This window comes from Ovis canadensis, chromosome 1 (genome assembly GCF_042477335.2).
Source record: "Ovis canadensis isolate MfBH-ARS-UI-01 breed Bighorn chromosome 1, ARS-UI_OviCan_v2, whole genome shotgun sequence".
In the NCBI taxonomy this organism is placed as follows: domain Eukaryota; kingdom Metazoa; phylum Chordata; class Mammalia; order Artiodactyla; family Bovidae; genus Ovis; species Ovis canadensis.
Genome location: NC_091245.1, coordinates 240,250,580 through 240,312,574, shown reverse-complemented (window position 1 = coordinate 240,312,574; position 61,995 = coordinate 240,250,580). Strand labels below are relative to the sequence as shown.

The 61,995-nt window shown below is 43.1% G+C and overlaps 1 protein-coding gene across 1 annotated transcript; it reads right to left on the bottom strand.

The window, feature by feature from the left end:
• Positions 1-13,480: 13,480 nt before the first annotated feature.
• Positions 13,481-61,199, bottom strand: CLRN1 (clarin 1). Its single transcript, XM_069562738.1, has 3 exons — positions 60,546-61,199; positions 33,564-33,743; positions 13,481-16,384 (listed from the first exon to the last, which is right to left on the bottom strand). Exons 1-3 carry the CDS (start codon positions 60,796-60,798, stop codon positions 16,119-16,121), a joined length of 699 nt encoding a protein of 232 aa, XP_069418839.1. The 5' UTR covers positions 60,799-61,199; the 3' UTR covers positions 13,481-16,118.
• Between the last annotated feature and the right edge of the window lie 796 nt (positions 61,200-61,995).

Sequence of the window (61,995 nt, the reverse complement as noted above, 5' to 3'; positions counted from 1 at the left end):
AGCCCACCAGGCTCCTCCATCCATGGGATTTTCCAGGCAAGAGTACTGGAGTGGGTTGCCATTGCCTTCTCCACTTATAGTATGTTAGGTGTGTTTTATAGCCCAGAATGTGGTCTATCTTGGTGAACATTCCGTGTGAGCTTGACAAGAACATATATTCTGCTTCTGGTTGGATGCAGTATTTTATATGTCAATTATATCCAGTTGATTGATGGCATTGTTGGATTAAACTATGTCCTAACTGATTTTCCACCTATTGGATCTGTCCATTTCTGGGAGGGGGTATTGAAGTCTCCAGCTATGATAGTGGATTCATCTATTTCTCCTTGCAGCTCTATCAGTTTTTGCCTCTTGAAGTTTCATGGTCTGTTGTTAGGCACATACATATTAAGAATTATTATGTGTTCTTGGAGAATTGACCATTTTATCGTTAGGTAATATCCTTCTCTATCCCATATTCTGTTGATAAGAAGCAAGTCATAAGTCCCGCTGACAGTCAAAGGAGAAGTATCATACAGAATTGTGACTTGTTGGGGTGGGGAGGTCACCTTAGGGTGCGTCTACCATATCTAGATACTGGCAGTGATCTTGGACCAATCATTTCACCTCTCTGCCTTTCTTTCTAACCTTGAAAAATGGGGATAATAATTTTAAATGCATTAGTGGATCACTATGAGGATTTATTCATACCTAAGAAGCATTTAGAACATTGGGACATAGCAAATGTCTGTGACTTTCAGTGGATTCTCTTCAAAACAAGGACAATTCCTGCTCTGTTGACCTCTTAGAGTTTTTACAAAACTCAGGGGGATGTGGATCTCTGTTAACTGAAAAGCACCACACAAATAGTGGTGGGTGGTTGTTTTAGGGCTTGTCTTTCTCAGTCTTGTAAAAAAAGTTGCTTTTTGACTACTTTCCTATGATTGTGCAGTGACACATAATTGTCTGTTTACATCTGTAGATGAAAAGAAGTGAAGGCTCGGCACCTATTCATCATGTTGGCACTCCACCTCTGCCTGCTTTGAAATACTTTCTGCCTTGTTTTAGAGGCTGTTCAGGCAGCAGAAAGTTCATGGGGCAGCAAGTAATGAGATAAGAGCATACTCAAATTGCTGTGTGATTTTACAAAAGTCACCTACCCTCTCTGAGCCTGCAGAAGTAAAATGAGATGTTGGACAACACTAGGTAATCTCCAGATAACCCCTTCAGTGCGTACCTTCTCTGATTTTGGCTTCATTTGTCAATTCTACCCAACTCCACCTGGAAACTCTTGACTCAGGCCTATTAACTCTCTTCTATTTAATAGGCTGTTCACGGTTCTGTAATGCTTAGAGCTCTCTTCTTGGACTTTAGGTCATCCAGTTTTCTATGGAATCAAGAAAACCCCTTCAAAGACAGAAGGATTCATTCTCAGAAGCATAATTCTAGGAGCCAGAAGCAAAGTAAAGCTAACAAAGTCAAAAGGCAGGCAAAATTAACAGATGCTCCCAGTAATGAACAAGGTGTAGGAAGGTTTTTCGTAATGACTGCTTCCGTAGAGCATAAACAGGAATGCATCCATTCCCTCCCGTCTCCCCTCACACCATCTGTTATTTGTGTCAGGCAGTTGGTAATTGCTCTATGTGACCCCTGTTGTTGGTAACAGAGACCACACTGGACACTGCAGCTTTCTTTGCTTTCTCCCGTCTCCTGGCAGCTGTGGCTATAAGGTTTGTGTCTATCCTGAGACGGTAGATCAGGGTTTCCCCGGCTCTTGTAACTAAATATAAACAAATCACTCACCCTCCCTATTGGGAAATAAGTTATAAATAACAAGTGGGAGCAATCTTTCATCAGAGAGGCTGTGGTTACTAGGAAACGGGCACTGTAGTCAGGCTGTCTATTGTCATTATGTATCCATATGGCATTGAGTATAAGCTCTGGTTCTCTGTCCTTGGTCTTTCGAATGGCTCTTGAGTGCACTCTTCTTGCATATTATTCTACTCTTTAGTACCTTGGGGGTTCTAATTTGACCTCTGTCATCAAACGTGCTGTGTGACTTTGGGTGAATTAATTCACATCTCTGGTCCTCAGCTGAATTCTCAGTTAAAAGAGATGAGAAGGTTCGGCTAGATCAGGGCTTCGCAAATGACAGCCCATGGACCAACAAATCTGGTTTGCCATATGTTTATGTGTGGCCAGCAAACTAAGAATGCTTTTTACATTTTAAAATGGTTGAAAATGAATTAAAAGAATAATATTTCATGACAGAAAATATTTGACTATTTAATAGTGCAATTATGTAATATGCACAATCATATTTATGACAATTATATGAAATCCCAGTTTGTGTCCAGAAATAAAGTTTAATTGGAACACGGCCGCACTTATTTATTTGCTGTCTATGGCTGCTTTTAGACTCGACAGCAGAGTTAAATAGTTGTGACAGAGATCGTATGGCCTTCCAAGCCTAAGATAATTACTATTTGGCCCTTTACAGAAAAAGTTCAGTGACCCCTGACCTAGATGGTCTTTTACCAGGGGTCCCGAACCTCTGGGATCTAATGCCTGATGATCTGAGTTTATGTAATAATAACAGAAATTAAGTGCACAATAAATGTAACACTCTTGAATCATCCTGAAACCTTCCCCACCACCGTCCCCCTGGCCATGGAAAAATTGTCTTCCACAAAACTGGTCCCTGGTGCCAAAAAGATTGGGGACTGCTGTGTCTTAGTCACTATACAAATTGACTAAGTCTCAGCATAGAACCTTCTTAACCTGGGAAATAATTTCAGGCTTTAGGTGAAACAGACCTGGGTTGTCTAGTGCTCCCAACAAGTCCTAATTACTTCCCTGGCTGATGAATGGCCTGATAAGGACTAGAAATATCTCAACCCAAGACAGGATTGGGTGCTAGACTCTGGTCCTGCCCTTGTCTGGGTTGGCCCAGGCCTGGGGACCAAGGTAATGAGCCACACGCCTGCTCTGGGAGCCATGACCTGCAGTGATTCTGGGCTAAACCCCCTGGGGGTCTAGAGGAGAGATGAAGGTGTTAGGATGTCCTTGCCTTGATGGAGAGACTCCAAGTATGTGGCTTAAACAAGCCAGAAGATCGTTGGTAAACTCCAGGTAACCTATATACTAAAAGAGATATATCAACTGATTGCAATATAAGGAATTTATTTGGATCCTACAAAAAAGTTTATGGAGGAAACTAAATACTATATGTTTTAAAAAGTGAATAAATACTGTATGTTTGATCATAATAACATAGAATGATATGATCATGTTTTTTAAGAAGAGTCCTTATCCTAAGATATATACTAAAATGTTTATGGGTGAAACAATGTGATGTCTGGGATATGCCTCAAAATAACCCACTTTAGGAGGATCTGAAGTGGATGAGTCCATATAGATGAAAGAAAGTTGGTCCAAAGTTAGCAGCTGAAGACATGTAATAGGTAAACAGGGCTTCATTATATTACTTTCTTTAATCATGTGTATATTTGAAATTTTCCATAATAAAAAGTTTAAAATATCTGTGTTCATAACCAGTAATTTAAAATTTGTATTTTTAAAGGAATTTAGTCCAAAAAACCTTACACAAGAGCCAAAAGTATATAATTATAGTTATTGTGTCTTTGATAGAAATTTCTGGTAAAAAGTTTCACTATGAGAAAAAAAAAAATTCTTGAAGAGAAATAACCGTATTAAAATCTGTAAGCATTAAAAAATGTCAATTGCTGAAATATAGTTTATTAATAATTTTGCTATTGATATATAATTATGTAAAATCTTACAGTAAATAGAAAAATAAACCAGAACTTGCAACTAATTCCCTAGCCAAATGTACCAGCTTTTATTAAGCTTACATATTAATCATATAAATATTTAGCATTTACCAGTGCCTCCTGGATAATGGATGGTCTTATATTATTTTTTCCAATACAACTGTAATAAAATTATTTCTTGGGCTTGAAAACAAGTCTGGGTTGGCAGTGATTGGTTTCTGTTCAATCACTCAGTCGTGTCCGACTCTTTGCGACCCCATGAATCGCGGCACACTAGGCCTCCCTGTCCATCACCAACTCCCGGAGTGCACTCAGTGATGCCATCCAGCCATCTCATCCTCAGTCGTCCCCTTCTCCTCCTGCCCCCAATCCCTCCCAGCATCAGAGTCTTTTCCAATGAGTCAACTCTTTGCATGAGGTGGCCAAAGTACTGGAGTTTCAGCTTTAGCATCATTCCTTCCAAAGAACACCCAAGGCTGATTTCCTTTAGAAAGGACTGGTTGGATCTCCTTGCAGTCCAAGTGACTCTCAAGAGTCTTCTCCAACACCACAGTTCAAAAGCATCAATTCTTCGGCACTCAGCCTTCTTCACAGTCCAACTCTCACATCCATACATGACCACAGGAAAAACCATAGCCTTGACTAGACGGACTTTAGTCAGCAAAGTAATGTCTCTGCTTTTGAATATGCTATCTAGGTTGATCATAACTTTTCTTCCAAGGAGTAAGCGTCTTTTAATTTCATGGCTGCAGTCACCATCTGCAGTGATTGGTATAGTGGCTTCTTAATCATCAGGAACGCAGGCTTTATCCATTTGTGTCTCTGTCGTCCTCATACTTGGCTTGTACCTCATGGTCCAATGTGGCTACTTCACCTACTGCCATTAACTCTCTATTCCAGAGTGTAGAAAGGGGAAGGAAGAAAGGACAGGCCCTTTAAGAGCATGACGTGGCATTTGCACAGGTCACTCTTGCTCATGTCCTAAAGGCTAGAATCATCTAGGAAAGAAGATTGGAAAGGAAACCCCTAGCTGGGCAACCATTCACTCTACTAAGAATGTTTTTACTATATTGTAAGGGGAGAGAGGCCATGATGGGGTGGGGGAGACAATGAATAGCCTCTTCCATTAATACCTTATATTAAAAGATAGATATGTTTATGTACAGATTCCGGAAGTCTCCCTCTTGATCAGAATCTATTTCTTGCTTTTCTCTTTCCTCCATCTGTCTTCCAGTCCCTCCTCCCCTTTTCCTTGGCATCTTGTAAATAGCTCAGTTTGAGAGTGCAAGTGACTACATTCCTTCAGTTCTAGTGGTTCCAATCCAGACACCCACTCGCCTATTATTCATGCATTTCTACCCATGTAGTCATTTGTCTCCCCCACTCTCACACAGAAAGTTTGGTTTTACAGCTCGAGAGACATAGGTTTAAGTCCTACTTCCTCTCCTAGTCTGTCTATGATCTTGGGTTAAGTCCACTAAGCTTTGTAAGCCTTGTTTTCCTCACCTGGAAGAAGACAACATTGCATCTTAAAGAGTCCCTGCTTAGCCTGCTTATCTGATAACTGTGAGGATGAGAATAGTCATGGGGAAGTGCTTGGACTTTATAAAGGGTGAAGAGCCACATGGCTGGAAAGTAATGCATGGAGGAAGCCCAGGTATGCTGTACCTTCCCGAAACCTGATCATCCTGCTCTTCTCATGGAGTGAGCTGCTGGGAGCCATGTACCTGCGTGTGACCTTATCCCAATCATAGCTGGTTCAGACATAGAATCTTGTCCCCAGTAGGCTTGACTGTTTATTTGGGGAATATGCATTTGAACTGAAGAGTTGTATGATGGCTAGAGAATCCTGTTAGTGGTTGTGGTCTGTAGGAACCAATCACAAACCCTGGGATCCTTGGAGTTCAGCAAGTCTTTGTATTCTGTGAGATGCCTTATTCCTTCAACATATTCCATTTCTGTTCTTTGATTTGTTAGAGTGGTTTTTTTTTTTCTTACAAGAACCTCAACTAAGAAACTCTATTATTGGAAAATTTGGCAGAAGGTAACATTTGGTGCTTTCATCTTATAAATCTGTGCCTTTTCACCCTCTCATAGTGAAAGGTAAATGGTGGTTTTTTGTGTTTCCGTGATCTTTCCCAATCAAAACTGGGCATTAGAAGAGGCTCTGACAACAACTATTAATGCTGTAAAAAATGTGAATATCTGTGTGTGTGTAGGTATGTATGTATATATATATATATATATATGTATATATATATCCCTGGAGAAGGAAATGACAACCTGCTCCAGTATTCTTGCCTGGAAAATTCCATGGACAGAGGAGCCTGGCAGGCTACAGTCCATGGGGTCGCAAAGAGTCAGATATGACTGAGCACAGCACACACAGACACACAGACACACACACATACACACACATTTATACACACATATACACATACCTCTCCCAGGGTGATCAAATGAGCCTTAATTCCACTTAAATAATAAAAGAATTTTCTGTGTTAAAACAGAAATGAGAAGGTGGACTTTCTGAAGAAAAGGAAGAGCTTTCAACCTTCTTCACCTCCATTTAACACTAAAGCACTATGCACAGATGACAGGGTGTGCTCTTCTCCACCACACCCTCACCCTATCACAGACTCCATGCATTCTATAACACGAGGGTTGCAGAGCATCCCTGGGGAGCACTTCTTTTGCCTTGGGAAAGCAATCTTCTCACAGAAGCCTCAGAGTCAGGTAGGCTGTGAGCTGCAATGGTGTGAGCCGAGGTAGCAGACTTGATTCTGAGGAAACAGGAGGACTTAGAAACTTTCAGAATGAAGTCAAAGGGACTGTGGCAAATCCTAAAAGATGATGCTGTGAAAGTGCTGGACTCAATATGCCAGCAAATTTGGAAAACTCAGCAGTGGCCACAGGACTGGAAAAGGTCAGTTTTCATTCCAATCCCAAAGAAAGGCAATGCCAAAGAATGCTCAAACTACCACATATTCATCTCACATGCTAGCAAAGTAAAGCCCCAAGCCAGGCTTTAACTGTACGTGACCCGTGAACTTCCAGATGTTCAAGCTGGTTTTAGAAAAGGCAGAGGAACCAGAGATCAAATTGCCAACATCCATTGGATCATCAAAAGAGCAAGAGAGTTCCAGAGAAACATCTACTTCTGCTTCATTGACTATGCCAAAGCCTTTGACTGTGTGGATCACAACAAACTGTGGAAAAGTCTTAAAGAGATGAGAATACCAGACCACCTTACCTGCCTCCTGAGAAATCTGTATGCAGGCCAAGAAGCAATAGTTAGAACTGGACATGGAACAGCAAACTGGTTCCAAATAGGAAAAGGAGTATGTCAAGGCTATAGATTGTCACCCTGCTTATTTAACTTATATGCAGAGTACATCATGCGAAATGCCAGGCTGGATGAAGTACAAGCTGGTATCAAGATTGCCAGGAGAAATATCAATAACCTCAAGATATGCAGATGACACCACCGTTATGACAGAAAGCGAAGAACTAAAAAGCCTCTTGATGAAAGTGAAATAGAGTGAAAAAGTTGGCTTAAAACTCAGCATTCAGAAAACTAAGATCATGGCATCTGGTCCCATCACTTCATGGCAAATAGATTGGGAAACAAGGAAAACAGAGATTTTAGTTTTAGTGGCTCTAAAATCACTGCAGATGGTGACTGCAGCCATGAAATTAAAAGACACTTGCTCCTTGGAAGAAAAACTATGACCAACCTAGACAGCATATTAAAAAGCAGAGACGTTACTTTGCCAACAAAAGTCCGTCTAGTCAAAGCTATGGTTTTTCTAGTAGTCATGTAGGGATGTGAGAGTTGGACTATGAAGAAAGCTGAGCACCAAAGAACTGATGCTTTTGAACTGTGGTGTTGGAGAAGACTCTTGAGAGTCCCTTGGACTGCAAAGAGATCCAACCAGTCAATCATAAAGGAAATCAGTCCTGAATATTCATTGGAAGGACTGATGCTGAAGCTGAAACTCCAGTACTTTGGCCACCTGATGCAAAGAGCTGACTCCTTTGAAAAGACCCTGATGCTGGGAAAGATTGAAGGAGGGAGGAGAAAGGGACAACAGAGGATGAGATGGTTGGATGGCGTTACTGACTCAATAGACATGAATTTGAGTAAGCTCCAGGAGTTGGTGATGGACAGGGAAGCCTGGTGTGCTGCAGTCCATGGGGTTGCAAATAGTTGGACATGACTGAGCGACTGAACTGAACTGAAAAGGGACATGAGTGAAAGGGCGGGGTAGGGATCAATGTCTTGGTTCTCTTTACGGCTGGAGGCTATTAAGAGAAATTTGGAAATTAAATCTCGTATGATTGTTATCTATGTTCATCTACTGGGAAAGTCTGGGGATATTTAGACTGGTTTCAGATGGGTAAAGAAAAGTCAGGAAAATTTAACTTTTGCCCCATTACAGAACTGGTGAGAGCAAGAGTTTGGGCTTAAACCAAGTCGCTTTCCCACTTCAGCAAGCTGATTCCATTGGAGTTCACTTACTGAGAGAATAGTCTATATTTTAGTGGCAGCATAGTTTCAGTGATTTTAGGAAACTGATTTAACTTCTAAGAAAAGGGGTCAATGCCTTGTACATCTTTCCTGTATGGTGTGTGTTTGAAGCTTAATCAATATCTCATGAGTCATTTTATTCACTAGAACCAGCATCAGCATCCTCTCCTAAATGTTGTAGGAAGTTCACTGGCAATGAATTGGGAAGATGTAGCTAAACAATAGACCTTATATCTAACATTGCCACCCCCTCCAAAATGAAGAAGTGAAAGCCCTGGTAGCTTCATGGTTAGACAGAAACCAAGGGGAAGGGTACATGCAAGATGGTAAGAAGGAGACCGAGTTTAGGGACTTCAGTAAATATTAGAAGTAATCAGATCTCTGGAACAGAAAGAAGAGTTGAAAATTGACCATCATCATTCAACAAAGATTTATTAAGTGCTTAGCACATGTCAGGTATTGTTCTAGGGACCAAGGATTCTGGGGACCACTGCTGAGTGGATAAAGCAGAATTGATTTACAATGAAAGAATTTCAAGGATTGGGTTATATTTTATTTACATCTCTCCTTATACTCTTGTCATCCAAAGATGATGGAAAGACTTGGATTTGTAAAATTTATATCCTCCTTATTCAAAAAACCTTAAAGCAACTTCTAAAGTAGTATGCAATTAATGATGAGATTATAAAAGTAGAAGCAATAGGTAAATACATTTCAAAAATTTAAAAATCATTGGAATATGGACCCAGCCCAGAGTAAGGCTTGTTACTAAAACACATGTATCCTTGAAATGCTAGACACCACAGGTGAGCCACAGATGGGGCTTTAGGCTTTCCAAAGGGGGAAGATGATATCACCCCTGAACCAACCAACCAACCATGGTCTTTGGAAGAAGAATAACAAATTCTAATACCAAGAGGAGGAGAAAATTTAAGAATCCTCCAAAAAGCAGGTCACTCTGAATATGCTAAAGGACTAAATCAGAAACCAAACACCACTGGGGTGAGGCTGGGAAAGCTCTCACCTTGAATTCAGTGGCCGGGTCTCTGTGGGTTCACATGGCATCTCCTCCACCAACAGAGGGGAGGCATGCTCCTAGTGAGTCAGTCCCTGCAGCTTTCTTTGGCAGACATTAACACATGGAAAAGCATGGCTATTGATCCTGCGTGTGTCTCATGAGATAAAGAACTTTAATGTGATTCGCAGAATCGCTAGAAGCAAAGCAAGAGGGAGATAAGAAGGCTTGAAGTGAGCTTCCTGCAGAGAAATGTGTGCTTGTAAACACGATCAGAGCCATCTCCACTCGGGCCGTTTCGCTCACCCTGCTTGTTGTGTACAAGTGGGTTTGGCCATAGGCGTGCTGTCAGGCAGGTGAGGAAGGCCAGAGAAAGGATGGAAACAGGCTGTCACGTTTTGTTAGAATAGAAAGAATAAAGCTGGAATGAAACTGCTTTGCCTGTTCCATAGGAATCATCTAGAGTGCCCTCCTGCCCTTTTTAAAAGGAAGTACCCACGGTTCAGTCAGCCAGTGTATCTGTGAATACGAAACACAGAGAAAAGGTGAAGCTGCGTCTCTATGTCTTTCTCTCAATGTAACTCCGTGTCTTTTCTCTCTGATTTTAGAAAACAATAGAATGGGTAAGAAATAGTGAAACAAGTTTGGTCCATCATTAGAAGGCAAAAAATAACCCTAAAGGACAATGAGTAATAAAGATTAATGTGTAGGATACAGACTCATATAACCAACCATGATGGGTGGTTTTGGGGAACTTGCCAAACTGACATCCTCTTCTGGGACGAGCACACGCACAGGTACACGCAAGCACGCACACGCACGCGTGTGCGCACACACACACGCTCTGCCCCCAGCCCCTCCCTGTAGCTGTGACTCTTCCCTCTCTTTGCTTGTGTGGAACAAGGGTGGGCACCTGACCAAGGGCGTCTAGTACAGAGGCTGGCTGGTTCATTCTGATGCTCATTCTCTCTCTCTCCCACTCCCTCCCCCCTCCCTCCCCTGCTCCCTCTCACTCATTGGTCCTGGGTCTCAGGGGGTAATGTAGGTCCTGTAGACAATGTAGAGACGGAGTTTCTCCTCTCATACTTTGAAAAAAACAAAGAAAGCTGGTGGGCAGAAAGAGAGAGGAAAGTGAATTAAAGGCTTAGGGAGAAAACAGGGGCCAGAGGCATGTGGCCTTAGACCCACACACACAGAGGAGGGATAGGAGAGAAGAGAAAGGAAGGGAAGGCCAACCTTGGTCTCACTGGACTTTCCGATAGACTTGCCTGTCCATGGGCTGAGTGCACACGTCACCCTGGTGTACCAGTGAGATGAAGACGCCTTGTGTCTTTCGAGTGAATCTCTCTCCCATGCATTCTCTCACTCCTTTCTCATTTAAGATGTTTTAAGTGGGTTTTTGTTTCTAAATTAAATGTTTCCTGACCAAGATACTAAGTAAAATAGGATGTTTTCTTTCTTTTGAGGTAAGGAAGAGAGGATTAATGTATATGGCATAACTATATTTTATGTTTTTATATATTTATGAATTTTAAAAAAGGAAATAACTTATTTGTGCAGGTGGAAGAGTGGCTGTGAAATTTATTAAAAACTGAAAAGAAAAAAAAAGTGAAGCAGAGTTCCCAGTGTCACGTTTCTTTTTAATTGATGTATAGCTGATTTACAATGTTGTATTGGTTTCAGGTGTACAGCACAGTGATTCAGTTGTACATTATATATATACCTGTGTGTGTGTGTGTATACACACACACATACTCTTTTACAGATTCTTTTCCCTTATAGGTTATTACAAAATATTGTATATAGTTTCCAGTTCTATGTACTATGTCCTTGTTGCCAGTTTTATGTTAATGTGTGTTTTTAGGGTGGGGGCAATATTTCACTGGTTCTGTTTGCTTTTCTGCCCCTCCATGCCTGTTTCACTCCTACACCTGTACTCCAAACACCTCTGCCCAGTCCAGGTAGCTACACATACAATTTGGACAGAAGGGGGTGACTGTGGTGAATGTAAAAAGTGATATTAAGTTCAATGGTCACTAATTTAGGGGTGAAACAGAGTCAGATACATTCTTGCAGAAGAAGATTGCTTTTTTTTCCAAAAGGTAATAGTGTTACTCACTCAGTCATGTCTGCCTCTTTGCGACCCGGTGAACTGTAGCCCACCAGGCTCCTCTGTCCATGGGATTCTCCAGGCAAGACTGGTGAACTGTGGACTGCAGCCCACCAGGCTCCTCTCTCCATGGGATTCTCCAGGCAAGAATACTGGAGTGGGTTGCAATGCACTTCTCCAGGGGAGTTTCCCAACCAGGGATCAAACCAAGGTCTCCTGCATTGCAGGCAGATTCTTTACCATCTGAGCCACCAGGGAAGCCCCTTTTCCTCCAAACTAGCTAGAAAATCCCTAGAGCCAGGAGGGGCAGGAAAAGGAGAAGAGATACACTAGATTATACCTAAAATCTCTGCTAGAGTGAGGGTCATCTTTTTCTAGCACCAGAGTACACTGGGGAAACTGAGGCCATGCCCAGGTGTCATCTTCACCTCAGTCCAGGTGAAGCCCTAGTTGACAGCAGAGAATGAGTGTCCTATCGGTGGCCTTGCAGACACCATTCAAGGCCCCAAGACTTGGCTTAGGACTTGTCTGACCCAGAACTGTAGAAAATTCCTCCTCTAAATGCCATGACCCCTCAGAAGGGGGAAGTGAGGGCAAGTGGATCTCTAGAAGTGACAGTGGCTGCCTGAGGCATGACCCAGCTGACACCACAAACCTGGGCGGATATGGAAGGCTCCCCCTCTCTATCCTGACTCTTTCAGTTCAGTTCAGTTCAGTCGCTCAGTCGTGTCCGACTCTTTGCGACCCCATGAATCACAGCACACCAGGCCTCCCTGTCCGTCACCAACTCCCGGAGTTCACTGCCATCCAGCCATCTCATCCTCTGTCGTCCCCTTCTCCTCTTGCCCCCAATCCCTCCCAGCATCAGAGCCTTTTCCAATGAGTCAGCTCTTCACATGAGGTGGCCAAAGTACTGGAGTTTCAGCTTTAGTATCATTCCTTCCAAAGAAATCCCAGGGCAGATTTCCTTCAGAATGGACTGGTTGGATCTCCTTGCAGTCCAAGTGACTCTCAAGAGTCTTCTTCAACGCCACAGTTCAAAAGCATCAATTCTTTGGCGCTCAGCTTTCTTCACAGTTTCAGATACATTAAAAAAAAAACACACACACAAAAAAAACCCTTTACTTGGTCTTATTAAGTATAGAGTTCTTACAACATCTTGTGAAAATCAGAACTCTAGGATAATTGTTGATTTTGGGGGTGCAGAATTTATGTAGTTAAGGAGTCTCAACTTAGTTGGAGTTTTTACTGCAAATAAGCTCTGTCTTTAATAATAAATTGAAGTTTTAAAAAGAAATAAGGATATTGAAAGGACTTCCCTAGTGGCTCAGATGGTAAGGAATCTGCCTGTAATGTAGGAAACCTGGGTTTAATCCCTGGGCTGGTAAGATCCCCTGGGATGGCAACCCACTCCAGTATTCTTGCCTGGAGAATTCCATGGACAGAGGAGCCTGGCAGGCTATAGTCCATGGGATTGCAAAGAGTTAAGACACGACTGAGCAACTAACACTTTCACTTTTTTTCAAGGCAATTGAAAGATAGTTTTCTTGGCTCTCTACCAAAGATCAAGAAAAAATGTTTGTTAAAAAAAGAAAAAACATTTTCCTGACTGTACATTTCCTCCCCCATCTTCAGTGCTTTGCAGAGAGCTAGATCCATTGTAGACGAAAGATTTGAATGAATGAAAAGGGATTTACTAACCAGCATTTGGAAGCATGTTGAAGGATACCAGCATAAGTTATAGTATTCATTTACTCTTGAGATATTTATGCAGAAAATTCACTCTCTGGTCTTCATTTTGGGGATAAGGGGATGAGCAATGTAGCTAGAGGGCTGGGGCTTCAAGAAAGGCAACGGTACAAAAAAAAAAAAAGAAAAAGAAAGGCAACGGTACAGACAGTCACTCAGTGGTTGTGGTGGAGGGTGCCCCTGGCCTGAGGCTATATCTCAAGGGACTTAGAGAATGTCTCATTGGCGTCAAGCAGAGCTTTCTTGGAGAGCAAGGCTTTGTTGGTGATGCTTGGGTACTAAAAAATAACTACCCCAACTCAGAGGCTTTACAGAAAGTTTATTTACCACCCTTGTCACACTCCCAGGCAGGTCACAAAGTCTGCCTCTGTTTCGTTACCTCAGCTCCTGGATCCCGTGACTTCCCAGGCTGTACTGCCAGGGGCAGACAGAGGTGGAGGATTGCAAGTGAGAGTCTTCAGGGCCAAGCGCGAGAGTAGCTCAGGTCACTTCAGCCTACATCCCCTTGACACAGACTCACTCCCATGGCCCCAGCTACAAGGAGCTGGGAACTGTGGCTTAGATGTGTGCCTGAGAGGAACCTGATGGGGAATGCAAAACATTATCCACTACAGAGGGCCAGTGGCAGAAAGGGGGGCAACAAATGAGCAGGGTGAAGGGGACACCTGTGTGGCAGCCAGTGTGAGTCTATGCAGCTTCTGGTGGGCAAGGATGCATGTCAGATAGTGCCCTTTCTTGTGTGCAGGCACTGTCTTCATTTTGCACCGGCCTTGAGGGCAGGTAAAGGGATGTGAGAGCAGCTGCTCTGAAGGAGCCAAGGGGACCTCCAGAGCAAAAGACCTTTGTAATCGGCACAGCGTGCACGGAGGGAAAGCGCCCTCCTCCGCCGCCTCCTCTCCCGCCTCATATGCATGTGTTCAGTTCTGCAGCCTCCACCTGCTTCAGGGAGCTTATTGTGTACGTCCACAGCCAGCTCTGCCCCGGAGCACCTGGCTTTCCGTTCCTTGCTGTTGTTTCCCACAGCGTAATAAGCACAGATGCTGACGGCGTGTCTGGACACCGGGAAAGGAGCGCCCTGCTGCCCTCCTGTTTGCTTTCCCAGAGCCAGCAGGGGGCTCCGCGTCCCCGTGAGAATGTGAGACCGAGGCTGCCACCTAGGGCGGGAGGTCAGACAGAGTGATGATTGTCATCCCTGGGCTGTGATCCTCCCCATCCCTGGGCTGTGATCCTCCCAGAGGGACCCTCAGAGATCGACCCGGCCACATCCTCCTGGGAAAGCTTTACTCGCAGGCCACAAGGCACAGAGGTTTCTTCTGAGAGAAGAGAGGGAGCCAGCTTAAGTGCTGATATCTCGTTGTATTTTTGGGTGCGACCCACTTTGCAGGGACCAGCAGCCCTGCCTCTGCTCCTCAGGGAGTGATCGTTCTCATCAGGGAAGATCATCCTTTTGCCTGTCAGGCTGTCACTGGGTTTTCAGCTGCTGCTCTGAGTTTTCTCTGTTTACGGAACAGAGAACAACCAGGGAAGTGTTTTCTAAGGAAGAAAGCTTGGTGTTAGAAGTGTTTCAAAACTGAGGACAGAGCAAGGAGTCAGATGGGACTGTGGGGCCTCTCGGGCTCTCAGGCCAGTTGCCCTGGTCTGTGGAGTTCCTTGTGCTATCCTGCCCACTCCTGGAGGAGCTTCTCTGAAGGAGCAGATGGGACTACAAAATGCTTCTGTATTTAAGTGTTTCATGAAGACTTCCAGAACTGGGTGCCCCCAGCCCATTACTGAAATAAGCAGCCTCTCTCTCACTAGATGGACTCATGGTCTTCTAGAAATTCTCCAGGTTATCGTTCCTGAATGAAGGTAGAGAGACTAACATCTGGAAACGAAGTGAATGTTCTGATGTTAGCCTATGGGCTTCAGATCACCATCAGAGCAAGTATATAGTCAGGTACACAGTCAGTCATTTGTTTCTTGTAAATTGTTCCCCCTAAAAAAGGATTTTTTAAAACGAGCCCTTTCAGAACCTCTTGTGTGGGGACTGAGTGCTGAGCAGCTGTGGCAAAGGGCCTGGTGGTCTGCTCTCGGTCATTGCCTGCTCCTCCCTGAGTGTTTTCTCCAGGGCAGCCGTTGGAAGACAGACGAATGGTCAGTTCGAGGTTCAGTTGTGGCCAGCAACTTCATGGGTAACTGAGGAAAAAAGTCAACTTGGGTCATGCTTTGTGACAGACCACACCTCAAGATGACAGTGATACCGTAATAATTCCACAACGTAATACGATTTTCATAAGTGGGGCTTAGTGCTTGAAGACACTACAAAGTTTGAAGCAACAGCTCCAATGAGTCATTTTGAAAATGAATTTACTGGGAACAATCACTTTTCGTGATTCCTCAGTGGTCCCAGCAATTCTGTCTGTTGAAAGTACCGCATTTCTTCTTTTTCCCTTTTAGAGGTTTATACATTTTGACTAACAGGCATGGAAATAAGACAGTGCTTTGAATGACTTTTTAAAAAGTGCCTGATATACTTAGCATTGCTCAATTAATGCAGTATCATTTTAGGAAAGCTATTCCAGTTCTGTCTGCTGGTATCTGTGGCAACAAATGTGTGGATATTATCAGAAATAGTATTTGTTTGTTTTAAAATGTATTCCTCAGGCCTCTTGATTTCTTCCTGACAGAGCAGACAGTTTGCGCTCTGGTTCGTTCATTCTAGTCAACTGTCTCAGCTAGCCAGGTGAAGCGATTTCCCACCAGGGTAAACAACCTTCTGAAGCCTTTCTTCTGCTCCCCTTCATTTCTGGCCTGTGTCCTTAGCACCCCGTTTGTATATAATATCACACAGGGTTTGGTGCTTTAATCTGTGCATCTAAAAGGCTGAGCAAAATTAACCACAGCCAAGTGACCAGAGCTAGTCTCCTGTCTCACTGTGAGCACGACAGACGTGTTTGCCTTTCAGTACATTAGGTCTGCAGCTACATTAGTTGTTTCTGTGTCTTTAGATTTCACAAAAGGGAACTGAAATCCAGCAAGTCGTATTAGAAGCCCATTCAGAAAATGAACAAAAAAGCAAATGAAAACCACCCAGAAGGAGATGGTATATTTTTCACTTTGCGTTTTGTAGACGTAAGTCCCTTCCTTATAATTTGCAATTTTTTCTGAGAGGTGGTGGATTTTCACTTCAGAGGCAAACAATATCATGACAAGACAGCCACAGGAGCCTGCAAGAGAAAGAACAAACAACGTGCTGGGACAAATATTTCCTGATTGTAAAGGACAAGGAAGAGGGTTTACGTGCAAACTAAGGAAAACCTTTCCCACTATTTCATTTGCATTCTTCTACAAAAATACTTCAAGTTTGTAATCATGAGCCTGATACTGCAACGACGGGTGGTAGTATCTGGGTTATGGCTCTGAGTGAGAAAACTTGTTGCAGGATAGAATCGAGCCAATCTTACAAAGACTAGGAGATGTTCCACTTTGCATGAAGAGAGGCTGAATTGCTGGGCACCTTAAAAGCACAGTGGTGGAACACATTTCTCTGTACTTCACAGGCCATGTACGAGAAATGGTTGTCATCTAGTCCCCTTGTGAAAGGGCTAAAAGCTTTCTCCTTCCCCTCCTCTGGCTCCCACCTGGCCACAGCTGCCCAGAGGTGTCCCTGCGCAAAGGCAGCCATGTCTAACATGTTGAGGTGTAGAGTATCTATTCTCCTTGTTTGTGACAGAACTCAGGATTTTTACCTAGGTACATGGCTGCCTTGAACAAAGACTACATTGGTTGAGGGAGGTTGGTATGTGGGGCTAGAAAAGTTTCCTTGAATTGTGCAGCATTAGGGGCCTGCACTTTCTTTCCCTGTTGTCCTTCCTGTAGCTGAAATACGTGCGCAATGACTGGAGCACCATTTTGGGCAATGTGACCTTAGAAATGGAAGCCATGTGTTATGGAAAAATAGGAAAGGAGGAATCTTGGATATAAGATACCAGGAGTCACCAGACCAGCCCTGGACTTCAACTTCTAGGTTTTTACATGAGAGAATAATAAGTATTTATTTTGTTTAATCTATTATTATTATTTTCCTCTCATTTATTACTCATTGGTAGCCTAATCTACTTTTAAATGGTGTGACTATGGCCTGGAGTTCTCTATAGGACAGGGGCACGACATATTAAGTGGTGCCTGAAGACTCAGGCCCTCTCCCCTAAGGATGGAGGAAGGGAGCCCCCCAGAGGGGAGGGTGGCACAGGGGAGCAGAAGCATGTGGCAATGGGGGAGCCGAGTCAGGGACACTATGGAAAGCCAGGGCTCTGAGGGCTCCCACAGCTACAGATGCATCCCAGGTCATAAAAGGAGACTTGCTGAAATGGTTTTCTGACTTTGATTAAAACAATTTGGTTTCACGCTCTGAATCTCCCTTTTGTTACATGAAAGTAGGCCATTTTAAATTTTATTTATTTGGTCACTCTGCACTGCATGTGGGACCTCAGTTCCCTAAGCAGGGACCAAACCTGCACCCCCCTGCAGTAGAAGTTCAGAGTCTTAACCACTGGACCACCAGAGAAGTCCCAGAGTCAGTTTTAACCTCCCAGTCCCCACTTCCTTGCCTATAAAATATGGATAAGAAAGATGATTCAAGACTAACATTTGATATTAGAATTGTCACGGAGAATTGCTTACTAATTGGTCACTATTCCTCTGGTGTTTATGTATTCTTTTTGCCTGGCAAGTCTTAACCATCATCCCTTACTGCACTCTACCACACACCAAAAACACTCTAACTCCATCAGTTAGGCTACTCTGCCTTGTTCCTCCACACACTCTCCCATTAGATTTGTGACTCCTTGAAGAGGAGGAAGTGCTTTTCCCTTCAATGACAGTTAATTCAGATGTCCTGGGAGCAGCAACGTAGTGGCTTAAGTTCCCATTCATTAATTCACTCAATCCTTTATTCAGTGAGACTTACTGATGGGCCAAGCATGGTAATAGTGGTGGAGCTTTCAACATGAAAGAAAAGGCATATGGTGGTTTCTGCACTAACAGAGAGTATAACTGGGCAGGGAACTCAGATAAAAAAGTTATAAATCTATCTCAGTGAGCGTCATAGTAAGGGAGGTGTGGGTGGCTATACCTGAGAGGGTGGGCAGCATCCTAGAAGGTTCTTTGGAAGTAGCTGTAGGAAAAGTTAGCAAAGGGAGGCTGGACTGTGTGGGGAGAACATTCCAGACATGAGGTGCTAACATGCAAATGTTGCCCCATTCCTTTTCCAAAGGCTGGGTTTGGATTGGTAGAGTGGGGGTGGGGGCAGGAGTGAACAGGAAAAGTGAAATTCCATTTCTTCTATTAGAATTTCACTGAGGACTGGCCCCACCAGCTTGCTCCTCGTCATTATACACCCCCAAATAATCAAATGATATAATTTTCTAGAAACTTCACTTCCCACCAGCCTCGGGGAATATTCCTTTGCAAAAATTGTCAGCCTATTTTTGTATTCTGAGCTTAAAACCAGAGCTCTCCCCTGGCAAAACCGTATTATTCCTTTATTGTTCAAGCTAACAAAGAGGCTGCGATGCTGTTTTCTCTTTATCTTTTATTTGAAAATTGTGGAGAAAATGCCATTGCTTTTACCATGAGAACCTTCTTTGTGTGAGGAGATGGTGAATTTCAGACCAAAGTGAAGCACTGTATATTCTTGGTGCTTGAAAGAAAAATTCAAGTTCGGTTTCCTTTTTCAAGTTGTTAAATATTTTAAAGGTACTACTTTGTTAAGGAGACTGCATCATAGTGAGACCACATTTCAAATTAAGTCAAGGTTGCTGGGGTATCTTAAAACCAATAGCCCTTTGCTGGAGCTAATACTTCAAGCCTGCAAGCTCCCAAAACACAATGTAGTCATTAAGAGGATGGTCTATGATTTCGCTCTGGATATAGGAGTTATCCGTGAAGTAGACTTGGTCATTTCAAAATCAGAGCATGGAAACCCAGCCTGAGTCTCTGCCAAGCCCTAAGTGATGCTAAGACACATGGAGGGAAACAACTCAGTGTGAACTTGGGGCATTTTTGCTTCTCTTTCCCCAGCTCTAAAAGAAATATGGGGCCACTGATAGCTATTTATGGCTTATGGAACAAAAGATACCCAAAAAGTGTTTCTCTTTTTGACATGGCTGCTGGGGACATGGAGAGAGGGGTGTAAGGGACAAGAATAGGTGTGAGTAATGATAAGAATAGGGTTCAACATGTTTCCAGTTTGGCCCTTAGACTCCAATGAGGGGGTTCCTGCTATGGGCGCCATATTTAAAGGGTCCTGCTCTCTCTGTCCTGTTGATACCTCTCCCCCATAAGGTGAGGAATCCTTGATTCAATGGAATGGGTCCGTCTAGAGTCCTTGACTGCGTTCTAGACTATACTCTTGCTGTTGTTCAGTCACTAAGTCGTATCCGACTCTTTGCGACCCTATGGACTGCAGCATGCCAGGCTTTCCTGTCCTTCACTGTCTCACAGAGTTTGCTCAGACTCATGTCCATTGAGTTGATGATGCCATCCAACCATCTCATCCTCTGTCAGCCCCTTTTCTTCCTGCCTTCAATCTTTCCCAGCATCAGGGTCTTTTCTAATAAGCTGGCTCTTTGCATTAGGTGGCCCAGGTATTGGAGCTTCAGCATCAGTCCTTCCAATGAATATTCAAGGCTAATTTCCTTTAGCATTAATTGGTTTGATCTCCTTGCAGTCCAAGGGACTCTCAAGAATTGTCTCCAACACCACAGTTCAAAAGCATCAATTCTTCAGTGCTCAGCCTTCTTTATAGTCCAACTCTCACATCCATACATGACTGCTAGAAAAAGCATAGCTTTTATATGGATCTTTGTTGGTAAAGTGATAACTCTGCTTTTTAATATGCTGTCTAGGTTGGTCATAGCATTCCTTCCAAGGAGCAAGCGTCTCTTAATTTCATGGCTGCAGTCACCATCTGCAGTGATTTTGGAGCCCCAGAAAATAAAGTCTGTCATTTTCCATTGTTTCCCCATCTATTTGCTTTGGAGACTGTACTCTTGGGACTCAGGAATTTTCTCTGCACACAGCCCTGAGCATTCTTCCTGAGCTGGCATGAGTGTCTTTCCAGGGTCCATCTCTCCAGGGGTGGATTTTGTGGCAGGTGCTGTACAGCCCCGAGGACTGAGAGTGGCCAAGGGAAAGAACAGCTGTTTGTCAGGCATGGTCAGAGGTTGGATATGCAGTGGACTGTTCATACATGCTTGCTTGAGGCCCTTTACAGTGTGGATGGAACCAGGCATGGGAAGAGAAGCGAAGAGACAGGGGATGGTACTCCTCCCTTCGCCACATTCAGGTGCAGAATTTCCAGAGCTCAAGAATTCTAAATTTGGGACTTCCCTGGTGGTCCAGTGGCTAAGACTCTACACTCCCCATGCAGGGAGTCTGGGTTCAATCCCTGATCAGGGAACTAGATCCCACATGCTGCAACTAAGACCTGGCACAGCCGAATAAATAAATAAATATATATATATATATTTAAATTATAAGAGAATATTATTTTTTGAAGTATTCTAATTTGAATCTTGCTTCCAGGACCTTATTTGTCAAGGGAGAAAGATAGAATGTGTTTCACTGTATAGTTTAGCTTATAACTTTGAACTGTTTAGACATGTGGTATGTGGACTTTCATTCACGCTCTTGCCCACAGCCTCTCAGAGGTTAGGATCATGCCTGCTTCCTTGTTTCTTTGCCCAGTTACTTGTGTGTCCCCCAAGAACTCAGCTGGGGCCATTTAAGTCCCCACCCTGCAGGTCTGTCTATCTGACCAACACTGCTCCAGCTCACAAGAAAGATTAGAGTACAACAGACGTAGGAAAACCCGACAAGCCTTGCTCCAGCTAGGATTTAGACTATAACCAGGCACAGGACTGAGGTTTTCCTGCCGGTGTCTCACTCAAAAATGAGCCGTTTTCCTTTCACGTGTTTGATTTCCCCACCATCTGGCTGGTACCATAGTGGTTTTTTTCCCCTTCTCCTTTTAATGACTGTGATCACTCAGTTAATTTCTGACTGAATAGGATAGCCAAGTTATAAGGCCATCAAACCATAAATTGTCAGTCAATTAACAAACATGTGTCATGTACTAGGCACTGCACACTCAGGGCTCCCCTCTGGCAGCTGTCTGGGGCTGCAGGATTGGACATCTCTCTCTCCTCCAGTCCTTACAATATATGGAATGAAGGTCACAGCCAGCAAGAACACTGCTTCTTCATCCCTTGGTGAGCCCTGAGGTTGACTATGCTCTCAGGTGTGGGAACGTCCTGCCAGGATCCATGGAGTCTGGTGGAAATTTTCCCTCAAAAGTGAAAAAATAAAACAAAACCCCAACTCTGAAGCATTCTATTAGCATCAAGATTGCATTTGGGAAATAGTAAATTAGAATTTCAATTCATTTAAAACAATGGCCAAGATTTCCAAAAAGCTAACACGTCATCTTTAAACTCTTTTAGAGGTAATTGGGGTCAGGATTTGCCACCCTAAATTATCCCGCTTCAACATATTGATTATTTTGAATTTAAGTTACATAAGAAACAGCTAGTATAAGAAGGACACTCTGACCCTCCTCTGTCTCCCTGAAATCAGGAAATAAATTGCCCACTTGAAGGGTACCCTCTCTGCCCCTGGAGGGTGGAAGACATCCTTATCACCAGAGACAGAGAATTCAGGGCCAAGATGGCTGTCTAAACAAAACTTGTAAGCTCTTCACCAGTTTACTACCCCAAGCCCCAGCCACTTTGTCTTGTTAATTTTTCACACATTATTGTTTCTTTGTCTGAAAGATGTAAAAGCTGCCTGCTTGCATCAGTTCTTCGAGTCTCATATTTTATGAGCTCCAGTACGAAATGAAATTTGGTCTTCTCTTGTTAATCTGCCTTTATCAATTTAATTATGAGACCAGGCAAAGAACCTGGAAGGGAAGGGAGAAGAGTTTTCCATCCCTGCGATGGCAACTCTTAGAGGCATTCCATTTCCTCTTGAAAATTTCCTCCTTTAAGGAGACTTAAGAGATGATACATGGTGGTAGGAAAACCACAACTTTTCAGGTGTAGGTGCTAATTTTCTGTGAAATTATATAATTTCACTAGAAAATCAGTTTTTTTGGTGAGATCTCTGGCCATGATTTCTTCCCCAAAAGGAAACTGCTCCAGTTCCAGACTACTTTAGAGACCAGTGGCTACCATCTAGGCTAGTAAAGCAAGCTAATCCCTAAGAATAGATTGAGGTTATCATGAGAGCCATTTGGTCATGTGTTTCTAAATAGGAGGTGTGGATGAAGTTATAATACCAGCTGCCGTTGTTCCATTGCTCAGTCTTGTCCGACTCTTTGCGACCCCATGGACTGAAGCCCACTAGGCTTCTCTGTCCTTCACTATCTCCCAAAGTTTGCTCAAACTCACATCCATTGAGTCGGTGATGCCGAGCAACCATATCATCCTCTGTCACCCCCTTCTCCTCCTGCCTTCAATCTTTCTCAGCAGCAGGGTCTTTTCCGATGGCTCTTCACAATAGGTGGCCAAAGTACTGGGGCTTCAGCCTCAGCATCAGTCCTTCCAATGAATATTCAGAGTTGATTTCCTTTAGGATTGACTGGTTTGATCTTCTTGCAGTCCAAGAGACTCTCAAGAGTCTTCCCCAGCTCCACAGTTCACAAGCTTCAGTTCTTCAGCGCTCATAATACCAGTGAGGCTCAGCTTTCCCCCTTCTTCTGTAATGTATGTCTTCTGTCATAGAGTTGCAGGGCCCATATCTAACTTCAGTTTTATAGATGTCACGTGAGTGAGAATGATTCGTGCAAAGAAGAAATGGTCTTAAAACACCATGTTTGTCTAATTTAAATCGATTTTCAGAAAAGGAGATGGTCATTTGTTACTAGAAGATGTTTAGAGCTGCTTCTGTTTTATCCATTCAACAAATACTTACTGGATGCTTACTGAACTATTCTAGGTACTGGGGATACAGCACTGAAAAAGCAGATGAGGAACTTCCCTGGTGGTCCAGTGGTTAAGACTCTGCATTTCCAATGCAGGGGACATGGGTTTGGTCCTTGGTCACAGAATGAAGATCCCACATGCCACGTGGCATGGCCAAAAATAAATAAGATACTGTCTTCTATATCATAGTATCCCGACTCCCACAAAAGCAGATGAAAATTCCTATCTTGATGGGATATGTACCTTAGTGGTGGTGAGAATGGAGACAGAGGCAATAACAAAATAAGTAAGTCCATTCTATAGTTTATCCGAGTGTGATGTGTACTAAGGAGAATACAATAAAGTAGGGAAGAGAGATGGCCAGGGGAGGTCTTAGAGATGAGATGACATTCCAGTGCCTCTTGATGAAGTCGGGAAGTTAGAAGACAGGTATTTGAGGGGAGGAGCATTGCAAACAGAAGGAACAGTGAGTGCAAAGGAACCAAGTGGTTTTAGAAGAGAACCAGGCCGAGAGGAGTAAGACATGAGGCATGTGTGCAGTTTTCGGGGTGGGCAGAGCAAGTGCTGCTTCGAAAGTCGTAGAAAGGACTTAGGTTTTGACTCTAAATGAAAGAGAGGGTAGGACTTCCCTGGTGGTCCAGTGGTTAAGAATCTGCCTTCCAATGCAGTGGACGCGGGTTCGAGCCCTAGTCGGGGAACTAAGGTCTCACATGCTGTGGGACAACTAAGTCCCTATGCCACAAAAACCTCTGTATTGCAATGAAGAGCCTGTACTGCAATGAGGAGCCCACACTGCAATGAAGATCCAGTGCAGCCAAAATACACCCGTGGTTGATTCATGTCAATGTATGGCAAAACCAATACAGTATTGTAAAGTAAAATAAAGTAAAAACAAAAATTTTTAAAAAAAATGCTAAGACCAAAGGAAAAAAAAACCTTAAATGAAACAGAGGGAAGATGTAAGTGATCATTCTGAACAGACAGGAGTCTTTTTGCAATTGTGTTAGGACAAGACTGAGGGTCTCCTTGCAGGAGACCACACACAGCCAGGCCCTGGGCTCAGTGATCTAAACAGTCCTTCTACTGAATCCTTACCATGAATGACTAGAGTGCATCCCCTCACTATGACTCTAGCCCTTCAGATGGTACCCTGCACATCTAAACAAAACTCCTTGCCCATTGCCATGACAAGCTGGCTAACATTACTTCTCTCCCTCCTGTGATCTCCTTCCAAAGTATATGCCGAGAAACTAGTGGAGTATTTTCGTTGCTGACTTTTCTTACAACCAATCCTATCCTCCTCAGGCTCTGTAGCTTTGATGCCTGGACATCCTTGATTTCTTTCTCAGACCCTGAACAACAGCTCCTCCATAAGGATTAATGTGGAAATAAGTTGCAGTTGGTTTTTCAACTAACAGTTGCAGAAAAATATGCCCTAGACTTATTACAGGGCTTCCCATGTGGCGCTAGTGGTAAAGAATCTGCCTGCCAATGCAGGAGTTGAAGGAGATTTGGGTTCAATCCCTGAGTCAGGAAGATCCCCCAGAGTGGGAAATGGCAACCCACTCCAGTATTCTTGCCTGGAAAATTCCATGAGCAGAGGAGCCTGACAGGCTACAGTCCACAGTGTCACAAAGAGTCAGACACAACTGAGCGACTTAGCTGGCACACACACGCACACACAAACACACATACACACATATGCACACAGACTTGTTAGAGAGGCCAGGATATTATTAATCCTGAAACTGATCTATCCACCTTCCTATTTCTGTACTGTTCTTTATTTTCCTGTCTTCGTATTTTATATACTACTGTGCTTATTAATGTTCCGTGCCATGGTTACAATTATCCTAATTAATTACTCCCATATTAGGAGCATCCCCTTTTTAAAGAAAAGTGGTATTTTCATTGTTTACCTTGGTTGGTGTAACTCAAACATGATGCTGCATATAAGAGAAGATAGAATAAGCACAATTTGCAGGAAGTCCACACTTTGGTAGTTTTCATCACCTCTAAAAGGCATGAATCAATGCACTTTATAGCATCCTCAGAGAATATTCACTAAACTGCCTAGGATATTCTGCCATGGGTCCTTGGTAAGTCTTCCATGTAACCTGCTTTCTTACATGCACACGGGAGTTAGACTCTGTGTCATCAACTGGGAAATTTCTTGAATGGAATGTAGAAAAGGCATACACTTATATAGTCAGTTCTCCAGTGTGAAACTACAGGTCTGGTTGCTTCCATGCTCCCTCCTTCTGTTTGGGTTCCCTCTATTTCTCTATCTCCTTTATTTGAGCACATTTATCTCTCTCCTACTATATTGTGAACCTTGAAGGAAGGGTTTCCACCTTGTTTTCCCCATTCTGCCTTCCCTGGCCACACTCACCTCCCTCTCATTGACTCTTGTAGGTGGCCTCCTCTTCACAAAGCTCACTGGTGACCTGTACTGGTTGTTTTTTTCTTTAACTTTTAATTAAAGTATAGTTGATTTACAATGTTGTGTTAGTTCCTGTCTGCGCTTAGTCACTCAGTTGTGTCCGACTCTTTGTGACCCATGGACTGTAGCCCTCCAGGCTCCTTTGTCCATGGGGATTCTCCAGGCAAGAATACCGGAGTGGGTTGCCGTGTTCTCATCCAGGGAATCTTCCCAACCCAAGGGTCAAACCCAGGTCTCCCACACTGCAGGCCGATTCTTTACTGTCTGAGCCAGTGCTAGTTCCTAGAGTACAGCAAAGTAATTCAGTTACATATATATATTTGTATGTAGTCTTTTTCATATTCTTCTCCATTATGATTTATTACAGGACTTTGACTATAGTTCCCTGTACTATACAGTAGGACCTTGCTGTTTATCTATTTTATATATGGTTATATATATATATATAGTTTTATACTTATTAAATATAGTTAATTTATTTTATATATAGTTAGTATCTGTTAATCACAACTCCTAATTAATCCCTCTCCCCCTATCTTCCCCCTTTGGTAACTATGAGGTCGTTTTCTCTTGTTGACCTGTACTCTTGAAACTTTCCCATCTTGTAGCCTCCAGGATACCACATCTCCTGATTTTCCTTCTTCATCTCCAGAGAAGCCTGGTCAGTGTCCTTTCCTGGGTCCTTCTTCTTCTCAACCCCAGAACTAACTGATGGGATTGGCCCTAGGCCAATTTTTCTGTATCTACATTCTCTTTCTAGATGATCTCATCCATTTTCATTGCTTTGAATAATATGTATATCCTGACAACTCCTAAATTTATGTTTTTGTCTAGACCTCTTCTCTGAGTTCCAGACTCGTATATCTGTCTACTGACATGTCCTCTTGAACATCTCATAGGATCTCAAACTTGATGGGCCCTAAATAGAATTCTTGATTTCTAATACTAAGCTCCTCTCCCCACCACTTTTTTGCCCTGAACTCTAAGCCTCTTCCACCCCTAACTTATTCATCTTGGTTAATGCCACCACTGTCTACTAATTGCTTAAGCTGCCGGCAAAGCATTTTGGATCTACTTTCAAAACGTTTTTAGAATCCATTCATCTCTCTCCATCTCCAGTGCAGTAGCCTACTCTTTCACCAGCTATTTCTTAAAAGGTAAATCAGCTATCAGACAGCTTCTTAAGGCCTTTCAAAAAAGTTTCTCTGTGCAATTAGAATCAATTCTAAAAGACTTACAGTGGCTTTTGAGGTCTGACATTAACTGATGTTAGCTGATCTCTCTAGTTTCTTTTTATTTTTTGGCCATTTCCCCCTCACTGCCTACCCTCTAGCCACATGGGCCTTCTTTCAGTGCCTACAGCATGCTGGCCTCTTTCCCTAGCATCTCCTCATATGTGTTTTCTCCTCTCATTGGGAAATTCTCTGAGGGTTCTCAGCTTTGTATCTTTAGAACTCAGCTACCTGGAGAAGCCTTCACCAACCATCGTATTAAGACTTGATCTCCCCTCCCCTTCATTCTCCATCATGGCAGTCTGTTTATCACCTTTATTGTGATTATTGTGACCTTTAATTCCCTGTGTACACTTCCGTTGAACCACTAGATGGTTGGCTCCACGAGGGCATGACAGTATGCGTGCGAATTGTGGTAACACCAGCACCCACACATAATGGCTGGTTCATGGCAGCACCCAGTCAGGGTTTGTTGAATAAATGAAATATATGCACCTGTATCAGTGGTTCTTGACACTGGTCACACATTAGAATCACCTGTTCAGTTCAGTTCAGTTGTTCAGTCATGTCCAACTCTTTGTGACCAACTCTTGTGTCCAACTCTTGGACTACAGTACGCCAGGCTTCCCTGTCCACTCAAACTCATGTCCATCGAGTCAGTAATGCCATCCAACCATCTCATCTTCTGTCATCCCCTTCTACTCCTGCCCTCAATCTTTCCCAGCATCAGGGTCTTTTCCAGTGAATCAGTTCTTTGCATCAGGTGGCCAAAGTATTGGCATTTCAGCTTCAGCATCACAGTATTCAGGACTGATTTCTTCTCTGATTGACTGGTTTGATCTCCTTGCAGTCCAGGGGACTCTCAAGAGTCTTCGCCAACACCACAGTTCAAAAGCATCAATTCTTCAGTGCTCAGCTTTCTTTATAGTCCAATTCTCACATCCATACGTGACTACTGGAAAGACCATAGCTTTGACTAGATGGACCTTTATTGTAAAGTAATGTCTCTGCTTTGCTGCTGCTAAGTTGCTTCAGTCGGATCCGACTCTGTGTGACCCCATAGACGGCAGCCCACCAGGCTCCCCTGTCCCTAGGATTCTCAAGGCAAGGACACTGGAGTGGGTTGCCATTTCATTCTCTGCTTTAGAAACCTTTAAAAAGATCAGTGCCTAGCCTCCACCCCCAGAGATTCCAATTTAATTAGTGTGCTGTTGGATCCAGCATCTGTATATTTAGAACTTTTTTTTTTTTTTGGCTGCTCTGAGTCTTTACTGTGGCATGCAGACTTTCTCTAGTCATGGTGAAAGGGCTTCTCATTGCTATGCGTGGGCTTCTCTTGTTGCAGAGCATGGGTGCACAGATTCTGTAGTTGCAGGATATGGCCTTCTCTTGTTGGCCCTGAGGCATGTGGGTTCTTAGTCCCAACCAGTGATTGAACCTGCATCCTCGTTATTGGAAGGTGGAGTCTTAACCACTGGACCACCAGGGAAGTCCCAGTATGTTTAGAACTTTCTTCTGGTGATTCTAATACACTGTCCAGGAAGAGAATCACTGTCCAAAATGCACTGTGCATGAGTGTTAAATTGCTTCAGTCATGTCCGACCCTTTGTGACGCTATGGACTGTAGCGTGCCAGGTGCCTCTGTCCATGAGAGTCTCCAGGCAAAAATAGTGGAGTGGGTTGCCATGCCCTCCTCCAGGGAATCTTCCCAACCCAGGATCTGACCTGTGTCTCTTCCATCTCCTGCATTGGCAGGTTGGTTCTTTACCACTGGCCCTTTCTGGGAAGCCCCAAAATGCACTGTGGGAGACCATTAGGAAATCTAGTGTTATATCTCAGTTCTAGGTTATAATTGACAAGATGAGAAAAAGCGAATTAACTGACTTGGGTGGTTTCATGAGAGAATGATAATAGGAGACTGAGGATCGTGAGCCGGGCTGGAGGCCATGAGAATTGGGAGGTACTTCTGGTCCAGGATGGCAACAGGATTCTGGACTGTACAGACCAGCAAGCGGTGGTGACTGCACTGTTGCTGGCCTCACCCAGAGCTTGGCTCCCTTTCCTCCTTTCCCCAGAGTGTCTGGCATGCAGCTCATCAGGATACACCAGGAGATGCTCACAGCATTGTTACTCCAGGCAGCATGCAAGGTTCCAGACAGACAAACAGGAAGAGCTCTTTTCCCTCCCCTTCTCCTGTCTTCACCCCTCAGGATGCCAAGTCTGGGGCTCCCACCCAGCAGGGAGGTGGACAGCTGAAGAAATAGCCCTGGCATGACATAGCATGGGGAAGGAGGAGGGGGGGTCCTGAGGAAGCCAGGGTGAGCAAGAGAAGAAAAAAAGGGAAGGAGTTTTTCTCTGCTGGCTGTGAGGGAGGCCACCTAGGCAGAGAAACAGGGGAGGCCACTCAGAAGGGAGCTGCCCCGGGGGAGGGGTCTCTAGTGACGTGTGACCCCCACCACCCCACCCCCACCCCTGTACCCTAGGGCATTAAGGGATTCCTCCCCCAGCACAAGCTCCAACCTCTGAGTGTATGCTCCATTGGCTTACATTCTGAGTGTCTGTGATAAGGGCTGTGAAATCCCCATCTTTCCACAAGTGGGGCTTAAACCTGGGAGTCGCTGTGACTGTTACAGCTTTAGAGAAACTTTTCCAAACCTCCAGGGGCTTCCGGGTACTGTAGGTAGACCAAACAGAATGGAGTAGTTAGTCTGTGATTCAAGAATGGCCTGTTACCTCTAGAGGCCACAAAGTGTCAGTCCATCTGACCGTCACACCTTTTGTTGTCACACAGTTTTTTAAAAAATTGTTGAAATTTTTGGCATTTCAAAATAAGAAATTTGCGACTTCCCTGGCGGGCCAATGATTAATAAGACTCTGCATTTCCAATGCAGGGGGCATGGCTTTGATCCCTATTCTGGTAACTAAGATCCCACATGCCTCATGGTTGGGCCAAACTGTAAATAAATAAATAAGTCCCATTGAAAAATAAAAATTTAGGACTTAAAGAAAGCAGATAATCTGGCAACACAGGGCCTTTATCCTCTGCCAGAGGCCGGTCTGTAGCTGGTCCATTCCTTTCTCACCCTCTTCCTTCTCTCATCCACAAAACTTCATTGACCACCTGCTTTTGCAATAAGTTCAAGGATAAATCCAATACAGTATAAGTACAGGGCCTGTGTTCCCGCATATATTTCTGTGCTCAGGCTTTCTTTGGATTGGACTTGGCCAAAAGCCGAGATAAGAACTGGGACTTGGATTAAATTCTGCATCCTTCTGAGTCATCCTGCTTTCAAATACTGTTAGTTCGGTCGTCCATTAGAACTGTCAAATAATTTGTCTTCCAAATGGGCTGTTCTCAGTTTTCATTCAGAAGCCGGAGTGTGAGATAGCTGTGCCACTTAATAAGCTGCTGTGTCTCGGCGTCAGACCAACTCTTCTTTCCTCTACCCTGTGATGCTGGGTCCAGACTCCCCATACTCGGGTTCTGTCTTGTTGACTGTTCTGCCCACAGGGAGGGCAGCAGGCAGGGAAGTGAGGTCTGGCTGGTCTTGTCATGGGGCTAGCGCTGTTCCAGGCAGCAACTGGGGAGTTCCCAAGCTCTTTCCACACTCCCAGAGCTGCCCCCTGGTGTCCCGTGAGAGTGCCATCCTCTCAAGGGACAGTGCCACTTCCTCAGAGGGCTGAGACCCAGTGCCCTGGGGCCTCCCCTCCAGCCTCAAGGTTCTGGTAACCCTAAACTCTCCCTTGGGTTCTCTAAGCCCTAGGGATGGCCACTGCTTTCTGACATTGCCATCTCTGAGTTACCTCTGGGTCTCCTTTTTTCAATCCTCTAACATCTGTGTAATCAACTCCCTATGGCCATGGTTCTCAAACCTGAGCTTTCAGCAGAGTCACGTGGCGTGCATGCGCAGTTGCGTCCAACTCTTTGGGACTCCATGGACTGCGGGCCGCCAGGCTCCTCTGTCCATGGCAAGAATACTGGCACAGATTGCCATCTCTATATCCAGGGGATCTCCCCGACTCAGGGATCGAACCCAGTCTTTTGTGTCTCCTGCAGTGGCGGGAAGATTCTTTACCCACTGTGCCACCTGGGAAGTTGCGAGTCACCTGGAGGGCTTGCTAAAACACAGATTTCTGGGCTCCACTCCAGAGTGTCTGATTCAGGAGGTCTGGGGTGAAGGCAGAGAATTTGCTTTTCTATTAAGTTCCCAGGTGATGCAGATGGTGTCGGTCTGGGGACTCCACTTGAAGAACCACTGCGGAACATTATATTCCCTCTGATAAGTTAGTATGTATCCTGTGGTCTAGTTGGCCCTTGGCTGATGCAAGGAGTTCCACTAAAATAGCACGCCATCCAGATCCGCCAGTTTGGTTTGCTGAGTGGGGTGGGGGTGAAGTAACCCCAATACCCGCTTTTAACCTGGCCTTCCCTTGGGATTGAATCGCTTTGTCTGTCTGTCTGTACCTTGTACCTGTGCTGTTGCCCCTCAGCCCTGATTGCAGAGGCCTTGGCCTCCCTTTGCACTGTTCTATCCTCTCTCTCTGGAGTCTGTCCCACCACCTCTACGGGCCTCCTCTGCTAATTCTGTCCCATTCGAATTCTGCTTTCTCTGACCTGTGCTGTTTACGTGACCAGCTTCACATCTCGTTCTGGACTTGCTTTTGCCAAGTCAGTGGATATGTACTGAAGTGTCTACTGTGTGCAGAGCCCCATGCTGGAGGCTTGTGTGAGAGTACCAAAGATGGGAAGGACTTAGACACTGCTGCCATAGGGTAATCACTGCTGCACAATTGAAACTGTGCTGTTTACGTGTGAAAAATACGGAAACTGTCTTAGCAGAACCCTCACTAGAGACAGAACTACTTCAGTTGGGTAAATAATTGATTAGTAAGATGTAGAGGGGGTAAAGGGCTCCCCAGGTGGCTCAGTGGTAAAGAATGCCTGTGGTGCCAGGGACCTGAGTTCAATCCCTGGATCGGGAAGATTTCCCTAACAACCCACTCTAGTGTTCTTGACTGAGAAATATACATGCATGCATGTTGAAAGGGGGTAAGACCCCAAGAAGTTGAGACAGGCTGAGACCCAGGACATTTTACTAGAGTGTTTGCACCTGGATGAATATCTCTTTGAGAGACAGGATGTGAAGAAACTCTAAGGGACTAAAAATCACTGCATGCATGGGCAGTTGGGGCAAATTATGAATAGTAGAATACAAAAAGGCCAAAGCTCAGCTGCCACTTCTGAGTTTCAGGCAACAAAAGCAGTGTACTCCTCATGACCCCTGCACACAGCACCCCGAGGGGGTGGGAAGACCACTTAGGCCACCTCTCCAGCCTGACCCACAGATCCACCTCCCCCCACAATCCTCATCCCATTTAAGGAACCAGCTCCCTGTAAACTCAGGGAGCAAGCAAGGACACCTGTTACTTCTCTTTACTCCCTCATGCTTCAGCACAAGTCCCCATAAAGCCTGCCTGGATGCCTCCTCTGGCCTCTGAGCAATTTCTATTGATTAAAAAGCCCAAGAGTCCAGGGCAGTAACAAACTGTGCTTAGGTTACCATGGATAGAGGCTGATATACTGCTTTCTAAGATGCGTGAGCATCTGTTAACTGCATGGGTTTGTCTGATTGAGAAGGAGCTGTGCAAGTTGGTGACCAGAGTTGAATTGTGCAGGGAGAAGTGAGTGGTGTCAAGAAAGAGAAGGGGCCTGGGGGCTAGGGGCTGGGAGAGGGAGCTGGCAGCCAAAGGGCAAGCTGCAAAGAAAGAGTCTAATATGGATCTTCAATACAGCGTTCACTAGTGTGAGCTGTATTCTGTCTTGTCTCTCTGTGAAATCGCTAATAAAATTACTCGCTTCCTGGGGACAGGACAAACACTGAGTCTCTGCGAGTTTGGAGTGGAGTGAAATCAGAGACCTCCCATAGAAGAGCAGTGCGTATAAGCTAGACTCTTTTGATTTTCTCATCTGTATCTTTCTCTTCCTTGTAAATATATTGGAAACACCCTGTGGCATGAACTGGGTTTTATATTGTTTCCCATCAGCCTTGGTTATTGAGTAGGATGTTTATTGATGAACTAATTTCTGGGCTTAGAGTTTTACTTGTTCAGATACACCTACTTAGGCTACACAAAGTCCCTATAAGCCTGAATATGGCAACTCATGTGTTGGGGTACACTGGCTCTACTCTTTTTTGATGGCTTGTATTTATTTTTCTGATTATGAATAGATACATGCACATTACTGAACATTTGGAAATATTAAAAAGTATGAGAAAAATGAAAACCACTCACAATTTTACTGCTCAGAGATTACCACCAACAGAATAGACTCTCTCTCTCTCTCTCTCTCTCTATATATATATATATATGGGGGTGGGGCTATATATATGGAGAGTATATATATAATATATGTATATATTCTCTATATTTATATAAGAAATCAAATTAATTTTATCTTTATAAAATCTTATATACTGCTTTTTCTACTTTTTTATATGAGCATTTGTTCTTTCAATTACATCTTCTTCAAAACAATTCAATGCCAGCTAGTTGGATAGACTACCGTAAGGAATTTGTTGCCTCCCCTCTTGTTGGATAATTACACTTTTCTCCACCTTTTGCTCTCATAAATACTGCCACAGTGAACATCCACATATATGTACTGTCATTTTATATTTGGGTAGGTGTATCTTTTGTACACTTACAAGCCCATTTGTCTTCAGAGGTAGAATTTTGTACTCACCTGAAATGAAGCTCAAAAGATACAACCCCAGTGGACCATGCAGAGTTTCAAAGGGCTTGCCAAAAGCATTGTACATGAAGAAGGCTGTCCCCACCAGGGTTAAAACGATGAGGATTGTGGAGAAGAGAATGACATTGACGTGAATACTGACTGGGATAGCTTTGAGCAAATCTGGGAAAACTGAAGACAAAACAAAGATTGGGAGAATTGTCATCAGTGGTCATCTGCAAGTGTAATTTAAAAGATTAAATCCCTCTTTTTTTCACTTCAGCAGTCACTAAAATCCTTCAAATTAATACATTCTCACTTACTCATTTACAAGGAATTTACAAAAAGGTTTAAACATGGTATTATTTTATAGAACTCACCAGTAAAATCTAGCAGTGGGGAAAATTTGAGGGATTTTTTTTTGCCCTTGGTCATATGTAATTACTTAAATAAACAAGTGCTAGTCTTATAACCAAAAGCTATACATTTTGATGACCAAACTTTTAAAGACATTTCTCAGTAGGCTTTTTTTTTTTTTCAATCTATCTTAACTTGTAATGACATTTTCAGAACTGGGAGAATAAAACCATCAGGAGATTTTTATACTTCCTTTGCTACAAAAAAAAAAAAAAAAAAAAATCTAGTCCACACCAAGATTAAAGAATGGGGTATTTTCAGTCGACTTCAATATTTTGATGTAGCACAAACTGTGGGAAAATAATTTCTGGTGATACAAGAAATATTTTCCATTTAGAAAACATGCCAAATCTATTTCTAGACTTTGTGTTCAGGGCAAGTTTTTCTTGTTTGCAGAGGAAATGAAATACTTTATAAATGTAGCATTTCTCTTATCTGGTAAGGCATCAACTTGCTTAGCATCAGCAAACCAGGCAAAATCAATCTGGATAAGTTTAGTTTAGTCCACAAACTTGATTTATTGAACACCTACTGTGTGCCAAACATTGTTCTAGGTGCTGGAAATAGAGCCATAAAATAAGACAAGGTCCCTGTTGTCTTGTGGAGTTTATAACCTAATGGGAGTTGATAGATAAATAACAGATAAATAAATGAACGTGACAGTTTATTGCCAAAGGAGGCCCCCATCAATTCCTTGCCTCTTTTTACATATATGTTACTTCCCCTATAAGAGGTAGAATTTATTCCTCAGTCCCCTTGAACCTGGGCTGGTCTATGACTGCTCTATGACCATTTGAATATGGCAGAGCTTCCCAGGTGGCACTAATGGTAAAGAATCCGCCTGCCAATGTGGGTTCAGTCTCTGGATCAGGAAGATTTCCTGCAGAAGGAAATAGCAACCCACTCCAGTATTCTCTCCTGGAGAATTCCATGGACAGAAGAGCCTGGTGGGCTATGATCCATGGGGTTGCAAACAGACACAACTAAAGTGACTTAGCACACACCCAGAAGTACATCATGCCACTTTCAAGCCTGGTCTATAAGAGGACCAGCTATTTCCACTTCTTTTTTTTTTTTTTTTTGGAGGCTTGAGCTGCTGTGCAGGAAGTCCATTTCTCTGCTGGGAAAAGAGGCCACACAGAGGAGCACCAGGGCACCAGACACAGGAGGAAAGAATCTTACACATCCAGCCCAGAAAAGCTTCCAGGTGACTCCAATCTCAGCTGCTGTTCAACTGCAGCAGGGAGAGACCCAATCAAGAACTGTCCCAGCTGAACTGGTACATTTTTGTTTTAAGCCTGTGAGCTTTGAGCAGCTATTATGCACTGGGAACAAGACACTTTCAGATAGTGATAATGCTTTGGAGAAATAAAAGAGGGTGATGGGATTTTGAGTGATAGATGAGTGGATGGGGGTGGTCAGGAAAGTGATGCCAGAACTGACACCTGAATACTGAGAGGGAGGTGGCTATATAGAGATCTGGGGAAGAGCATTCCAGGGGAAAGGAACACAGCTGAAGCAGAAGGGAGCCAGTGCAGGTTCCTGGTGAATGAGGTTGAGGCAGAAGGGGGGTTGCTAGACTGGGATCATATTGTTACACCTGCTAGATCCTGGTCTGTTGACCATGGTAAGGGGGGTGGGAGGCGGTCTGCCCTTTTGCTAAATTCAGCTGGAAGCCACTGGAGGGTTTTAAGTAGGAGAATGACATAATCTACTCCAAGATGTAAAACGATAGCTCTGGGGCTTCCCTGGTGGTCCACTGCAATACAGGGGACACCAGTTCAATCCCTGGCATGGGGAGACCCACATGATGCAGAGCAATTAAGCCCGTGTGCCACAACGACTGAGTCTGAGCTCTAGAGCCTGGGAGCCGCAAGTAATGAAGCCTGTGCACCTAGACCCCATGCTCTGCAACATGAGAAGCCACCGCAATGAGAAGCCCAAGCAATGCAACTAGAGAATAGCCCCTGCTTGTTGCAATTAGAGAAAATCCCACCTGCAGCAAGCAAGACCCAGCACAGCCAAAACTAAAAAAACAAACATTTTTAAAAAAGATTGCTCTGCCTTGCAGAGTCATGAGTCTAAGGGGGAGAGGGATGGAGGGAGGGTGCATGTGGAAGCTGGGATCCTGAGGATGGATTTTGGGGATGGGTGTTTCCAGTAATAAGAAATGGAGGCCTGGCCCAAGGCATAGTGGCAGAGGCTGTGAGAGGGTGTCAGATTTGTATTGTATTTTGGAGACGGAAGATAGAACTTGTTGAAAGAAAGAAACTGAGGATAACTCCTAGAGTAACTGAATAAATGGTGATGCTATTAAGTGGGATAAACAAGTAGAAAGAGCAGGTTTGGCCATGGGGGTGGGCGGTGATGCAAGAGTTCTATTTTAAATATTTGAAGTTTGAGTTGCATTTAAGCTATCCTAAGTAGAGATGACAAATAGGTTGTATGTACCTGGAGGTCTAGGAAGCAGGCAGAGATATTGAAGGGGGTGAAACTAGGGTGAGGAAAGCAAGGTGTCTAGAGCAAAAAGGAAAGCTTAAGGAGATAGTGACACTCTGGGGCCAACCCTGTACTTGCACAAGCCCAGGGTAGATGTCTCATTAACTTCTACGACCAAGGTGTCTCAATGGCCTCACCCTAGTCCTGGCCCTGGTCATTAAACCCAGGGGAATGGCTATCACTTGTGGAGAAGCTACAGCTAGAGGAAAGATGGGCGCAAGAGAGGAAGAGAGCTTATGAATTAGGAGCAAATTCACAGATTGAACAGCAGGGAAGCCAAGGGAAGAAAATGTCTCAAGGAAGAAGTGGTCAGCTGTGCAAATACATGTCCTGTGGCCACAGCGCTGTGCTCCTGATCATGTGTCTGAAAGTGACCAGGAGAAGGAGGTGCATTGTTTCAGAACAAACCCTTCACCACTTGCAAGATATAACTCACAACATATGGACATACATGATACACGCTTAGTGCTATCAGAGAGGGAGCATCCTCTTCACGAGTACAGACAAGGTCATTCTTTTAAGTATAAAAATCTACCTTTTATTAATGGGTTTCCTTGGTTGTTCAGATGGTAAAGAATCTGCCTGCAATGCAGGAGACCCAGGTTCAATCCCTGGGTTGGAAAGACCCCCTGAAGAAGGAAATAGCAACCCACTCTAGTATTCTTGCCTTGAAAATTTCATGGACAGAGAAGCCCGGAGGGCTACAGTCCATAGGGTCACAGTCAGACATGACTGAATGACTTAACACTACTACTCCCTTTTATATAAAATGGAGCAAATTCTGAAATGCCATAATGTAAAACCCCAAGAACTGACTGACCCGTAAACATTGCTTTACCATGAAATTTAAGTAATTGCTCTGTAACTGAAAAGCAGACACACAAAAAGGAGAGAGTACTTACACTTAAAGACGCTCATGTTCATTTGTCACTCAGACAAAAAAGTTCATGTTTTTAAATATCATTTTGGAAATTCAGTCACTGTGAACCAACCCCTCAGTGTATCAATAGAAATAAATGTATCTGGGGAGCGTAGGTGAAGGATACCCGAAATGATAGTACTCTCTGCACCGTCATTGCAACTTCCTATGAGTCTAAAATTGTGCCCTCCCAGTGCTCTCTCTGAGTCCTCACTCAGGAGTCCTGGGCAGGTCATTTGAACTGAGGTTTACTTACACAATATTTCCTGTACAATCTCATAATAAGAGGGGGAAAAGAGTGAGTGTTAGTTGCTTAGTCATGTCTGACTCTTTGCAACCCCATGGATTATAAGCCCGCCAGGCTCCTCTATTCACAGAATTTCCTAGGCAAGAACACTGGAGTGGGTAGCCATTCCCCTCTCCAGAGTATTTTCCTGATCAAGGGATCAAACCTGGGTCTTCCGTATCACAGGCAGATTCTTTACCATCTGAGCCACCCGGGAAGCCCCATAATAAGAGAAATGCACATTAAGTCTGTGAGATACCATTTTCCACAAATCATATTTACAAAGATGAAAACATATAGTGACAGCCTATGTTAGTTAAGGCATAGGGAAATGGAGACCTTTCTGTACTTTTCTTAGGAGTATAAATGGATACAGCTTCCTTTGGGGCTTTACATGACTATAAAGCATTAAAATGCATGTATCCTTCACTCAGCACTTTACTTCCAGGAGTTTATCCTATGGATGCTTTGCGCATGAATTCAATAGAATATCACAAGGATATTAATGGCACCATTTTTAAATTTTATTAATTTTTTAATTGAAGGATATTTGCTTTACAGAAGTTTGTTGTTTTCTTTCAAACATCAACATGAATCCGCCATAGGTGTACATATCATGGCAGCATTTTTTTGTAAAAACACAAGGTGGAAAATTATTTACATGTCTATCGATATGGCATCCATATAATGAAATGTAAATCAATGGTTTCAAACAATGAAGTGAATCTTTAAGAACAGGTATGGACTTATCGTTAAAATGTGATGTTTAATTTAAAAAAATACCTAAAGAGAAAGTGCCTGATTCTGTCATTTGGGAAAAAGCCAAAGGAGGATGTAATAATTTAAATATTTCACGTATCTGATTTAATTCTCTCAACGATGCCACGGTATAGGTACCATGATTAGTTTTTTTTTTCCTCTGGCAAGTAGTTTCCTCTCTTTCCCAGAGGAAACATCTGGGACTCAGATGTAATGTGCCCAAGGCTTTCATTTAGTGAGTTGCAGAGACTTGAACTATGTCCACTCTTATTCACCAGGCTAGAGCCTTGGGGACAGGCATGCTTGTCTCAGTTCAGTTCAGTGCAGTGCAGTCGCTCAGTCGTGTCCGACTCTTTGCGACCCCATGAATCGCAGCACGCCAGCCCTCCCTGTTCATCACCATCTCCCGGAGTCCACTCAGACTCATGTCCATCGAGTCCGTGATGCCATCCAGCCATCTCATCCTCTATCGTCCCCTTCTCCTGCTGCCCTCCCAGCATCAGAGTCTTTTCCAATGAGTCAACTCTTCACATGAGGTGGCCAAAGTACTGGAGTTTCAGCTTTAGCATCATTCCTTCCAAAGAAATCCCAGGGTTGATCTTCAGAATGGACTGGTTGGATCTCCTTGCAGTCCAAGGGACTCTCAAGAGTCTTCTTCAACACCACAGTTCAAAAGCATCAATTCTTCGGCACTCAGCCTTCTTCACGGTCCAAATCTCACATCCATACATGACCACAGGAAAAACCATAGCCTTGACTAGATGGAGGTCTAGGCAGAGACTATTTCTAAAAGATTACACGTGAAACTGGTAACATTGCTTCTGGGGAAGGAGACTGAGAGATTTTTCATTATTACCTTTTAAACACCTAACTCTTATTTACTTATGTATTTGTGGCTGGGATGGGTCTTTGTTGCTGGGTGGGCTTTTCTCTGGTTGCAGGGAGAGGGGGCTACTCTCTAGTTGCGGTGCGTGGGCTTCCCATTGCAGTGGCTTCTCTTGTCGGGGCGCATGGGCGGTAGGGTACGCAAGCTTCAGTAGCTGTGGCACATGAGCTCAGTAGCTGTGGTTCCCAGGCTCTAGAGCACAAGCCCAGTAGTGTGTCACACCAGCCTAGTTGCTCCGTGGCATGTGGGATCTTCCCAGTTCAGGGATCAGACCCACGTCTCCTGAATTGGCAGGTGGATTCTTTACTGCTGAACCACCTGTGAAGTCCCCACTATAGTCCTTTTAGTTCAGTTTGGAAAAAAAATTTACCACTCCGCATGCATTATCTATTCAATAAATACATGAATATTAAAAACAACACAAAAGCATAAATGAAGACAAGAAGTTCCCATGACTGTTCTAGATTAAAAGAGACTTCAGGAGATATACTAACCAAATGCAATGTGTGGGGATTGTTTGCAATTTGAACAAAACTTTATAAAAGATATTTTTAAAATAACGAAAATTGACAGTGGACTGAGTTTTAGATATTACAGAACTGTTATTGATGTTGTTGGTTATGTCAAAGGTGTTGTGATTGTGTTTTGAAAAGTTCTTATTAATTAGAAATTGGATGGATGGATAGATAGATAAAAATAAAATAAGAAAATGCCTCTGCTTTGTTTGGAAGACGGAGGCACATGGGGTGTTGAAATGCTGAGCCTGGGTTGTCAGTGATTGTATTGGTCCATGCTGCCCTGTGTTCTGAGGGTACAGAGTGAACCAGCTGGTCTGCGATCACTTGCCCCCCCCCTCCCCCCCGAAAATTCCAACTTCTGAGACATCTCAATCAATCTGACCTGCTATTCTTATACTTGGTCAGCTGTTGCTTTGGTTTTGACTAGCAGTTATCAAAAACCTTGGTTGCTTCTATCTCCGCACCTGTAGAATAGGTAGCAACCTCTTCATGTCTGACGGGGTAAGTAGGTTAAACCTGTTTGGAAATGGAGGGTTGTTACCAAATCGAAACAAAGGCAGAAGAAATTGTACTGATTCGCCTCCTGGAAAGAAAAGCCAGAAGCTAAAGTCAATATCACGTGGAGCATATTAATTCTCACGAAGTCTCTTAAAATTCCTACAGTTGTGAGAAAGTTACCCAGGAGGGCACTAATCCCTGCTTATTATGCTTAAATCTTATCAAGTTTCTTTGTTTGATAAAAATTCCCTGAGGTCTATAATGACCAATCAGAACTCTGATAACAACCCTCCATTTTCCAACCAACACTAATCTGACTTTTCCTTTGCTGAAGATGAGATCAGACCATTCAAATAAAAATTGGAAATTGTCACTTTAATGATATTGGATATTTTGTGTCTAGGAGGTAGATTTGTTCCTCTTTCCATTCTTTGAGGTGTAGGATTACAACACAGAAGAAGGATTTGAACATGTTGATCTCCGGAGGGGCTGTCATTAATCCAGCAAGTCACTTCTGGCCTCGAGAAATTACTTGATTAGCTGTTGACAAGTGAAAGGGAGTTATTTATGAAAATGGGCAGCCGATGCCATGTTAATAGCACAGGCTTGGTCTGTGGGTTCAGCATTACTCTCCCTCTTTTTCATTCCCTTATCACTGATTTCCTCCATCTATCTATGACTCCGTGTGTCTAGGTCTCCTCATCCTTCAACCACCCAAACCCCTAATTACCCTTCCTTTTTTCACCAGACTTCTTCAAAGAGAAATATGTGAGTAATAAAAATAAGGCAAATAATTATATGGCATGTGTGCCACATACTTTAGGTATATTGCATAAATCAGCACACTTAATACAACAATATAAAGAAAGTACTATTATATGCTCAGTGTGTAGATTTTAAAAAAGAAGGCATAAAGAAGTAAGTTGTATAAAGTCACACAGTGGCCTCACTGCCTTCACTTTTACTTTGCCCTCTATTGTCAAGATTAAAGTAAAATTAATACAGTTAAAAATTCTCTCTTTTTAATGTAATTCTGTGCATTTTGACAAATGCTTGCAATCATGTAACCACCACCACAATCAATTTATCTTATTAGAACTATTCCACATTTCCCCAAACTTCCTGTTTCCCCTTTGTAGTCAACCCATCCTCCATACAAAGCTCCTGAATGTGTGACTTTATAAGAAACTGCCAAGTGTTTTCCACAGCAGCTGTACCATTTCACTTCCCTACCTACCATGTATAAGAGTCCCAGTTGTTCTCCTTTCTTGCTGACACTTGGCAGGTTTTTAAAATTGTAGTCATTAAATAGAAGTGTAGTTTATCTTGTAGCTTTAATTAGTATTTGCCAAATGACTGATGATGTTGAGCATCCTTTTGTGAGTTTATTTGCCTTCTATATATCTTTTTTGTTGTTGTTGAAGTGTCTGTTCATATCTTTTGTGTGTGCATTTTTTACTGAATTGTTTATTACTATTATTATTGAGTTTCAAGAATTCGTTATGTGTGCTGGATACAAGGCATTTATCAGATAAGTAATTCACAAATATTTTCTCTGAGTTTGCGGTTTGTCTTTTCATTCTCTTATCAGTGTCTTTTGAAAAGCAGTCCTTATTTTTAAGAATTCCAATTTATCATTTTTTTCTTTTATATATCATGTTTTAGATGTCAGATCTAAGAAGTCTTTACCCAATGCAAGGTCACAAATAATTTCCCCTATGTTTTCCTTCTAGAAATTTTTTAGTTTTAGGTTTGCAGTTAAGTCTATGATCTATTTTGAGTTATTTTTTTGTGTATGGCCAAGGTTAAATTTTTTTACATATGAATACCTAGTGTTTCAAGACTTTAAAAGCTGACCATAGACTTAACATATGACCCAGCAATCCTATTCCTAAATGTTTCCAATGGCTTTATTTATATTTGCAAAAAACTGGAAACATTTTAATATCCATCAACTGGTGAATGTACAAACAAGCTGTGCCCTGTCCGTAAAATAAGTGACCCCATGGACTACAGCCTGCCAGGATCCTCTGTCCATGGGATTTCCCAGGCAAGAATATTGGAGGGGGTTGCCATTTATTTCTCCACAGTAATACAAAAAATGGACTACTGGTATGCATGATAACCTGGGTGGATCTGAAATGTGTTATACTAACTGAAAGTAAGTGTATTCGAAAGGCTGCATATTTTATGATTCCATATAGATGACATTCTGGAAAATGTAAAATGATAAGGACAGAAATGATAAGGATCATTGGTTACCCAGGATTAGAGGTGGGGAAGGAGACTGACGACAAAGGGGCATAAGGGAAACTTGGGGGGTAATGGAAATGTTCTATATCTTGATTGTGCTGGTATTAACATGCCTCTATGCATCAGTCAGAATTCATAGACCTGTACACCTAAAAAGGATGAAATGTACAGTGTGTAGTTGTATCTGAGATGGTTAGATAACATCACTGACTCAGTGGACATGAGTTTAGGCAAATTCCAGGAGATAGTGGAGGACAGGCAAGCCTGGCGTGCTGCAATCCATGGGGTTGCAGAGTCAGACATGACTGAGCAACTGAATAACAATGACAGTAAACCTCACCAAAACAAAGAAAAGCAGGAGGAACAAGGTGTGAAGTGAGTACTGCCTTCCAGATGTGAGTGATAGTCTTGGCAAAGGTGACCATTGGCATGGAGGAAGGAAGAGCTTGGTTACAGATGAGAAAAGGAGCGCTGGGCCAGGAGTCAGGCACTCAGGTTCAGGTCCACTCTGGGACTGTGAGCAGGTTAATGGATCCCTCTTTCTCTCTGTAAAATAAGGGTCTCCCTGGGGCAGCCTGGGAATGGACCAGGCATTTGAAATTAGGCAAAAGAAATTCAGTTTCAGCTTCTTTTCTAACTCTCTGAACTTTCTAAACCTTGATTTCTTTAAAAAAAAATAAGACTAAGGAGATTCCCTGACGGTCCGGTGGTTAGGACTCGGTACTTCTACTGTGCGGACCTTTATTTGACCTCTGGTCAGGGAACTAGGATCCCACAAGCCACATGCTGCTGCTGCTAAGTCGCTTCAGTCGTGTCCGACTCTGTGCAACCCTGTAGACGGTGGCCCACCAGGCTCCCCCGTCCCTGGGATTCTCCAGGCAAGAACATTGAAGTGGGTTGCCATTTCCTTCTCCAGTGCATGAGAGTGAAACGTGATAGTGAAGTCGCTCAGTTGTGTCCAACCCTCAGCAACCCCATGGACTGCAGCCTTCCAGGCTCCTCCGTCCATGGGATTTTCCAGGCAAGAGCACTGGAGTGGGGTGCCAGTGCCTTCTCCTACAAGCTGCATGGCACAGCTATTTAAAAACAATAATAATAATATAAGTAATCCCATCTTTTGCTCACATCTGTGAGGATTTGATGACATCATGGAAGGAGAACCTAGTGTGTGATCAGTGCTCAGGAGAGGTCTGCTCCAGTGCATCCCTGTCTTAGGCCAACTTCCCCACTGTCCATCTCTTCCCACCGCCTCAAAGACACACCATCTTCTCTCTCTGCCACAGTATTAGTTTCCCCGTCTGTTGGATAAGTCCCATCAGCATACAAATATGCTCTCATATTTCTCATCTTAAAAAGAAAGTCTCACTTAAGTCCTCCTCCAGCTCTTACCCCCTTTCTCTGTTTCCTTTACAGCAAAAGCTCTCAGGGAGTAGCCTGCATTCTCAGCGTCTCCTTCTCTCCACCTTCTCTCTTGAACCCACTGCACTAATACTATTAATACATTTCCCAGGGCAGCAAAGGAGAAGGCAATGGCACCCCACTCCAGTACTCTTGCCTGGAAAATCCCGTGGACGGAGGAGCCTGGTAGGCTGCATTCCATGGGGTTGCTAGAGTCGGACACGACTGAGCGACTTCACTTTCACTTTTCACTTTCATACATTGGAGAAGGAAATGGCAACCCACTCCAGTGTTCTTGCCTAGAGAATCCCAAGGACAGGGGAGCCTGGTGGGCTGCTGTCTATGGGGTCACACAGAGTCGGACACAACTGAAGCGACTTAGCAGTAGGGCAGCAAAGAGCTTCAAGCTGTCAAACCCAGTGGTCCATCTTTCTCCTCATCTTACCCGGTCTACGTTTGGCACAGTGGCTCATTCCCCCTGCTCCTGGAAACACTTTCTTCTCTTGGCTTCCAGACACTGTCGTCTCCTGGGTTGTTACCTCCCTGGCCACCATCTTGATCTACTTTGTTGGCTCATCTTCATCGCCTGAGTCAACCAGAGGACAACTCAGTTCTCTGACCTCTTCTCTCCCTCTTCACTCTCTCCCCTAGTGCTCTATACAGTATCATAGCTTTGACCAGAAATACTCTCAAACAGATGTTTCCAGCCCAGACTTCTTCCTGAATCCCTCACTTGTATGTCCTCCAATTACCTACTGAACATCTTGATTGGGGTATTGAGTAGGCATGTCAGTGTGTCCCGAAGTGAACTCAGAATCTCCTCTTCTCACTCTTGCTTCCTTTAGCTTTCTTTGTTTCGGTTGCTGGCAGTCCCATTCTTCCTTGGCCTCATCCTCAATTCCTGTCTTACTCTCACGCTTCGTGTTGAACCCATCAGGAAAACCTGCTGGTTCTGCCTTCAGAGTCGGACTACGTCTCCCTGTCTCCACTGCTCCTCCTGGGCTAAGCCACCAGTATCTCTCACCTGGAGGACTGCAAGGGCTTTCTAACCGGTCTCCCTGCCACCACCCCTCCATCCCGCACTCTGCTCTCAACCTGGTGGCCAGTGGGATCTTTCAAAAGTGAATTGGGTTATTTCAGTTCCCCACTTAAGCCCTTCTGGTGGATTCTCATCTCGCTGACTATAAGCCAAGTCATTACAATGGCCTACTAGGTCACACACACAAGATCGAACTTCTTGTCAAACCTCTGACTTCATCTGCTACCTGTTTCCTTGCTGGGTGTGCTCCAGCCACTGGTCTCATTCCTCATACATACTTCAAATGTACCAGAAACACCTCCACCTCCTGGCCTTTGCTTGTACTGTTCCTTTTGCCTGTATATCCCCTAGATAACCTCACAGCCTATTCCTTCAGCTCCATGTCTTTACTTAGATGTCACTTTCTCAGGGATACCTTCTTTTTTTAAATTTTATTTATGTTTAATTGAAGAATATTTGCCTTACAATATTGTGTTGGTTCCTGCCATACATCAACATGAATCTTAAAGTTGCAGCCCCCTGCACAGTCACCCACCCCCTGAACTGCCAACCCCTTTCCTTGCTTTTATTTTTCTCCACTGCAGTTATCACTATCTGATAAATTGTATATTTTTACTTGTTTGTTTGTTTCCCCCAAAACATGAGGACAAGTGCCTTGGTCTGTTTATCCACTGCTGTCTTCCTGGCACCTAAGAATGCTGGCAGAACTGTACTTCCCAACATTTTTTTTCACTATTGCTTCTCACCCCAGGAGTCTTTTAGACATTTCTCCTAATGCCCTCCACTCATGGAATTTTAATACCACAGATATACTATGTATTGGTTTCTGTATTATATTTGTATGTGTACTGTATACCATATAATATACACTTTTTGAAGGAGTAGGGGGTTTTGCTTGCCCCGAAGAACTAATTTTCACCTCCTTAGGGGGTTTCTGCTGCTGTGGAGAATGCACGGTGTAGCTGCTGGACACATGTGTATTGGATGGATATGTCTCACTCCAAGGAGGATGTAGGGGCAGAGCCTGGTTAGCAGGTCTGGGGTTTCTTGGTGGAAACCAGTGATTCTGATGGGAGGGCGTTAGTGCAGCATCTGTGAGGAGGGAAGGATGGAGGGGAGAGGTCAGTCCAGCCAGAGACCCCAGGGCCAAAGGACATGAAGAAGCAGGTTGGCAGTTTTAAGTGTGTTGGGAGTTTCTGGTTGAGAACCAGAATTTGTCCTTTGAGTCAGGCAGTCACTGGTGACCTTAATAGAAGCTGTTTCTGGGGTTAGTGGTAATCGAAGCTGAACTGAAAGAGCTTTTGGAGAGAATCTGGGACAATGTGGAAATAAAATAGTTGCCAAAGGGATGAGAGGAGCTAGTGTGGGTCTTTTTTTTTTTTTTTTAAAGAAGTTGAAAGACCTGGCTGGCAACTAGAATGGAATTTCAAATCTCTTTATTAAAAGAAAAATTTTAATCCAACATACTTGGGAGATTGTCAACATATTAGATGGAAACCGATGGCTGTTTAATAATAAGGTTTAAAGTTTGGGATTTGTGATAGAATCCACCTCAAATGTTAGCATGACACAGCTCTTTTTTGTTGCCAGGGTGGGAGAATGGGGGAAAATGGACTTGCTCTCTCTGTGTTTCTGTTAGTTTGTCCAACACTCCTGCTGTTTATGGAGGGACTTTATAAGAAATGGAAATTAAGATATGAATTTCACCTGCAATCCCATCAACATAAAAAGCAAGTCTTTCCTTTGTTTTGGTTTTTTTTTTCTTTTCAAATAAATTACTGTAATCATAATGAAGTTCTGAGGTCACATTCTGTTCTTTTTATTCAGGATATAAGCACTCCCCATGTCACACAGATTGTCTTCATAACTACCATTTAGATAACTGCATGGATTTTCCATCAAACTGCTGCCCTGCTGCCCATTAGGTTGACTTCCATTATTTCAGCATTATGGTTACTGCTTCCCATGAACATTTTCAAGTATATACCTTTTTCTTTCTCATTATAGGGGTGGCTGATGTGCAGGAATAACCTTTTTGGAGGCATTCCCAGGAATAGAATGACTTGGGCCAAAATACTAAGAGAACACCATCTAGACATGTAGATACAAGGGAATCTAAAGACGGTGAGTTATATTCTGTAACACTCATATTAAACTCCTGGTTCAAAGCTCAATTCCTCTTTGGGAAGTCTAGAAAGCAGAGATTTCAGACAAGATATCAAGTTAGAAACAGAGCTAGAAGAAACTAGACGTTGGGTTGGCTCTCCTAATAGAATAGAAGGTGTCAGGTCGTAGGAGGGCGTCCCTGGTGGCTCAGGTGGTAAAGAATCTGCCTGTAATGCGGGAGACCAGAGTTTGATCTCTGGGTTGGGAAGATCCCCTGGAGAAGGGAATGGCTTCAACCACTCTAGTATTCTTACCTGGAGAATTACATGAACAGAGAAGCCTGGCAGACTACAGTCCATGGGGTTGCACAGAGTCAGACATGACTGAGCTACTAACACATACATACATGCATATACAAGTCACAGGAAGGCAAGGGAACCCACATGGCTGAGCACACAGAGAAAGGCTGTGGGACCCTTGTGGCTACAGTCGGCTCTCATGAAACAGCCGAGTAAGTCATAAGTTAACGGCTGGGAGTGAAAACACAGTCACGGTGATGCTCTGTGGAGGAAGTTTACCCTCCTGCCGTCATTCGGGGCGAGGCTCTGTTCCTCAAGCTGTATGTCTTGTCTCTGGACCCCCACTCTCCTTGAGCCTCTGTGGTCTTTCTGCAAAGCCTTTCCCAGCCTTTCCCCCTTCTGTCCCTCTTTGGATATTCCAGATTTCCCAGCTCTTAAGCACCCGCCACGCTCCAGATCTGTCTCCCTTAGTCTTATCTGGCTTACAAAAGGCTCAAAGATATCTAGTGAACCAAACTCTTCCATTTCAGAGAGAAAACAGGGGCCATCAGAAGATTTCCCACGTCTAGGTCTACTCCTAGTGCTCTCAGACCCTTTCCCACACTGTCCTTTCTGAATCCATTAACCATCTACCTGTCCCATCTGTCTACAGCCTTTTCCTCCTACTGCTGTATCCCCTCAGCGTAGACTTATACTCAATATCCTCCCACTATATGTATGTATGTGGACACACACATGCACACACACCGTTGCCTGGCCTTAGGACTCTTCTCGCCATTCCCTGTCCTGTCTTCTCTGGGTCCTTCCCTCTCCTTCCCTCCTCAGCTCCCACAAGGCCCTTACCTCCCCCTTCCTACAGGAGGACCACTCCATCAAGACTGCTTTAGCAAAGGTCCCCCGTGACCTTCTGGTATAAGATTCAGAGGACCATTTCCATCGTCTCTCATGTGACACCTCCATTGCTCCCTGGTTGAACATTGCTCATCCCATGGTTCCCCCTCAGCCAGTCCCTGCCCAGTTCACTGACCATCTCCTCTCCTCCCCTTTGCATATCCCTCCTCTTCTACCTGGAAATATTAGTGCTTTCTAGAACACATCTTCTTTGGCCTCCTCATTTGATTCTCCCCTCAAGAAGCCTCCTCTTCGGTTGTAGCTCCAACTACCACCTCCAATCTGCTGGGTCCCACCTCTCTGCCTTTGTCCCAGCCTTGCTCATGACCTCCATATCTGTATAACTGATGGCCGTCTCTTGTTGCTAACCCATATGTGAACTCATTAAACATGATCAAAAGTCATTCCACCACCACTCTAAACTGTCCCTTCTGTATTTATCTTGGCAATTGATCCCAACCATCTAGCCAGTGGAAGCCTGGGGTTCATCCTCTATCACCAAGTTCTGTTGATATTTGCTTCTGATTATTATGGGAATATTTGCCCCCCCTTCTGGAGAAGGCAATGGCACTCCACTCCAGTACTCTTGCCTGGAAAATCCCATGGATGGAGAAGACTGGTGGGCTGCCGTCCATGGGGTCTTGAAGAGTCGGACATGACTGACCAACTTCACTTTCACTTTTCACTTTCATGCATTGTAGAAGGAAATGGCAACCCACTCCAGTGTTCTTGCCTGGAGAATCCCAGGGGCGGCGGAGCCTGGTGGGCTGCCATCTCTGGGGTTGCACAGAGTTGGACACGACTGAAGTGACTTAGCAGCAGCAGCAGCACCCCCTTCCAGCCTTCTGACAATGCTTTGGTTTGGACCTCCAAATCTTGGAGGAACCTTCTGACTATACTCCCTGCCTCTCTCCTCGGTCTTCTAATCTGTCTTCTGTCCTGACACTAACCTACTGAACATCCTTAAATGGTATCCCAATGCCTACCAGATAAAGTTAACCAGTGAAGTCCCTCACATTCTATTCTCTTCTGCTCCAGCCTTACCTTCCTCCTCCTTTTGTCTCTCATGCATCCTCTGCGCTCTGGCCACAGTAGGCTCTTCTTACCTTGGTTCATGCTGTTCCTTTGCTCAGAATGGTTTGTTCATTGCCGTCTAGTGATATCTAACTCTAATCCTTACTTTCCTCTGATCTCTCTGTGCCTCGCCCTGACAGACAGTAGTTCTGTTTCTTGGAACTTTGTAAACAAAAATGATAATGTTGATGATAATGATAATGGGCACTATTATATCATCCATAGTTCTGGTTCTTCCCCATTCTGGGCCCATGGGGATTTCATGTTTTGGCTCCTTTGAGGGCCCCGTCATGTAACATCCTTGGTGTGTGTCAGTTCCAGGTCAGAGAACTTAGTTGCCTGGGTGAGAGCTCTTTGTTACAATAACTGGTAAAATTACAGATGGTGACCAAATCCTGGAATGGAACTACAGCTAATCTCTGATAAATATGTACTGTGAGCAACAAATCAATCTTTGTTATTTTATTTTATTTTTTTGGCTGCTCTGCATGTCTTGGAAGATCTCAGTTCCCCAACCAGAAATTGAACCTGGTCCACAGCAGTGAAGACCCAGAATCCTAGGCCATCATGGAATTCTAAGTCTTTTGTTGATTTAAACCTATAATATTTGGACTTTATTATTAAAACATAGCCTCGCCCATCTTGACTGAGAAAACTGAACATACAGCTCTTACAAGTGGTCAGTTATTTAAAAACACTTCTGCTAGATTCTTGGGTGTTTAGGAACAAGTACTCTCTCATTCCCCTTGTGTCCTCAGAGTCTAGAAGAGCACTGGAGCACATAAGCACCGATGATCTTTTCAGGGGGTGGTGAGAGAACGCTTACTCTAACTTACAAAGAATTTGTATTTTACATATGAAGTCACATTGTTTTCAATAGATCATTGGAAAGTAATAAGATTTTTTTAAAAAATGCTGTTTGTTTTTACTAACTGCTAAGTATGTTCTTTTATTACTTACCATTAATCCATGCTTTATTTGATCTCTCTAAATGTATGGCTTTCATTTCAGTTGCCTTAACATTTATTTCATTTCTTTCTCCTGGGTTCTTCTGCTGTATTTTATCCCAAAACCTTGTTCTCTGTTTATCTCTTACTGATTACATCTTTCACCCTGAAATTCTTAAAACAGGACTCAGTAGATCTGGTCTAAGCCTATGTTTAGGCACTAATCAAGAGTATGAGGTGGTTAGAATATCACAATGACCAAAGGAAGAAGAGGAGGGAACTGGTAGGAAGAGAGAAAAATAGTTAGACATTAATCAAAAGATGACAGGCTGGGAAAAGAGTAGCTTTTGGAATCGGAAAAGTGAAAGTGTTAGTTGCTCAGTCGTGTCTGACTCTTTGCGACCCCATGGACTGTAGCCCTCCTGGCTCCTTTCTCTGTCCATGAAATTCTCCAGGCAAGAATATTGGAGTGGGTTGCCATGCCTTCCTGCAGGGGATCTTCCCAACCCAGGGACTGAACCTGGGTTTCCTGCATTTCAGGCAGGTTCTTTACCGTCTGAGGCACTAGGGAGGCCCAAGTTTGAGATTAAGTCTGGTTTTGCCATTGACTGCTTATGATGCTTCAGCTCCTTGTCTGTAAATGTGGATGGTAATAGAAATAAGTTGCAGAACTTTTGAACAACACAATGAGATCATTTATATGGAAGTTCTATAAATTTTACATAATCACTTAAGCATTTTTTTTAACACAATGAAAATGGCAGAAGAGTTGTATTTTCACCAAGAGTGAGATACTTAAGGGATTTCCCTCATGGTCCAGCAGCTAAGACTCTGCTCTCCCAATGCAGGGGGCCTGGGTTTGATCCCTGGTCAAGAAAATAAATCCCACATGTAGAAACTTAAAAAAAAAAAAAAAAGATCCTGAATGCCACAGCAAAGATCGAAGATCCCATATGCCACAACGGAGATCCAGTGCAGCCAATAAATAAATATTTTTTGGAAAAAGAGTGGGAAATTCAAGAGCCCAGTGCAGTGTGAGAGCACCGGCGTTTTCAAGTCTCAGGATTGATCTCTGGGACTGGTGGGAGTTACCCAGCCCATCGGTGGAGCCATATCTGTACATTAGGACTTAACATCCTCCCAGAGAAGCCCTGAGATTACATGGCACTCAGATGATCTGTCTTGCAGCTCAGGGTTTTTTGTTTTGTTTTGCTTTGTTTTTTCCCCTGACCTGACGGGTGACGATTGCTGTACATAATCCAAGAACTTCAGATTTGATCACTTATTTGCTCCTTGTCACACACTCCCCTCAGTAACTGATCTGCTGCCCCTATTCTCACTTCTATTTCCTTTGTGCTATTCCTTGCACATTTTCTGATGGCACACCTCTAAAGAGGGGCCCTGATAGTCTTCAGGAGCCAGGGAGATGGAGGCCAAGATACTAGCTTTATTTTGATAAAGTGCCGGAGAAGGTGGTTTAGATTGTCCACCCAGTTCCGTTGATTGGTTGGCCTCACACTCCCAACACCCTCAGCCCGTCAGCGAAAGTCCTCCTTCCCCCAGGCAGACCTGGCACCCTGACTCTGGCCAGGAGAAGAGCAGACTCCTGTAACTGGTGGGCCGATTTGGAAAGACGGAATGCCTTTGAAGCCACTGAGGCTGGGAGCCAAGCTTGCTCAGTTTCTTACTATAAACCCACCATTCAGATCTGTTGTTCTCTCCGAGCCCAGGTGGGTGTGGATGAAGTGTGAGACCCTTCCTAGAAATACGCCCGCTAAAGGAATGGAAGGCAAGCATTCCAGCTTGAACTTGACCAGAAAACCTCCCAACTGTTTGGGAACAATACTAAACATGACTTCTCCCCTGCCCTCCTTCTGGTGACCTCGTCCAGCCCTAATACAAGGGCTCCTGACTCTTCGGCCTCACCTGATTCTGCCAGTCTCGGCTGTCATCTGCCACAGTACTTCTCAACCTTGGCTATACATTAGACTCACTTCGGGAGCTTCTAAGCCATCCAGTGCTCAGGCCTCGCCTCCAGAAATCCTGATCCAGCTGCTCAGGGATGGGGCTTTGGCATCGGTAGTTTTCAGGACTCCCTGGGTGATTCTAAAGCACAGCAGGGTTACAGACCACTGATCTAATGGTTTTGGTCTCATCGACCCTATCTGTCTTCATCTGGCCAGATGTAAATTGCAGGTGACACCATCTGTGAAGCTCTCAAAACGAAGCCAGCCTCTGACAATGATGTTAGCAATGGTGCCACCTCTTCTTCCTAGATTAAAGCCGTGGTGGTAGCTTCAGAGGTCCTGTTTTTCTTCTCGACTTGTCCTTCACATGAAAGGGATGTTTCAAAAAGAAGTTGTATTTGGCCCCTTGGTGCTCAGCTATTCATTTTCTTGAAAGGGACTAAGGGGGAAGATTTCTTTCTTCTTACAGAAATGCTCTTTATCTGACTTTTCCCCTCAGCCCGTCTGCAGCCTGTCTTTATGAAAATCCAGTAAAAGACATTCCCTGACATAAACTCAATGCATTCATCTCCTTTAATATCACTCCAAATCTCACACCCAGGTATTGAGCCAGGCTTCTGATGGCTCCATGGCCAAGGAGAACAAAACCCATGACCCCAGGACTTAAAAGGAAGAGACTCGATGATATGATAGAACCACTTAAAATGCAGTTTTCTCGGTACTTCACCTGATTCTCTCAGCTGAACTCTACCTATCTGACTCCAGCCTATGGGAAGCAGCCCCATCAGTGAGTCTTAATCACCCACAGCAGCTGAGGGACGGCAGATGCTTTGGTGCATATGTGTCTCCGATAACAGAACCCATTTAACTGCTCCGAATCCACAGGGTATGATTATGTTGGGGTAATAACTCCCAAGAATGGCTTTGCCACAGTTATAACATGCTGAGAGGGAGCGAAATACGAATCCTGCATAAATTAGTCTGCCAGGTACCGTTAGCTATTAGTCAGTGCTATCAGACCTGTAATAAAAGGGTATCACACCACAGCCACTCTGGCTGTTTAGCTACATGACTGGATGAAAGGCAAATCTGATGTTGTTTCATTTAAATGAGTTTTTTTTCAAATCTACCTGCTTTTAGCTTTATGAAACCCCTAATACAGTTCAGAGATTAAAATGAGCTTTTATTTTTCATCTTTTGAGAAAAGAGATCTTGATTTATACTCTAATTCTATTCCATTGACTCCTCATATCAGTTTTTGTAGTGAATCAAATGTGCCTGCATTTTTTTTTTATTCCTGCTTCTGTTTTGAAACCTGTTCTTGTCACCTCGGGAAGGAGTCTGCCATATTCATCATTGCCGTGGTGAAATAATTATCGTAGTGCAAGTAACTAAGTGGGGCTTCCCAGGTGGCATGGGTTTGACCCCTGGGTCGGGAAGATTTCTTGGAGAAGGAAATGTGAACCCATTCCAGTATTTTTGCCTGGAAAATTCCATGGATAGAGGAGCCTGGCGAGCTGTAATCCATGGAGTCACAAAGAGTCGGACACGACTGAGAATATGTACTCACACAAGTAACTAACTTTGAAGATCGTACCATAAAGGTTTTCCCTGGCAGAGATTTTTAAATGAATTAACCACAGCTGAAATCAGGTATCTCTGCCTTCAGCGTTAACTATCAACATCAAGGTAGCATAATTATATAACCCAAAGATTAGCCACAAGCATGTGACCTGCTCAAGCTAGATCCTTAAACAGGCTTGGCTTAACTATTTTATTTTCTAAAGGTCAAAATTGGGGCTGAAATATCAGGGCCAGTGAAATGTGAAATAAAGAGGCAGTGAACGAATTCAAATCTTAAGGCCAACTACCATCACTTGGTTATATGAGAACTAGGTCTTGTGAAGTACTAACACAGTGGTTTTTAATCTATGAGTTTTTTTTCTTTTAAAATAAACTGAAGTAAAGTCGACTTACAATATTATATTAGTTTTAAATGTATAGCATAGTTGTTTTATCTTTTTATAGGTTGTACTTCATGCAAAGTTATTATAAAATATTGACTACATTTCCTATGTTGTTTCTTACTGGTAGTGGGTAACTCTTAGTCCTCTTCACCTACGTTGCCTCCACCACCCATCTCCCCTCTGATAACCACTAGTTTGTTCTCTGTATCTGTGAGCCTTTTTCGGTTTTATTTGTTCACTGTTAATTTCAGATCCCACATATAATTGAAAACATATGGTATTTGTCTTTCTCTGTGTGACTTATTTTGCTAAGTATAACACCCTCCAGGTCAATCCACATTGTCACAAGTGGCAAGATTTCATTCTTTTTTATGACTAATATCCCATTGTATATGTAATACGTATCTTTTTTTTAATGTATTCATCTGTTGATGGACACAGTTTCTATATCTTGGCTATCCTAAATGATGCCGCTAAGAACATAGGCTTACATATATCTTTTTGAATTAGTGTTTTTGCTTTCTTTGAATAAATATCTAGGTGTGGAATTGCCAGGTTGTGTGGTCATTCTATTTTTAAGTTTTTGAGGAACCTCCATACCGTTTTCCATAGTGGAAAACAGTTTTACCAATTTACATTCCCACCAACAGTACACAGTATTTCCATTTCCTCCAGGTCCTCAGCAGCCCAACATAGTATTTTAAATAGAGGGTGAAACTAAGTCCTGCTTGTACATTTTCCTCATCTCTTTGCGTAATGTACATTTTCCTCATCTCTTTGCATAATGTATGGAGACAGAAGTTGGTAAAGGAATGAGTAGATCAAGAATTTCAGCCCTAGGTCTGCTACTTACTGTGACTTTGGGAAATTTTTGTGACCTCTCTTGAGTTTCCACTTCTTCCACTTCTATCTGTTCAAGAGAAGCAGGATCATAATGCCTCCATCTAAAGGTTGGAGATCATATATGCAAAATGCCTGGCACCCATGAGACACCCAGTAAATGGGCAGCTGAAACTAGTGTTTTTTTCTTCTGGATTGCCTGAAAGTCCTTGGGGAAGATGAATCACCCTCAGAGATTAGAAGAGAAAGCAGGATGGGGGCCGGGGTGGGAGGGAGACTCTAGAGGGAGGGGGTATATATATAATTATAGCTGATTCAATTTGTTGTCCAGCATAAACAAGCACAACGTTCTAAAGCAATTATACTCCAGTTTTTTAAACAAGCTTTCTTCTAAGGATGAAAAAAATAAACGAGAAAGCAGAGCAGCATATTATAAGAACAATTTGGGAGACATCCTCCAACAGATAAAGTTCACACACCAGGGTTAAGTTCCACTGAGAACCTGCCACACAGAGTTTCAGAAGCAGCCCCATCCACCTCTACTTCCTCTCTCAGGAAAGCACAGTCAATGACATTACTCGCTGTCAGGATGGAGGGTAATTTAAAGGGAAGGCAGGGGTGTGTGTGTGTGTGTGTGCATATTTTGTTGCTGTTGTTCAGTCACTAAGTCAGGTCTATTTTGTGACTCCCTGGACTATAGCCCACCAGGCTCTTCTGTCAATGGGATTCTCCAGGCAAGAATACTGGACTGGGTTACCATTTCTTCCTCCAGAAGATCTTCCTGACCCAGGGATTAAGCCTGTGTTTTCTGCATTGGCAGTGGATTCTTTACCACTGAGCCAACAGGGAAGCCTGTTTATACAGATAAGCAAGACTATAATTGTCAAACAAGGCTGATTTTGTGGATTATTTTTTCCAAAAGGATATTAGATGTAGTTGTTAGGAAGGAAGCAGAGATAAATGCTCTTGTCCTGGAGTAGCCAAGGAGAACCGGAAGTTCCTTTTCTCAAAATCACCTTTTCTGTATTTCTCGCTAATTTGAGGATGATTTCTGCTTAAGTTCTGCCTTTGGGTAAAGAACACCCTTGGAGTGTTAAATATACTAGTCATTCTTCATTTCTTGACATTACCAGTTAATAAAATCAGATTCAGGAAAAAGGAGTTTTGCAGTGAGGATGGAAGAGGAGTTTCTAGGGAAAATGAAGAGGGAAAAATAGAAGGAGGTTGGACAGCCTCTCCTTGCCTTTAGATCTCCCTTTTTCGCTTTCTCAATAATTCTCTCTTAATTCCTTGAGGGTTTATGGCTGCTCCCACTCTTTGGAACTGACTAACCCCTCTCTCTAGGATTCTAAAACATCCCATTTTTCACTTTCTCCTTCTTTAACCTGTAATTTTCTACACAAAAAGTGAAAGGATATGACAGGGAAAAAAAAGAAGCACTGACTTTGATAATGAAATTCGTCTGGGTCCTAATAAATGGTAGGTATTTCAGAATACTTCAAAAATGAGGTGCTTTAAGCATGAGAGAGCAAAGGCACACAAAACTTGCCACTTCTAATGATGGTGGCTAACATCTGTCAGTGGAAGCTGTGAGCATTTGAAACTAGAAGGGTCATGCAAATTTAAAGCTGGAGGGACCTTGTCTAGAACAGCCAGCCTCTTGTTATACAGATCATAGAGTGTTTGAACTGAAAGAAATGTTAGAACTCACCTAGTTTCACCTCCCATTTGATAGATGCAAGAGCTGAAAACCCATGAAGTGACATAATTTGCTTAAAGTCTAATCTCCAGCGAGTGGCAGAGTGCTGCCCCCATCCCACATTGCTTATTCTTGATAGTGTCAGTTTACCAAACGCTGATTAAGCACCCCTTTGTGACATGCATTGTACTAGTCCTAGTATGAGGGAGCACCAGGATGCATAATAGCCCCTGCCTTCTTAGGGCTCAGGATCTCCTTGCAGAGAAATACACTTCTCAAGAACTTTTAATACAGGTAATGAAAAATAACAGAGTGAGCATCAAGGTCTGGGAAGGAGAGAGGAGGAAATAGTTATTTGGCCGTTAGAAGTTGGCTTTCCCCTTAGCATTAGTGAAGATAGAACATTACTATCTTCTAATCACTTTTTTTCCTCAGTGGGAGGAAAACAACCTCTCTATTGGCTGAACTGTTCTAATGGGTGAGTGAGGCTACACAATAGGGCACCTAAGCTACAATGCCAGGGGGCCCTGCAGGCTGAGTGAAACAGTACAAGTGTACCCTACCCACCTCCCTTGCACCAGACAGTCTTTCCTGACTAGGGACACTAGGTAGGTGTCCCTCCTACCCCCACTGTGCCTGCTTCTGCATGGCAGTAAAGGAAGAGGGTTGAAACAGGCAGTGTTACCAGAAGGAGGACCGCCAAAGACATTTGCAGCCCCACCCTGTGTAGGCAGAGTGATGGGAAAGATACAGAACGTATAGAATGGTGACCAGTAGATCACCTGGAACAGCTGGGATCAGCAGGAGACCACGGGGATAGAGGGCCAACTCTCAGTGATGGTCACAGAAATCCAGAATCCCAACTATTCTACCCCAAAATATGTTTGAGAAGCCACCTTCTTGCTCACAGTAGTTTCAATGCTCCCTCTGCAATCTCGGTCATGTGCCTCAACTGGTCAAGAAGCTCTGCTTCTCTAAAATATGAAGTAAGCTAAACCGCTGTTAAGCTTTTTACAAATTTTCAATCATAAGGTCCAAATTAAGATGCTTTAAAAAGTATGACTCAAGTTGCAAGCTACAAAATGCTGTGATCGGTTGAATTTTGTTTTTCTGATTAAAAAAAAATATATATCCCATATGTTTTCCCCAGCTCATTGAACTATCTTGGCAATGAAGAGATCAGCACATCTAGGAATGATTAATGCCATATGATTCTTGAAGATCATATTTTGATAATGCTCTGCAGTGTTTCAAACCAAAACAGAAACCCACCCACACACCCTGAGCTCAAAACATACTTTTTGTCTTGATGGCTACATTTAAAGTTAAACCACCATCATTAAAATTTTACAGGTGACATATCAGGAAAAATTAAGCCGACCAGTTGTGCTGCCTTGAAAGGAAAACAGTCCTTCATTATAATGAATGAAATTGTGTGCTACGTATGAACGCTAGTGATCTCGAGAAGATGAACCGCTGACCCATAAATGGATGAGAATCAGCCAGAGCAAACGAGGCAGAAGTTTTCCCAGCATAATTGTGCAGGCTCACAGGGGAGATTTTTGTTATAATTAAAAGAGACAGAGTGGTCAATGGGGAATATTTAATAGGAGTAAACATGACAACATTGCCTAACTATTTTTCTGGTTCATTCTTCATCCCCATGTTATACTGTATGTCTGGGTTTTAAAAGTGACACATATGTTGCACATAAAAATAATACACATAAACGTATAGCAGAACCAAGCAAAAACTCAGTTAGAACATGGACACTGACAATGTCCAATTTATTCAGAATAAATCTCCAACTAAATTTGTCCAATGCAAAATTTTCTTCATTAGGCTGGGGGAAACATTCAGAGAATCACAGGGACTAATGCACTGGTGTGAGGTAGGCAGGGGTATTGTTTAAACCCCACCAGCTCTGAAACTTCACAGAAGGCAAAGGGACCCACAATTAGAACAACTTCATTACAGATAGAGCTGGCATAGGACACAGCCATGAAAAATTGCTTCACTGAACTGCAGAGGAATGTGGCCCTGGGAGGATTAAATGAGACAAAATACGCAGAGTGCTTACTGTCAAGTACGTATTTAGAAAATATATTATTGTTTTGGAACATATCCTGTGCTATGAATAAAGTTTATCTTCATTTCACTGTGGAAAATGCAGAGACTCCTGAAAACCCCTGTAGGCTTTCTGCTTTTGTCTAAATTCATTTATGAGAAGCTTTACTCACACTTTAGCTTGCCAATGACTCACGGTTAAATCATTTCACTCATCTTTTTTTCCTTTTTTGTCTTTTAATACAGTTGCAATTTGTGTGACATTCTGCTTTGTTCTTACCCCTCACCCCTTGGGAAGCTAAGCAACTCTAACAGCCCCCTTACCTTAAGGGAATAAAGCCATTCAATAAAAAGGTGGGGATCCGCTTCATCCAGTCTAGTCAAGGATGATTTCTTAAAAAGCCGGAGACTAATTCTTGGGGATTTTCTGGAGCCCTGTGCAAATTTCTGTCACTTAATAGCCTATGTGAGTTGAAAGTTGGTGTCCAATGGTGCTAAGAAGTGGTAAGGAATGTTGTGGAAATATAAATAGGCCAGCACTGAAATTTAATTAGACACTGCATATGTTAATAATAAATTCAATTAATTTAGCTTTCCACCTATGCTAGAAAAAAAAAAAATACCCAGGCAAAATAATAAGTCATTTTAAATGCCTCAGTTGGTAACCTCCTTTCCTGAAGACTGATTTATGCAGTAATTTACTGGCTGTGTCTTCATAAGATTGTTCCAAACCAGCCCATTTGAAATAATAATAATTTCTGAATGTGTGCTGGGAGAGATATAACAAATGACTTCTTATTAATTTTCATTTAATGAGTTGCCTATTCACATGGTAATTTTTTAAAAATTCTCTTCTTAAGACACACAGGTGGTAAATAGTATGGGTAACGCTTCCATTTCACAAATATCGCAATAGGAAAATCTGTCTCTTATCCTCCACGTAATTCAAAGGTCAGTCAGTAGCAAATTTTCCTAAATAGGTATCTAATTCTTTCTCAGGTAGCATGGCACATTATTTTAAATTTCTATAGTCAGGTGATCCAAGTTAGATAAGGAAAAAAGAAAAAATATTTATCAACAGTAAAGTTCCTAGCAGGGAAAATGGGGGTATAGACAGGAAACAAACTTATGTGCAAGGAGTAAAAACAGCTAGAGTTGGTTAAGGAGCTCATGACACTGGTTCTTTTTTTTTCTCTTTTAAACTTTTTATTTTGTATTGGGAAATAGCCAATTAACAACGTTGTGATAGTTTCAGCTGAACAGCGAAGGGACTCAGCCACACATATAGATGATACTGGTTCTTTTTTAAAGAACAAAACAAAGATCTTCTCTTACAAATTTCCTATTTCTCCAAGCTCCCCTCTTTTAAAAAAAAACAGCCCATAATTTCTTACATAAATATTAATATTGAAGAATGTTTATCTTTACCATAAGTTCAATTCCCTGGTAACTCATTAACTGTAAGTTGTCATAAGAAAACTAGAAAGAATGAAATAATAAAAACCAGAAAGAAGCTGCTCAGAAGACATCTATGTATTTCAGATTGTTCATACCTCTTCAACAAGCCCTGCAATAGACAGGGCAAGGTTCTTAAAAATAATTTCTTGCAACACTTGGAAGAGCCTGCCTACACTATTAAATAATTCAAATGGAATAGTTACTTACACGAGAACCGGAAGGGCCTCTTTCCCAGGCCACACTGTCTCATGCCCTCTCCATGGAAAAGCCCGTACTGCATCTCGCCCATGAACTTGTCCAGCTCCTGCCCTGAGGCGTTGACGAGCAGAGCCCCAGTTTTGCAGAGAAAGGTGGCTTTGATCCACAAAGGTGTTCCCAGGGCTGTCACAACTCCGAGGGCACACACAAAGCTTAACATCCCAGCCATGCAAAAAATGATTTTCTTCTGTTGGCTTGGCATGATGAGAAATGGCTCTTATAAGGGTGAGGTTCAGAACTCAGATCTTTGTGACCAAGGAGAAATGACTGCCCCTTTGACTGTATTTATTATAGAAGCTTGAACAGACAAATCCCGACTGAAACAGCAACTTCACCACTGATGGCTTCTCTCGCCAGGTTAAATGTCAGAATCCCAGAGTGGAGGCGGCTTCATCATGCTTGCTTGTTTTTTTTTTTTCTTCCTTTTCTCTGCTTCTAATTTGAAATTTTAAGACTAAGAACCTAGAGATTAAACCTCTTTCAAAGTGCCTGCAAGTATCTGCTCTTCTATCCCCTGGTAACAGAGGTCTAAGATAACAGATGGAGTCCTCTGTGTAACCTGATAAATGCCTCCCCTTTCCTTTGCTTATTGTCTGATTGGGTGAGTTGAAACTTTCAGAAACAGGCTTGGCTCCCTTGGTAAATGATCAGCTACTTGAGAAGTTCATTTATTGATGTGTTTTTATTTTTGTTTTTGTTTTAGGTAGGAGGAGAAGAGGAGTTGCATTAGCGGTAGGAAGAATATATGTATATATTCTTATACATAGGTATGTATATATACATATAAATATATATATGTACACAAGCAAATATACTGGCAATTAATTGATTTTGAAAAAATGTTCATTATAGCAGGATAAAGTATTGGACTGAATTGGTTTCTGCATGGATCTAAAGCACCATAGACTGACCACTGGGACTCCTAACTCCTTTTCTCCCGAATCAATGATTTAGAACCAGTGTGTTGATGAAGAATTTGATTCATTATTTTTTCCTGGCACACAGAAATATGGAGATGCAGATGCAAATATCTAGATTTCTAAATGTTTTCTTTTAAAAAGTTAACTGCTTTGGGATAATGACAAGGGAGTGTATTTCTGGATCTGAGAAATATCAGAATCTGAAAGAAGACAGAGGCATTGTTGTGGAAAGAATAGATTGTGGTCAGATGGAAGGCGCTGAGAATTCATCACTGAAAAGTAAAGGTCCCAGCAGAGGTAATCAGTCAGGGAGACAAGAGGCAAAGGGATGATCAAGATTAAGTCACAAAGTGAGTTTGGTTAAATTGTCAAGATCTGAAAACTAAAGTTCAGAATTCAGGGACAAATTTTTAACTCTGCATTTCCAGTGAGATTCCTCTTTCTGAAACAGATACAGTGCTCATTTATGTGTGTGTGTG

What these genes read in the sequence shown, in the direction of transcription:
- CLRN1 (XM_069562738.1), bottom strand. Translation starts at nt 60,798, where the DNA reads ATGCCAAGCCAACAGAAGAAAATCATTTTTTGCATGGCTGGGATGTTA. An exon ending in GAGGCCCTTCCGGTTCTCGT is followed by an intron (nt 33,744 to 60,545) that starts GTAAGTAACTAT and finishes TTTTGTCTTCAG; the next exon opens with TTTTCCCAGATTTGCTCAAA. An exon ending in TCTTTTGAGCTTCATTTCAG is followed by an intron (nt 16,385 to 33,563) that starts GTGAGTACAAAA and finishes TTTCTCTTGCAG; the next exon opens with GCTCCTGTGGCTGTCTTGTC.